A 63,548-nucleotide genomic window follows, 5' to 3' on the forward strand; every position below is an offset into this window, starting at 1 on the left:
ATCAGGTGACACTGCTGTCCAATGCAGGTTGTCACCTGGGTATGCTTCACTGTCTGGGCCGTAAATTCTTCTACATCTTTTTATGTATACTCCGGCCCTCCAGCAGTCTGAAGTATGTTGACACGGCCCTCGACCCAAAACGTTTGGGGACCCCTGGTATATACAGTAAATACATAATAATAATATGGTAGACTATGGCTATGGTAGGAATTAGATTGCGATCTCCTCTGAGGACAGTCAGTGACATAACTATGTACTCTGTAAAGTGCTGCAGAAGATGTCAGTGCTATATAAATACATAATTATAATATGGTAGGACATTAGACTATGATGGTAGGATTAGAGTGTGAGCTCCTCTGAGGACAGTTAGTGACATGACAATGTATTCTGTAAATTGCTGCAGAAGAGGTCAGCGCTATATAAATACATAATAATAAGATTGTAGGGCATTAGACTATGATGGTAGGATTAGAGTGTGTGCTCCTCTGAGGACAGTCAGTGACATGACTATGTACTCTGTAAAGTGCTGCTGAAGATGTAAGTAGTTAGCGCTCTCACCTGCAGTGCTGGATTCCCTGTTGGAATCCCAGCCAAGGCACCATTACATGGCGTTCGTATGATCTCCCTGTGTCTGCATGGGCTTCCTCCAGGCACTCTGGTTTTCTCCCACATCCCAAAAACATACAGATAAGCTAATAGACTATTATACATACACTACATGATACTTACTGTACATAGACATATGACTATGGTAGGGATTGAACTGTGAGCCCCTCTGAGTGACAGATAAGTGACAAGACAATATACTCTGTACAGTGCTGCGGAAGAGGCCAGCGCTATATGAATACTAAATAATAATAATAATATGGTAGAGACAGACCATGAATATGGTAGGATTAGATTGTGAACTCCTCTGAGGACAGTCAGTGACATGACTATGTACTCTGTAAAGTGCTGCAGAAGATGTCAGTGCTTTATAAATACATAATAACATTATGCTAGGACATTCAACTATGGCTATGGTAAGGATTTGATTGCTGCAGAAGATATCAGTGCTTTATAAATACATAATGGTAATATGATAGAGACATTAGACTATGGCTGCGGTAGGATTAGATTGTGAGCTCCTCTGAGGACAGTCAGTGACATGACTATGTACTCTGTGAAGCACTGCAGAAGATGTCAGTACTATATAAATACATACTAATAATATGGTAGGACATTCGACTATGACTAGGGATTAGGTTAGGTAGGGATTAGATCATGAGCTCCTCTGAGAACAGTCAGTGACATGACCATGCACTCTGTAAAGTGCTGCAGAAGATGTCCTCCTGCACTTTTCTTAGTCGGCTCCGACTCTTGGTGACCATATATACTTTTGCACACCAGATGCGTCTGTCAATCACTGCGTCTTTCAGCTGTTGCATAGGCATGTTCATAGCTTCACATATGCTGTCTAACCATCTTAGCCTCTGCCATCCCCTTCTTCTTTCTCCATCAGTTTTTCAAGCATGAGAGATTTCTCACATGAACCTGGTTGGTCTTTTCATTATGTGACCAGTCGGGCCTAGAGGATCCCGGAGAGCTGACAGTATGATTGGCCTGTACGAATGTGGGGATTTAGTAGGCATTTTTTAAAAGGAACCAGAAGTAAGTGGAATAGAGACACTACCATCCAGGGGCGTAACTAGAAATCACTGGGTCCCCTGCGAAACTTTGGATGGGGCCCCCTCCTCCTCTCCCCCCTCCTCTCCCCCTCGCCTTCTGCACAGGTACACTGAGAACCAATGTTATGCAATTGGTTAGCGCACACTTGAATGTGTTTTCCCCATGCAGATAAAAACAGACAGCAGTGAAGCACTGTATGCATTTTCTCTATCAATTACATTAGCTTCTGTGATAAAACGTGCATGTTTTCACACATACAGACGCACGTAGTGTGCAGAAAACAGCCGAGTATGCTCCCAGCCTCAGCTTATTACACTCACTCTGTCCTCCTCTGATGGAGCAGAACTGACTCTGCAGACTTCTCCAGCATCACCACAGTACACAGCACTTGGGGAGGGATGGAGAGGTTGGGGACTGGGCACTGTACACAAGAGCCTGCTGCACACTGGAAAGTGACTTTCTACAAATCTTTGTCTGCAAAACTTTGTATGATTACTTATCAGTGGCTGAGCAGATGCAGTCATTAGTACAATTGTGCCTAGAGCAGAAAGTTGTTTTTCTCCGTTCCCTTAGTTGTCAGTCTCTCAGGACGGAAAAGAAACTTCTCCCCCCACAGGGCCCCTTGCAGCTGCAACCCTTGCAGGGTCTATTGTTATGCCTATGTTGCCATCTTCATTCTCTGATAAACAATGCCAGTTGCCTGACTTCAGTGTGGACATTCTATATCTAATACTATAAGTCACTGGCCTCAGAGTGAGCATGCAGATCAGATTATGTGACTCTGCCCTGACTCCACTGGCTGCATGCTTATTTCAGGTGTTTGGCTTAAAGGGGAACTGAAGTAAGAGGTATACGGAGGCTGCCATATTTATTTCCTTTTAAACAATACCAGTTGCCTGGCAGTCCTGCTGATCCTCTGCCTCTAATACTTTTAGCCATAGACCCTGAACAAGCATGCAGCAGCTCAGGCGTTTCTGACATTATTGTCAGATCTGACAAGTTTAGCTGCTTGCTTTTTCTGGTGTTATTCAGACACTACTGCAGCCAAATAAACCAGTAGGGCTGCCAGGTAACTGGCATTGTTTAAAAGGAAATAAATATGGCAGCCTCCATATCCCTCTCATTACAGTTGTACTGCACAGAGGAACTGTAGTGAAAATTACACAATGAATAAAATTGCTTATTGTTTACTATATTTATTTGTTGATTATTTAGTCAGTGTTTCCCCATTGTAAAATCTTTCCTCTCTTTGATTTACATTCTGAAATGTATCACTGGTGGTAACATCTTTAGTTCTGCCAGGTGATCTGTACAGAATGTTCGTTACTGAGAGTTCTATGCACAGATGAAGATATTGCTTGCTTGGCAGTTGGAAAAGGCCGTTACTTCCCACAATGCAATGAGGTTCACAGACAGGAAACGGTCACGACCACGGTCATCATAACTTCACACTACATCACAATATCAGCCATACAGAACTCCCTGATGATCCAGTAGAGGAAAGGTAAAGATTTCTCATGGGAAAGGGGGTATTGGCTACTGATTGGGATGAAGTTCAATCCTGGGTTATAGCGTTCCTTTAACTTGAACTGAATAGAAAAAAACTAAAACAAAGTGTTTCACTTACCTGGGGCTTCTGCCTGTCCCTTGCAGCCTTCCTGTCCCCCGCCGATCCTCCACGATCCTCCGTTCTCCCGCCACCAGCTAGTTTCACTGCGCCTGCGCGACCCGAGCCACAGGTATCTTTCTTCGCGTTCCCGCCCGCAATAGCGTCCGACCGTCGGGGCAGGCGCAGTTGCCACGTCGGCTGAAACAAAACTAGCTGGTGGCAGGAGAACAGAGGATCGGGGGACAGGAAGGCTGCAAGGGGCTGGTAGAAGCCCCAGGTCAGTGAAACACTTCAGGTTTTTTTTACTGTTCAGTTCTGCTTTAAAAATAACTAAAGCCACAAAAGTTCAGCAGGACAGCCAGGCAACTGGCATTGTTTATCAGTGAATGACAAATGGCAGCCTCCATATTCACCTCACTTCAGAGTCCCTTTAAAGGATACCCCAAGTGACATGTGACACGATGAGTTAGACATATGTATGTACAGTGCCTAGCACACAAATACATATGCTGTGTTCCTTTTTTTCTTTCTCTGCCTGAAAGAGTTAAATATCAGGTATGTAAGTGGCTGACTCAGTCCTGACTCAGATAGGAAGTGACTACAATGTGACCCTCGCTGATAAGAAATTCCCATTTTTACCTCATTCTTGCTCTCAGAAGCCATTTTCTGCTAGGAAAGTGCTTTAGGGCTGGTTCAGACGGATGTTTGGAGGCGTCGCGTTCATTGGCGTCGCGGCGGCAATGCGTTCGGGCTTTCAGCAGCGTTCGCGTTGCGTTCGGATGCGGTCGCGTTTTTTCTTCCCCTAGGGGGACATTACCCGTAGCGGTTAACTGCCCCTGGAAGCTACATGTAGCTTCCAGGGGCTCCTTGAACGCCAGGGAAAATCGGGACCCGAACGCTGCGTTCGTGCAAACGCGCATGAAAGCTTGGTACAAACGCTCCCATTCACTTGAATGGGAGCGTTTAACGCCAAGCCCCGAACGCTGGCTGTAAACGCTCTGCAAGCGTCCGTCTGAACCAGCCCTAATAGTTAAAATTTCTTATCAGTGACGGTCACACAGTAGTCACTTCCTGTCTGAGTCACGACTGAGTCAGCCACTAACATACCTGATATTTAACTCTTTCAGGCAGAGAAAGAAAAAAGTAACACAGGATAGTTATGTGTGTGCTAGGCACTGTACATACCCATGTCTATCTCATCATGTCACACGTCACCTCGGGTGTCCTTTAAAAAATTCTAGGAGAGGTTTGCAAGTCCCTCAGTGACAGAAGCAGGTAAAAACAGCGCAGCTATAAGCGGCAATGTTAAAAGTGGTAATTGGCGGCCAGTAATGGCCACCTGCCATGTGCCGAGCCCAGACATGGATTTGTAGCTGTGAAGATGCAAGGGATGTGATGGGGAGCTCAGGATTGGCAGAGCCGGATCATCCACAAGGCAATCCTAGGCAGTTGCCTGGGGCCTGGAGAGAGTCTAGGGGCCTGATGGATGCCAGTCCCCAACAAATCTAATTAAAAGCCATCAGCGGTGGGCAAAAAGAGCTATCTTGCCTAGAGCCCCATTTTATCTTATTCCTTTTCGGAGGATTGGAGAAGAACCAGCAGGAAACCTGAATATTTAGTGATTTTTGCCTTGCCCTGAATGGATTCTTTTTCAAGTGGCAGGAAATAAAGACGGATAACGTGTTGTATAATGAACCTGAAGATAACGGGTGTGTGAGAGCAAGCTTTGTGTTTCCAATCACTCTGCTTTCTTTGTTCAATAACTGTTCTGTAATAAAAGCATAGAGAAAAAAAAGAAAAGAAAAATGGGTTTATTGACGTACAGATCTTTGGGAGCCGCGTATTTTTGAACAGGGATGTAAATACAAGTGATAGATTTCCACTGCAATGCTGTGAGAGCCCCCCCCCCTCCCCAGGATAATTAGGGGGACCTCCTATGGATAATTAGTGGAATCACTCCTATAAAATGGACCTGAACTCAGAACTGCTCTAAAAGCAACGCAACAGCATAATAACCTTTAGGCTACTTTCACAGTGGGACGTTACCGGCCGACGTTACAGCAGCCTGTAATGCAGCCCAACTCACAGTAATGAAAAATCAATGGGCTGTTCACAGTGCCCACGTTGCGTTACATTGTAACGCTGCACGATCAATGAAAGTGCAGCATGCTGTGCGTTCTAAGTGGTTTTAGCCGCGTTAGACTGTTTGCATATGCTCAGTAATTTTTTTTTTATTGTTTTGTGCAGGAGAGGAGAAGGGGAGAGTCCGCTATTGCGGCCAGCCACATGGCTAATTATTATTCACTGCACTGCAGTGTTTACTTCCTGGAGCGGCCGCTGATTGGCTGGCGGGACCACGTGATGCGGAGTGTTCCGATCACGTGGTCTCCGCAGTCTGTAGGACAAAAAAGCTGCACCAAGAGCCGCTTAACGCAGCTCTATGTAGCGTCCTCCTAATACCATCACCATGCGTTGCGTTAGGGGACGTTAAGCGACCTTAACGTCCCGTAAAGCGCAACGTCCAAATGTGAAAGAGCCCTTAAAGAAAACAAAAAAAGTCTTTGTTAGGGCCCTTTTCCAGTAGCGCGTTTGCGCTAGCGGAATCGCAAAATCGCAAACCGCTAGCGATTTTACAATCGCTAGGGTTTGCTAAATAACATAGGAATCGCGGTAGGGTATTTCCACTACCGCGAATCGTTTTTGCCTGAAACGCGATCGCGGCACGGAGCGATACTTGCCGCGATTTTGCTATGCAGTGCATAGCATAGTAAAATCGCGGCAGCAAACGTCGGGAAATCACCGGTATTTTTTTAGCTTTGCGATTCAGCAATCGCTAGCGTTCAGCGTGCACGCTAGCGACTGCTAGTGGAAAAGGGCTCTTACAGCTGATACAAATCCTAAACTAAATCTGAGTTTCTACTTCTTGATTCATGGAAGCAGACATATTGTCTACAGCCTGTGCTTCCAAATGGGCTTATCTGCCATAGGCAGTCATGTGACACAGGGGAGAGATCAGATTACAATTTGTGATTAGTCACAAATGAGGGGGAATTAAACAGGCTAAACTCTAAATACATACAGGAGGCATTTCTGTTATGTTTTCCTTCTGTCCTGTACAAGAGTTCAGGTCCACTTTAAATCCCCAAATGCCCTCTGGTCTGCAGCTAATTGTCTCGTGGTCTAGTGGTCCTCCCTCATATCTCCCAAATTTTTGAGATCAGAGAAAGGAACACTTAAAGGACTTACGAGGCCAGATTTGTAAAAATACATAAAAAAAGTTAGATACCTGTGTGTGTTTGCAAGGCACGGAGGACGCCGTCCGCGCCCTCCGTGCCGTTCCGCCTGGTCCCCGCTGCTTAATATGCCCCCGAACGGTCCCCGACCGCACGGCCCGGGTCGTGCTCCCCAGCCTGTACCAAGATGGCCGCCGGAGCTGGCCGCGGCTGCGCAGTCTGCATAGCCGCGAGTGCGGCTGCGCAGCTCTAAGGCCAACCCCCCGATCCACGTAACAGTAGCGTGGATCGGGGAGTTGGCCTTAGAGCTGCGCAGCTGCACTCGCAGCTATGCGGACTGCGCAGCCGCGGCCAGCTCCGGCGGCCATCTTTGTGAAGGCTGGAGAGCCCGACCCGGGCCGTGCGGTCGGGGGTCGTTCGGGGGCATATTAAGCAGCGGGGACCAGGCGGAACGGCACGGAGGGCGCGGACGGCGTCCTCCGTGCCTTGCAAACACACACAGGTATCTAACTTTTTTTATGTATTTTTACAAATCTGGCCTCGTAAGTCCTTTAAGCCACACCTCTAACCACGCCCCCAGCACACCCCTAGTCACGCATACAATAACAATTTCGTAAGAAAAATGTGTTGTTTTAGAATACAAACCACACTGGTCCTTTCCATCCTGGTTCATTTTCCTTCATATTAACATTTGAAAATAAGAAATATAACAATTTAAAGCATTGGTCTACTAAACACATTTTTCAGTAGATAAAATACATATATTTACATAGATCTGAAAGAAGGACAGAGTTCCCAAAGAGGGACTGTCCCTCCAAAAGTGGGACAGTTGGGAGCTATGCTCCCTCTCACCCCCATAAAGCTTTTACTGGTGGTCCTGAGCTTCCTCCCCCTTCCCTATATAGCTTTCCTGGTGATCTAGTGCTTCCCTGGTGGTCTAGTTGTTTCCTCCCCCCCCCCATATGGCTTCCCTGGTGTCTAGTGATCCCCCCTCCCTCTACCATATAGCATTCCCTGGTGTCTAGTAGGTGTCTAATAGAGGTGTCTGGTCCTCTTGGTTGTGCTGCTGCCAGCCACAGTAAGGTAAGTAAAAATCGTTTTGTTCCCGTCATCTCCTGTACACTTTAATGTAATATTTAAGGCCATAATATGCTGTTAGATATTTGTAATAGATTAGATGTGTGATTCTATAAAGCAGCCAGTCTCAGGAAAAGCTGTTAAAAATGAAGGCAGTCTTATTGATGTTAGAACAGGATGTAAGCCCGATGAAGGCTGCAAGGCCGAAAGCTTGCTTATTCTTATTCATTTTTAGTTAGCCAATGAATGGTATCATCCTAATTTAAAACTTCTTGATGTTAGAACATTGACTAAAAGTCAGGGCCAGCGCTACCATAGAGGCAAAGGAGGCTGCTGCCCCAGAGCTTGTAGGGGCCCCCAGTGGCTACAAGAGGAAAAAAAAATTTTTAATCGACCTTATAGTTCCTGAGAAAATCGATTTTAAAGTTTCAAAGGAAAATAAATACACATTTAAAAACCAGCCGACTTTAATGGTTAATAGCAAATCCACCTTAAATTCTAGAAACCCTAAATTTGCAGGATATGTTAAGGAGATCATTGGGAATAAGAGGAAAAAACAATTTTTCAAAAAGACCTTATAGTTTTTGAGAAAATCGATTTTAAAGTTTCGAAGGAAAAAAGTATACTTTGAAATGCGGTAAATGTCACTTTTAGTACCTAACGGTAGTGTAATTTTACATGTATCAAAAGAAAGAGCAATACATTCCTGACAGGGTTTCCAGGGGGTCTATACGCAGCCGCATCGCTTTGGCCAGGGATCGCTATACAGCCGCACTGGCATTTTTTTGCCAATTTTTTTTTATGTTTAGAGTTTTGGAATTTTTTTTTTTTTAAATTATGTGGGGTCCCCCTCCTGAAACTTTTTAACCCCTTGTCCCCCATGCAGGCTGGGGTAGCCAGAATGTGGAGCTCCGACCGATTGGGGCTTCAAACCCTGGCTTCAAACCCTGACTATACCAGCTGCAAAAAAGGTCCCTTAATGTCGATTTTTGCTCCGGGGTATCTGTTGGGGGGGCCCCCCAGGTTTATTTTGCCCTGGGGCCCCATTGTTGCTTAACCTCTTGACGACCAGCTAATGCCGATTGGCGTAAACTGGTCGTCTGCGGGTTACCATGGAAACGGCCTTTCCATGTCAGTTCACGGAGGGTGTCTCCGTGAACAGCCGAAGAGCCGCTGATCGCGGCTCGCCGGCAAAATGTAAACAGGCGGGGAAGAAATCCCCGCTGTTTACATCATACGGCGCTGCTGCGCAGCAGCGCCGTAAGGCAGATCGGCGATCCCTGGCCTCTGATTGGCCGGGGATCGCCGGCATATGATAGGCTGAAGCCTATCCTTCAATGCGCAGGACGGAAATCCATCCTGCGCAGCTCACAGGGGGAGGGAGAGGGAGGGAGCGGGCGAGACGGCGGAGAACGCTGCGGAGGGGGGCTTTGAAGAGCCCCCCCCCCCGCTAAGCAAATGCAGCCGGCGGCGATCAGACCCCCCCCCAGCAGGACATCCTCCTAGTGGGGAAAAAAGGGGGGTAGTCTGATCGCCCTGCTGCACTCCTGATCGGTGCTGCGGGCTGTAGAGCCCACGCAGCACCGATCAGTGAAAAATGCCCTGGTCGGCAAGTGGTTAAACCGGCCCTGCTAAAGGTGGCCATACACTGGTCGATTTGGCATCAGATTGACCAACAGATAGATCCCTCTCTGATCGAATCTGATCAGAGAGGGATCGTATGGCTGCCTTTACTGCAAACAGATTGTGAATCGATTTCAACATGAAATCAATTCACCATCTGTGAAGCTGCCGCCAGGGCTCCAGGGCTGCAGCTTCACTGTACTTCCTGTCCGGGGAAGTTTAAACAGTAGAGGGCGCGCTACTGTTTAAACTTCCTGTCGGGACAGGAAGAAGTGAAGCCTGCCGGAGCCCAGCAGAGAAGGAGCAGCGGGGATACGAGCCGGCCGGATCAGGTAATGTATTGCCGCTATCGACGCACTCCTGACCGGCCGGCGATCGAGCGAAATCTTCCACACAGATGGATCGAAGTGAACGATCAATTTCGGATGGAAATCAATCGTTCGGTCAGCGTTTGCGCAATTATTTCACAGCAGATTTGATCACAGTGATTGAATCTGCTGTATATCAGCAGGGAAATCGTTAAGTGTATGGGCCCCTTAAAGGGGAACTGAAGTAAGAGGTATACGGAAGCTGCCATATTTATTTCCTTTTAATCAATACCAGTTGCCTGGCAGCCCTGCTGGTCTATTTCTCTGCAGTAGTATCTGAATAACACCAGAAACAAGCATGCAGCTAGTCTTGTCAGATCTGACTTTAAAGTCTGAAACACCTGATCTGCTGCATGCATGTTCAGGGGCTATGGGTAATAGTATTAGAGGCAGAGGATCAGCAGGGCTGCCAGGCAACTGGTATTGCTTAAAAGAAAAATAAACATGGCAGCCTCCATATACCTCCCTCTTCAGTTCCCCTTTAAGAAAGACTATTGTTCTATACTGAAAACGTTGCGGGGGAGCTGTGTAGGATCAGTGTTTGCTACAGCTTTGTACTGCATAGCGGGCCTATTGATAATGCATTTGTCAATGCACAGCTCTACCCTAGCAAACAATATATTTTACCTGTGCTAAGGCCACATACGGGGATACACATCCGACAATGCATACCGCCTTTTGATCTGTGTGAACTCTGAGCTTGTATGAATGCGTATAATGGTTAAAATAAAGACTTGCTTGTTTTCAGTTTTCATTATTTGTCGCCTACATATTTTCTAAGTCATGTGTTTATTTGTTCATAGGGAGCATGAAGTGTGTGGCACCCTATCCTGCACTTCCCTTCCTCAGTGAATGTGAGAATGAAAAGGGCCCCATTGTATAAAGCAGGCCCTACATGGGTCTGTGGCAATCCTGCCTGAGGTAAGGTTCATTTTTCCCCTCATGAGGTAAATTTCATATCTTCCCACTCTGAGGAAAGGGCTTTGCTGATTGGCTGCAGCCATCTATAGAGGTTGTGAATTAAAATTAGCTTTGTCAACTAGGTAAGCAACACCTGATTGGTCGGTTCAGGCCCCTTTCACACTGGGGCGTTTCCATTGCGTTGCGTTACCACATGGCGATGGACGTCTGTGGGGCCTTTTATACTGTACCAATGCGATCCGATGCACTGGAAGTGCATCCGCGCGCAGGTGGCTGGCTTGCGTGGCGACGTGCAGTGGCCCGTGAAGTTATATAAGTCTATGGTGTAACTTTTATTAACCACTTGAGGACTGCAGGGCTAAACCCCCCTAGTGACCAGGCAATTTTTAGCTAAATTGGCCACTGGAGCTTTAAGGCCAAGCTGCAGGGCCGCACAACTCAGCACACAAGTGATCCCTCCCCCCTTTTCTCCCCACCAACAGAGCTCTCTGTTGGTGGGGTCTGATCGCTCCCCCCATGTTTATTTTTTTTTTTAATAAATATTATTGTTTTGTTTTGTTTAAAAAAAAACCCTGTTACTTTAAATTTCTACCCTTCCTGCCTCCCTCCTTCCCCACAGCCGGCCAATTATGGCGATCGGCTGTCATAGGCTTCTGCCTATGAGAGCCGATCGCTCTCTTGTCGACACGGCTGTCCCCAGTGCAGCGTTGCTGCTCATCGCAGCGCTGCACCTAGTAAATAGACGGCGTGATCGCCGTCTAACAGTCTCCCGAGCGGCAATAGCCACTTGGAGACTGAAGGCGGGGCGGAGCTCCGCCCTCCGAGCATGAGATGCGCGCGCACCATGCGCGCGATCTCATGCAAAACAGAGCCCCAGGACTTTACGCCAATTGGCGTTAGGCGGTCCTGGGGCTGCCGCCGCGGCCACGCCTACTGGCGTGACGCGGGCGGCAGAAGGTTAAGCGTTTTTTGCATAAGGGTTGCAGCGCACATGCCAGGAAGTACTTCTGGGTCGCGGTTTAGCTTCCGATTGGAGGAAGCTGACAGAGGCGGGGAGCCATGCAATGGAGCAGTCGGGGGAGGCAATGTGGGGGGGGGGGGGGGGGTGAGGGGCACACAGATTGACACATGCCAGGTAAACAGCAGGCTAGCGACAATCTGATCTGACTGGCGCTATTTCTCAGGGGGGACAGCAGAGCCCAGGAGGGCATAGCAACGGCAATAGAAGGACACAGAGTCATGTCATTGTGCAGAGAACATGCCTCTGTGTCCTATTATCTTTAGTAAACACCGCCTCGGGTTCTCTTTAATGGGGTCCTTTTGGTGTTATTTCAAATTAAAGTTTATCTGGACCGTGGTGGTTGGATGAGCAAGAGTTTATGTTTGAATTATATATAGACAGCGCTCCGCAGGTGCAAAGACAGTACTTCACTCCCTTAGGAGTTGCACTCACCCCGCCTGTTTGACCACTGCAAGACTGGTCAAAGATCGCTCAGTGATGTCCTGTTCACTCCATCAGGGTTGCAGTGCACCAGATAGTCTTCCTCCTTCAGTTTTCCCAGGCTCCGCTGTTCCTAGAAGCTGTTGGTTCCAATTCCTTCCCAGATGTTGCTGTCCCTATATCCAATTGGCTCAGGAAGAGAGGAACAAACTTCGCATAGCGTAATTCCATAGGATTAAAGTAAACTTTATTTTAAATTGCACTTACAAGCTGGTGCAGGATATCAGCGCTCAGAGTTTAACGGGCTCCCCCCCCCCCCCCCCCCCCCCCCGTGCCTCTCCGGATAGGCTCGTAGGCTACCACATCTCTCTTTGCTCGTCTGCTACCGCTCGCTCCGCAGAGTTTATGTACATGGTTATTTAATGGGTTATTTAATGAATGTTTATTGTTAATAAAGTTTTATGTTTCTGGATCTCATAACTTGCTAAGTTTTTAAAACCAATAAAGATGGCTACTGCCTTTAAATGCCAGCCCGGAGTGTTGTGTGTTTTTTATTTATTTGGTTTATAGTTGATTCATGATTAAGTTGTCAGGGGTAGCAGTGTTGCCTACAGTCCCATGACTGCTGGTTCCTCTTTAGGCCCTATTTACACTTAATGCGTTGTGTAGTATTGCTTTGCGTCCCATTTGGTAAATGGTATTCAACACAACTCAATGCAGCGCATTAAGTGTAAATAGGGCCTCAATATTTACTCTGCCTCCAAATCTAATGGTACAGTAACAGTGCACACAGGCCACTAAAATATGAAATATGACTGGTTGCCATGGGTAACCACGCAGATGCTTCCACCATGAGGCCTGGGGGTGCAGAGTTATCTCTCAGGGTAGAGACACACTGCAGAGAGCGTTTCGATCCATTTTCATTTTTAAAAACTCACTCCCATTGACTTGCTTTAAAGAGACACTGAAGCGAGAATAAAAGTACTTATATTCAGCAGGGGCATGTGTGCCCCTGCTAAAACGCTGCTATCCCGCGGCTGAACGGGGGTCCCTTCACCCCCAAATCCCCCCTGCAAAATCAACGACCAACTTGGTCGTAGATTTTGCTGCTCTTCAGGCAGGGCTAACAGCTGCAGCCCTGCCTCTCAGCGCCGTCTATCAGCGGTGCATCGCCGCCTCTCCCCTGCCCCTCTCAGCGACTGAGAGGGGCGGGGGGAGGCGGAGATACGCGCTGACAGACGCGCGTGAGGCAGGGCTGCGGTGGTTAGCCCTGCCTTAATCCGGAAGAGGGGATGCGCTGCTCGGAGGGAATTTCGGGGGGTAAGGGACCCCCGTTTAGCCGCGGGATGGCGGCGTTTTAACAGGGGCACACATGCCCCTGCTGACTATGAGGTCTAAAGCGAGATTTATTCTCGCTTCAGACTCTCTTTAAAATCGTGGTAAAATCTTTGCAAAATTACCGCAATTGTGATTTTAAGGCAAGTCAATGGGAGCGTGTTTTTAAAAACGAAAATAGAACGAAAAGCGATCTGCAGTGTGTCTCTGCCATGACACAGGAAAAGAAAGGAAGATTTTGTCAGAACTGAAATATATCAGTTGCTGTCAGTTATAACTGAAATGACAACTGGTGAGAAAGATAATGTCCATGTTTCTCTATGGCTGAAGTGGGCGATATTACAGTTTAATAGTGTGCTGACCAAGAAGCTGTTATGGGGTAATGGCCATTTTGAAAATTGAGGACGGAGAATTCATTGATCACAGTGAATAAACAGGACGCAAGAGAGGAGAAAGAGATTGATGAACAGACTACGCGGTAGGTAAGTATGATGTGTGTATGTTTATTTGTTTTTGAATTTTTATATGTTTTCTATGGCTCGGTTCACACATAATCTGTACATTTCTGTTCCAGTCGCGTCCTGTCCGTTCTGTATCCATTTTGTATGAGTTTTCTATGGGTGTGGTCACACATAAAAGGTGTACATTTCCAATCCTGTCTGGTAAAACTAATAGAAAACTGGTGCAAAACTGACAGGACAGGACTTGAATGGAAATGTATAGATTTATGTGTGAACCAAGCCTAAAGTGAGCGACTGTGGTTTCCCATGGTGCATCACTCCTGAATATGCAAATTCTCTCTTTTTGCCCCTGAAAGCCAGGCTCACATCCAGAACCGCTGGTCTATAGTGAGCCTACAGCTTATACATTTTACACAGCCACACCATACCAACATACATACAGCCTGTTTCGGACGTTGTGGTCCTCCTCAGTGTATGGCAGAGATTGATATGGCTCTATGGAATAGGGCTTGGTACCACAGAATACCCGGGTAGCTCAGGATGACCCAGAACCACCAGATAATTTGCATATTCGTGAGTGAGGCTGCATGACCAGAAATGGTGACAGTTGGCCAATGTTGGGATAGTGAGGCAAGGCCTGGTTCACACATAAATCTGCACATTTCCAGTCCAGTATTGGCCTGTCCTGTATGCATCAGTTTTATCTGACTGGACTGGAAATGTACATCTTTTATGTGTGAACCAAGTCATAAAAACACCTACAGAACTGATCAGAAATTTACAGATTTATGTGTGAACCTAGCCATATAAACACACACAAAACTGATGCCAACTGTCAAAAACTGTCAGGACTGGACACCTTTTTAAAGGTAACATGAGGTGAAAATAAACATTTCCTAAAAATGACTTATTTTTAGATATCCCATGGTTTTAATTTATATTTAAAACTACTTTTTAAGATGTATGCCAGAGCTAAAATCTAAGAACTAGTGACCTTTGTTATCTATTCCCTGCTCTCAGAAACTATTTTCTGTTAGGAAAGTGTTTTATGGTTGTAACTCCTTATCAGTGAGGGTTACGCTATAGTCTGACCCAGTCCTGACCCCGACAGAAACTGTTATTTGCATACCTGATGTTTAACTCTTTCAAGCAAAGAAATAAAAAAAGGAACACACCATAGTTATTTGTGTGGTTGGCACTTTACATACAGGTCTATCTCATTCATGTCACATGACATGAGAAATGGGAATTTTCTTCCCTTTTGGGGCTAATTGGACCATGCCTTGTAAGGGTTTTTCGCCTTCCTCTGGATCAGCAGAGATATGTGAGGGAGCAGGCTGGTGTTGTACTTTGTTCTCTGGTTGAACTCGATGGACGTATGTCTTTTTTCAACCCAAATAACTATGTAACTATGTCACCTTGTGTATCCTTTATGTGTGACCAAGCCTGAACTCCATGAACATAGGAAAGAAAACAATTCGAAAAATAATACTAAAGTCAAACATGGAATGATAATCGAAAGACAGCAATATGTATAAAGCTTTTATAGATGTTCTCTTCGTCACAAGATTTGGACACAGGGCCTCTTTAAATATCAGTGCCCTCTTAGGTCTCTTTTCCATGGACTGTTGAACTGTGTGCTCAGCAAGCAGTTGGCAGGCAGCAGTGGGCAGTTATCAGGCAGCAGTGAGCAGTTGCCAGGCAGCAGTGAGCAGTTGTGAGAGTTTGAGAGGCATTTCACTGCCTATCAACACTCCATGGAAAAGATGCCTTAGTGCAGTGATGGCTAACCTTGGCACTCCAGCTGTGACAAAACTACAAATCCCATCATGCCTCTGACTCCCCGATGTATGCTTAGAGCTGTCAGAGTATTGCATTGCCTCATGGAACTTGTAGTTGCACCACACCTGGAGTGCCAAGGTTAGCCATCACTGCCTTAGTGTAAAGCTGGCCACTAATGGTCCAATTTGTAGTGAAAAATCGTTCGAGCGATCAGAAATTCTGATCGGATTGGTTGTAAATAATCTCCATTGGTGGACACAATCGATTATGAGCGAGTGAAAAAAATGTCGCCCGAATGAATTTTCGTCGAACGAAAATTTGGATTTTCTTGGCGGTCGTGATAGATAGGATGCAATGATCGGTTAGTTGATGGTGTAGTGAACGATTTTTCGTCCGATCAGAATTTCTGATCGCTCTAACGATTTTTTCGCTAGAAATTGGACCGTTAGTGGCCACCTTTAGGGCTAAAGAGAACCTTGACTGAAAGGGATATGGAGGCTGCCATATTTATTTCCTTTTAAACATCACCAGCTGCCCGGCAGTGCTGCTGATCTCTTTGGCTGCAGTAGTGGCTGAATCACACACCTGAAACAAGCATGCAGCTAATCCAGTCTGACTTCAGTTCACCTGATCGGCATGCTTGTTAAGGGGCTGTGGCTAAATCTATTAGAGACACAGGATCAGCAGGAGAGTCGGGCCACTGGTATTATTTTAAAAGGAAAAATCCATATCCTCCTCAGTTTAGGTTCCCTTTAAGCTATGACAGAATCAAGGCTCCCTCAGCGTAAAGGGGCCTTCTGCCTCTGAGCCCCACAGCAGCTGCCCTGGTTGCTATGGCTATAGCTACACACATGCCTCTGAGCATTGTTCTTCGCCTGTAATTACCTAAAATGAACAGATGCTGATTTATACAAAATGTTGCTCAAAATTTCTAATCAAGTTTTCTTTCAAGCCTGACAAAACAAACAAAAAAAATCAAGCTACAGGAAATGTATTGAGGATAACAGATTTGCTGCTCTCCGCATCATCAGCTGCTCAGTTACAATGACAATGGGCACCGCTCTGTTCTAGTAGTTGTGTGACTGAGTAAGCAGACATGTGCACTGATGCCATGAAAACAGTCAAATTAAATTTGTGTTTTTTCCCTTTAAAATAAACACAAATGCAATAAGATATTTGAAAAGAAGCAGATAAAATAAGAAATGATCTCTATATAGCAATAGGCCCATTGTCTTTCTTTCAAAACGTTCATTTTAAAGTGGCCAGACGTCAGGGGACTTGGTAGCCCATTGACCATCCGATTTGATTATTATAATCAAATGAAAATCGTGTCCTCCAAATGCATGCCCGACCGATTATGTGGCCATTTTTGCACCAATATTGGTCGGACATGCTGCAAGATGTAGGGCCGACTTGCTTGATCGGGTGCGCGACGATAAAGGCGATTGACATCGGGACAAGCAACGAAACTCTTGACGCTGCCCTTCTAATGTTCATTGTGCCCCTCCCTGGTACCCAGTGCACTATACATTTCCTGTCCGTGTGAGTTGCTTGTCCTCTGCTGGCCACAGTCCATACTCCACGTGTTTGCCGGAGCAACGTGGGTGTGTGTGTGAATAGGCAGAAATGCTAGCCTTGTGGAAAACGCATGCGTTTTTGCCGCTAATGAAAACCTATGGCCCGTATGTAAAAATGCATATACGTGCTTTTTACAGTGTGCGTTTTTGAAATGCACAACTTTTTCAAATTTCAAAAAAGGCATGTAAAACCCACATCATGTCTCTCAATGTAGACGCAGAGAAAATGCATTTTTACATGCATTTCTGATGTGTTTTTTTTTTTTAACTACTCTGCGATTGGCGGCAGCAGAGTGGCTCCCCCAGGACCACCTAACGCCGATTGGTGTCAGGTCCTGGAGGTGGGCATTAGCAGGGAATGAGTGCATGCATGCACATGTGTTTCCTGCCGAGATAGACAGCGGGGATCCGTGAACAGCCTGCCAGCTGCAATTGGAGCTGGCAGGCTGTTAGAAAAAAAAAATAACAGCTATTTATATTTGTACAGGGCTGCGATCTAGCGCAGTGCTGTACAGAGGGCAGCCCTGTCGATTAGCTGTCCTTCTGATCGGCTCACAAATAAACCCTCTCATAGGCTGATGCCTATGAGAGTGGAGTGTACTGTATGGATCGCAGTCAGGGCCAATTTAGGGGGGAGGGAGGGAGATGAAAAAAAAATAGACTTTTTTTTACAGAGGAATTCTTACAGGGTTTCCAGAGCTGCCATTGGGCAGCTCTCTCCCGGGCTGTGCCCCCTGCTGCTCCCCCACCTCCCTGCACGCTGGATGAGAGAATAAATCTCTCATCCCAGAGTCAAGACCTATAGGTCACAAAAGTGAAAGTGAGCCAGTGCGGCCCACAGGAGCGACGTGGAGCAGCAGTTTTTGTGGCTACCTGATCCGCTCAGCCCCACAGATCAGGTAGCCTACTTTTTATTTTTTGAGCCCACCTCGGGCTCTCTTTAAAGAGACTCTGTAACAACAAAAACCTCCCCTGGGGGGTACTCACCTCGGGTGGGGGAAGCCTCTGGATCCTAATGAGGCTTCCCACGCCGTCCTCTGTCCCACGGGGGTCTCGCCGCAGCCCTCCGAACAGCCGGCGACTGTGCCGACTGTCATTTCAATATTTACCTTTGCTGGCTCCAGCGGGGGCGCTGTGGCGACTTTCGGCACGGAAATAGACGGAAATACCCGATCTCCGTCGGGTCCGCTCTACTGCGCAGGCGCCGGAAACTTGCGCCTGCGCAGTAGAGCAGACCCGACGGCGATCGGGTATTTCCGCCTACTTCGGCGCCGAGAGGCATCAGAGCGCCTGCGCAGGAGCCAGGAAGGTAAATAATGACGTCACCGCTGCCCGGACTGCACGGAGGGCTACAGCGAGACCCCCGAGGGACGCAGGACGGCGTGGGAAGCCTCATTAGGATCCTGAGGCTTCCCCCACCCGAGGTGAGTACCCCCCAGGGGCCGTTTTGGCGTTACAGTTCCTCTTTAAAGCTGCACAGTGCTGAATTGTAAAAAATCTAGGTGGGTGTAAGCCTGCGGTCCTGCAGTGGTCGAATACGATCACGTATTTTACTCCATTGATAGATGGAAGAGAATAAAAACGCAAATGCATACAAAAACGCACCAAGAAATAAAAACCGCACAGTGCAGAAAATGCATGTTTTCTGCTGCCTAGTGTGCTCCCGGTGTTTATTTTATTGATGCAGCTTTTTCATCAGCAGATCTGGTGTCCATTCCTCAGCACGATAGCATAAACTAATGAGTATTGGATTCCCTCTGCTGCGTACTTCAGGCCTCCGCCCACCTCCTGCAGCCGTGCATCAATACTCCATCCCTGTATGGGTTCAATAGAAGAAAGTGAAGGGCTGGCCTTGCGATGTTACAGTATTAGTAATAGTGGTGGGGCTGGAAATATGTTCCCATCTGCCAAGGCCTGGCCATAGTGCTGAGAGAGTCATATTCAGAATTATTATTATTATTATTTATTAGATTTATATAGCGCCAACATATTACGCAGCACTGTACAATAAATAGGATTACAGACAATGATAACTGGGGTGACAGAACAATACAGGTAACAGACCATAGATACAACAATACAGGTAATAGCAATAAGATACACCACACAATGCAGATAGTAGTACAATGCCAGATCATAAACTGGAGTGGTAGTGGTAAAAATTACCAGTTCCAAATTCTGGGTAAAGTGCACACAGTCAAGTAAAATACACAATTGGAGAGAGCCCTGCCAAAGGCTTACAATCTAGAGGGAGGGGTTGGTGACACGAAGGAGGGGGTGCAGCAAGAAGTTATTGGCAGAAAGGATTAGGGGAGTGTTGAGTTGATGTAGGCCTCCTTGAAGAAGTGAGTTTTTAGTGCTTTTTTGAAGGTGTTGAAGGTGGGAGCGAGCCTGACAGTCAGTGGGAGAGAGTTCCACAGGATGGGGGCAGCTCTAGTGAAGTCCTGCAGTCGTGCATGGGAGTGCGAGATGCGTGGGGTGGTTAAGAGGAGGTCGTTGGAGGAGCGAAGTGGACGGCCAGGTGTATATCTGCTGACCAGTTCAGAGATGGAGGTTGGGCAGGACTTGTGTATGGATTTGTATGCCAAACATAGGATCTTGAAGCTGATTCAGAATGTGACCCAGGCTGAATAAATAAGATCAAAAGGCAGTCTCTGCCATAGAATGAAAGGGACTGTACTGTATGGGAGGCACCCAGGCCTGAATTTACCTCACAAAACCCTATAGGCACAGATGTCCTGGCACCTTAGACTCCGCCCTCCATGAACCGACAAACTCACACTGAACCGCACCGCAAGTGTGCTGGCTGGCCCAGCTGTCACTTCTCCCTTACTTCCCTTGCCCGTCATAGGTAGCTAGGTACCCTCAATATTAAGTAGCTTGGGTTCCCTCAAGTATTAGGTTACTAATTGCCCATGCGAAATGAAGCGCTACTCTGCATGGCTTTTGGGCTGAATTGCAAGTGACAGGAGCCATCTGGGAAGACGGCGAGGGACGAGCGGCCTCAAGGAGGCTTAAGGAAGCCCCAGGTAAGTATGGAACCTTATACACTTCTCTTAGGTTCCCTTAAGGCTTCTTTCACACTAAGACGTTGTGTTAGGTGCTACGTTAAGGTCGCATAACGTGCACCTAACGCAATGCATGGTGGTGGTGGCAGAGGACGTTAGCAAAGAGCCGCGTTAAGCGGCTCTTTGATGTGTCCGTGATGCGTACTATAGTACGCATGCGCTGGTGGAGACCACGTGAGCGGAACAATCCGCATCACGTGGTCCCGCCAGTGACGTCAGCACAGTGCAGTGAATATTAATTAGCCATGTGGCTAATCACTGCGCCTGTGCAAGCAGGCTAACACGGCAAAGCCGCTCTAACACCGTAGCATGCTGCACTTTAGATTGACGTGCAGCATTACAATGTAACACAACGTGGGCACTGTGAACAGCACATTGCAGTTACATTGCTGTGCGTTGGGGAGCGTTACAGGCTGCTCTAACATGCGCCTGTAACTGTGAAAGCAGCCTTAAAGAGACACTGAAGCGAAAAAAATATATGATACAATGAATTGGTTGTGTACTATGAATAATTACTAGAAGATTAGCAGCAAAGAAAATATTCTCATATTTTTATTTTCAGGTATATAGTGTTTTTTCTAACATTGCATCATTCTCTAATATGTGCAGATTACACAACACTCAGCATTCAAAATGATTCTTTCAGAGCAGTCTGTGAACTAATGACCTCTCCTCTGCCAGAGGAAAAGTAAATAGTTAACTAACAGTTGAGATAATAAAAGTCAGAAAACAGCCCTCTCCACGACTTTGAAAGTCGTAGAGATAATGGCTTGTTTGCATAGAGATAATATCACGATCTGTTCCTGCTGGTGACGTTTGTGAACTGTATGGACTTCCTCTGTTCACCAGCAGATGTCCCCTCTCATTTCAAGAACATTGTACATTCCTCCTGAAGTTCCCTCTGCCCACCAGCAGAGGTCTCTGTATTCAAGAACTGTGTCTCTGCAGCCTTGGAAGAGGTCACATGACCATGCTGCAGAGTATAAAAGTCCAGCTACAACAGAACACTGTTGCTAGTTCATTGGTGATGATAGCCTAGAGCCTGTGTTCTGGTCCTTTCCCTGTTACCTGATTCCTGTTACCTGATTCCTGTTACCTGATTCCTGTTACCTGATTCCTGTTACCTGATTCCTGTTACCTGATTCCTGTTACCTGATTCCTGTTACCTGATTCCTGTTACCTGATTCCTGTTACCTGATTCCTGTTACCTGATTCCTGTTACCTGATTCCTGTTACCTGATTCCTGTTACCTGATTCCTGTTACCTGATTCCTGTTACCTGATTCCTGTTACCTGTAACCTGTCTGCCTGTTACCTGATTGTTTGATTCCCTGGTTTATGATATTGGCTTTGTTTGACTATTCTTCTGCTCAGTGATTGTATTGCTTGATGTCCTGGTATCTGATCTCGGCTTGTTGACTAACCTATTGCCTGCTGCATATGTCCTGCGCTTGGTTGTATATTATCCTGTGTATATATTAGTTAGTTAGCTTAGTTAGACAGGGTTCGGGGTTCACTGTGTGCACACTGTATATATTATTATTGGTTTGTGTACGTCTGATCGCAAGACAATTGCCTGCAATCATATTGCTAGTTGTACAATTCATTTGTATTTATGTTCATGCACCAATTGCAGCATCACTTGTGTATATATCCTGTCCTTGTAAATAAATCATTACTTTATTTCACATTTACCCTGGTTTTGGTCTTCAGTATTTCCACATTAAGTGACATTCTGCATTCAGTGCAAATCTGTGTGCACTGCTCGTTACAGAATGAACTAGCCAAAACAGTCACTAGGAAATACTGAAGGTTCATTTGTTCCAGCCATGGGGTTAAACTGGACTCCGCAGGACATAGATTACTTTGCCATATTTGCAGAGGAGGATAGAAAACACTGTTATAAAGAGTTTTTAGATTACTCTTATGATGAATTGCAGCAATTAATTTCACAAATTAATTATTTTGTGCAGCAAAATATTTTTTCAGTGTCTGATGTACAAGCCCTGCTGCAAATTCTGCAAAGTCTCTTGGTAGCTAAAAATCCAGCTACAACAACCTATTATCAGCCTAATCAACAGATTAAGCCAATTAACCCTTTAAGCTATGTTCAGAGTAATCTATCTGCTCCCATTAAAAGTGACTGGGACCCTCCGTTTGGAAAATGGGAGATTGAGTGTCTGTTTAATGATTTGAATGATGATTGGAGGTCTTTTATTAGCTATTATGCTCAAAAAGATGAACAATTTGTTTCCGCATGTATAAAATCTGCAAAAACTTTGGTTGATTTGGGTGTGTGCATGCAAAGGTCTGTTTCTCCTTTAATTGATGCATGGGAGAGAGTTCTGTCCACTTACTTTCCTTCTGCTAATATTTCTAATGACCAGCTCACACAGTGCTCAGTGGCTAAACCTGCTTCTAATCACAAGTCAGTTCCCCTTCAGACTGCAAAAAGATCTACACCTTGGTTAAAGCAGTATCCAGTTACATACCAAGAGCCTGTTCTCGCTTTGAGAACTGTCAAGAAAGCAAAGCATAAACGGAAATACTTCCCAACTTCATCTATTCACCATTCACTACCTGTTGCACCAGATCCAGGTGGAATCACCTTACAAACTTTGACACCAAAGCCTGCAGACTCTTGCACCCAGCCACCTGCAGACTCTTGCTTCCAGCCGCCTGCAGAACCTCTCGTCCAGCCTGCTGCAGAACCTCTCGTCCAGCCTGCTGCAGAACCTCTCGTCCAGCCTGCTGCAGAACCTCTCGTCCAGCCTGCTGCAGAACCTCTCGTCCAGCCTGCTGCAGAACCTCTCGTCCAGCCTGCTGCAGAACCTCTCGTCCAGCCTGCTGCAGAACCTCTCGTCCAGCCTGCTGCAGAACCTCTCGTCCAGCCTGCTGCAGAACCTCTCGTCCAGCCTGCTGCAGAACCTCTCGTCCAGCCTGCTGCAGAACCTCTCGTCCAGCCTGCTGCAGAACCTCTCGTCCAGCCTGCTGCAGAACCTCTCGTCCAGCCTGCTGCAGAACCTCTCGTCCAGCCTGCTGCAGAACCTCTCGTCCAGCCTGCTGCAGAACCTCTCGTCCAGCCTGCTGCAGAACCTCTCGTCCAGCCTGCTGCAGAACCTCTCACCCAGCCGCCTGCAGACTCTTGCACCCAGCCGCCTGCAGACTCTTGCACCAAGCCGCCTGCAGAACCTTTCATCCAGCCACCTGCAGAACCTTTCATCCAGCCACCTGCAGAACCTCTCATCCAGCCTCCTGCAGACTGTTGCACCCAGCCTCCTGATGAACTTTGCATACAGCCATCTGCAGAACCTTGTCTCCAGCTTCCTGCAGACTCTTGCTTCCAGCCGCCTGCAGACTCTTGCTTCCAGCCGCCTGCAGACTCTTGCTTCCAGCCGCCTGCAGAAACTCTCATCCAGCCGCCTGCAGAAACTCTCATCCAGCCGCCTGCAGAAACTCTCATCCAGCCGCCTGCAGAAACTCTCATCCAGCCGCCTGCAGAAACTCTCATCCAGCCGCCTGCAGCACCTCTCATCCAGCCGCTTGCAGAACCTCTCATCCAGCCTCCTGCAGACTGTTGCACCCAGCCGCCTGATGAACTTTGCATACAGCCATCTGCAGAACCTTGTCTCCAGCTGCCTGCACACTCTTGCATCCTGCCAGCAGAACTTTGCATCCAGCTTGCAGAAACCTGTATTCAGCTCACAGTCTTCTTACTTTCGGTACAGCAGTGGTTAACTTCATCTCTTCCTGCCAGATCTTTGCAAACTACAATTTCTGACATGTCTACACAGCCTACAGCTCCTGCCAAGTCTGCAAGGGACAGCACTTCGCTCCAGCCACTGTCAACCAGTTTACCAGCCTGTCCAGGTGCATCTTTGCCAACCAGTCCAGCTGCATCTCTGTCACCAGGTCCAGCAGAAAGTTTGCTATCCTGCCCAGCTACATCTTTACCATCTTGTGCAGCTGCATCTTTGCAAACCAGTCCAGCAGTAAGTTTGCCAGCCCGTCCAGCTGCATCTCTGCCCTCCTGTCCAGCTGCATCTCAGCCATCCTGTCCAGCTGCATCTCTGCCAACAGGTACAGCGGAAGTTTTGCGTCAGCCCGCACAGACTTTGCTTCAGCCCGCACAGACTTTGCTTCAGCCCGCACAGACTTTGCTTCAGCCCGCACAGGTTTTGCTTCAGCCCGCACAGGTTTTGCTTCAGCCCGCACAGGTTTTGCTTCAGCCCGCACAGGTTTTGCTTCAGCCCGCACAGGTTTTGCTTCAGCCCGCACAGGTTTTGCTTCAGCCCGCACAGACTTTGCTCCAGCCCGCACAGACTTTGCTCCAGCCCGCACAGACTTTGCTCCAGCCCGCACAGGTTTTGCTCCAGCCCGCACAGGATATGTTTCAGCTTGCACAGACTGTATTGGGGTGTCTACCAACGGTCCAGCCAGGTGCTCAGCCAACGGCCCAGCAAGGTGCTCAGCCAACGGCCCAGCCAAGCGCTCAGCTAATGGTCCAGACCCCTGAAGCCAGCCAGCCTGTTGCCACCCTGCCTGAAGCTTGCCAGCCTGTTGCCACCCTGCCTGAAGCTTGCCAGCCTGTTGCCACCCTGCCTGAAGCTTTCCAGCCTGTTGCCACCCTGCCTGAAGCTAGCCAGCCTGTTGCCACCCTGCCTGAAGCTAGCCAGCCTGTTGCCACCCTGCCTGAAGCTAGCCAGCCTGTTGCCACCCTGCCTGAAGCTAGCCAGCCTGTTGCCACCCTGCCTGAAGCTAGCCAGCCTGTTGCTACCTTGTTTGATGCCCACCCTCTAAAGACTTTTGTTGATGCCCACCCTCAGACTTTTGTTGTTCCTCAGCTCCTACAGACTTCTGACAACAAAGCCCAGTTTTGCAGACCTCTGCTAAAGCCAAATCGGTTGTCCTGGTGGAGGTATACTATTGAACTGTTTGGCTGGAGACTTGTTTACATGCTGTCCTTCCTGCTGGTGTCTAGTCCACTGCCCTGCTTGATGACATCTGCTTCCTGGTTCTGCCTGCTGCCTTTCCTGATATCTGGTTCCTGGTCCTGCCTGCTTCCGTTTCTGATGACATCTGGTTCCTGGTTCTGCTTGCTGCCTTTCCTGATGACATCTGGTTCCTGGTCCTGCCTGCTGTCTTTCCTGATGACATCTGGTTCCTGGTTCTGCCTGCTGCCCTGCTTGATGACATCTGCTTCCTGGTTCTGCCTGCTGCCTTTCCTGATATCTGGTTCCTGGTTCTGCCTGCTGCCGTTCCTGATGACATCTGATTCCTGGTCCTTCCTGATGTTCTTCAGACTGCTGTGCATCTTGCCTTGTTGCCTGACGGTCTCCAGTCTGCTGTCTGCCTTTTCGCCCAATGTTTCTTGGGACCCAGGTGGATGTGAATTGGTAGTCTGGTGGAGCGTCCTGAGGCCGCTCCTCAAGGGGGGGGTACTATCACGATCTGTTCCTGCTGGTGACGTTTGTGAACTGTATGGACTTCCTCTGTTCACCAGCAGATGTACCCTCTCATTTCAAGAACATTGTACATTCCTCCTGAAGTTCCCTCTGCCCACCAGCAGAGGTCTCTGTATTCAAGAACTGTGTCTCTGCAGCCTTGGAAGAGGTCACATGACCATGCTGCAGAGTATAAAAGTCCAGCTACAACAGAACACTGTTGCTAGTTCATTGGTGATGATAGCCTAGAGCCTGTGTTCTGGTCCTTTCCCTGTTACCTGATTCCTGTTACCTGATTCCTGTTACCTGATTCCTGTTACCTGATTCCTGTTACCTGATTCCTGTTACCTGATTCCTGTTACCTGATTCCTGTTACCTGTAACCTGTCTGCCTGTTACCTGATTGTTTGATTCCCTGGTTTATGATATTGGCTTTGTTTGACTATTCTTCTGCTCAGTGATTGTATTGCTTGATGTCCTGGTATCTGATCTCGGCTTGTTGACTAACCTATTGCCTGCTGCATATGTCCTGCGCTTGGTTGTATATTATCCTGTGTATATATTAGTTAGTTAGCTTAGTTAGACAGGGTTCGGGGTTCACTGTGTGCACACTGTATATATTATTATTGGTTTGTGTACGTCTGATCGCAAGACAATTGCCTGCAATCATATTGCTAGTTGTACAATTCATTTGTATTTATGTTCATGCACCAATTGCAGCATCACTTGTGTATATATCCTGTCCTTGTAAATAAATCATTACTTTATTTCACATTTACCCTGGTTTTGGTCTTCAGTATTTCCACATTAAGTGACATTCTGCATTCAGTGCAAATCTGTGTGCACTGCTCGTTACAGATAACAACTGAAGTTTCTGAACTCTTCCTGTACTGGAAACAATTAGACTGATGTATCTGATCTTAAAGTTTTATTTCTTAGCTGTACTACACATGCAAATCATAATATCATAGTTTGTTTTTTTTGCTTCAGTGTCTCTTTAAAGCTAGTGCACACCTCCCAACTTTTTGAGATCAGAAGGAGGAACACTTAAGCCATGCCCCTGCCACACCCCTAATCACGCCCCTGACACATCCCTAATCACGCATACCATAAAAAAAAAATATTCCTTCATATTAACATTTGAAAATAAGAAATATATAAATTTAAAGGATGGAAATAAAGTTTAGAGTCAATTTCCCCTCTCTATGTAGTGTGAAGTGATCAGTTGTTGGTTTGGACTACAGCTGATTGGTGAGGGAGTTTTGCTAACCAGAGTCGCAGCAGATTTTATGTTTCAGCGGCAAATAATAGGGAGGTAGGGTATGTAGGAGGTAGGGACACACTTAAAGAGACTCTGAAGCCTCCCTAACTCACTGTTTCTTCTTCGCAAATGATTGCCCTACCTGAAACGCTGCATCCCCGTGGCTGAAATCTCAATGAATCCCCCCAATATCCTAGGGCAAAAATCCATGACTTTCCTGGATTTTGCTGCCCGGGAAGGCAGAGCTTTGGGCTGTAGCTCTGCCTCCGCTAAAGTCAATCTGCGCGCAGATCGTCGCCTCTCCCCGCCCCTCTCTGTGAAAGAAGACTGAGCGGGGCGGGGAGAGGTGGCGATCTGCGCGCAGATTGACACAGTAGAGGCAGAGCTACAGCCCAAAGCTCTGCCTCTATATGGAAGCGCTCCCCTAATCTTCCCCCGGGGATTTCGGGGAGATTAATTGAGGATGCAGTGTTTCATGTCGAGCAATATGCCTTACAGGATTGTGAAATAAAAACAGTGATTTAGGGAGGCTTCAGAAACGGTTTCCCGCGGCTGAATCAGAATTGTTGGCCGGTGCTCCAACTCGGCAGACCGGCAGCCATATGAGTACAGCTAACTGTCAGCAAAGGGAAATCGCACGCGTTGTGCGAAACAAAGCAGCAGTTTCTTTCGAAATGTGAACTTTATTTAGGTCTAGGCTGATATCATTGAGATGTGTGTGTGACGTGAGTTCCCTCTGTACTTATTTCCAGAAAGGTCACCTGTCTCCCAGGCGCGCAGGATATTGACGTTCACCACCGAGCCTCCTTCTGTGACATCCCATTGCCCACCAGTTCCTGTCGCCTTGTCCCGTCTGCCTCTCATTCTACCGCTAATAAGGAAGATTACGTTTCCTCCATCCTTTATGAGTATCCTCATATATCCCCAGGATACAGCAATAGGGTTATGTCACCTTCACTGTGCTGTGTCTGGGGACACGTCGTCTGTCACACACCAGAGCTGTCTGCAGACTGGGCCGTGTAAGGTCAGCATGCTTAAATGCAACTTCATTTCTGTCAATGCAGCTTTAGGGCTACAAAAGTCTTTTTTTTTTATTGAAATCCCAAATTAACGTACGATTGAACAAGGAAAGTGCAGAAAGCATTCGTTTTGTTTTGTGTAAATTATAAGTGTTTCAGAAGTCAACTTTTCAGATTGAAAAATCCTTTGTGTAGCTGTGTGTGCTGCAGCTATGCAGCTGGTTTTACAGGCTTAATGTGAACATGAAGCATTTAAAAAACAACAACAACAAAAACAGATACTAAGGAGGGGGAAGGCTCTGGGTCCTACAGAGCTTTCCTGGTCCCCTTGTTCAAACGCTGTCACCCCCGGTAGCAGGGTCACCCCAGATGGGTTGGAGACTGTCTTACGCCATGGGAGGGCTTGGAGATCTTCATGGGCCCAAGTGCTCCCAAAGATAGTTACATAGTTACATAGTTATTTTGGTTGAAAAAAGACATACGTCCATCGAATTTAACCAGTACAAAGTACAACTCCAGCCTGCTCCCTCACATATCCCTGTTGATCCAGAGGAAGGCGAAAAAACCCTTACAAGGCATGGTCCAATTAGCCCCAAAAGGGAAAAATATTCCTTCCCGACTCCAGATGGCAATCAGATAAAATCCCTGGATCAACGTCACTGGGCATTACCTAGTAATTGTAGCCATGGATGTCTTTCAACGCAAGGAAAGCATCTAAGCCCCCTTTAAATGCAGGTATAGTGTTTGCCATAACTACTTCCTGTGGCAATGCATTCCACATCTTAATCACTCTTACTGTAAAGAACCCTTTCCTAAATAAATGGCTAAAACGTTTTTCCTCCATGCGCAGATCATGTCCTCTAGTCCTTTGAGAAGGCCCAGGGACAAAAAGCTCATCCGCCAAGCTTTTATACTGCTCTCTGATGTATTTATACATGTTCATTAGATCCCCTCTAAGGCATCTTTTCTCTAGACTAAAGATGGGAGACTCCGTAATGCGCATGCGCAGTTTGGAGCCGCCTGACTTTGGGAGCACTCGGGCTCCCGAAGACTTCCGAAGCCGGGGGAGACAGTGCTGAAACGAGGGGACGGTAAGAGGAACAGGAAGGCTCAATAGGACCCAGAGCCTTCCCTCTACTTAGGCCTCTTTTTTACAGGCAGTTGAACTGTGTGCTCAGCAAGCAGTTGGCAGGCAGCAGTGGGCAGTTGTCTGGCAGCACTGAGCAGTTGCCAGGCAGCAGCAAGCAGTTGTGAGAGTTTGAGAGGCATTTCACTGCCTATCAACAGGTAAGTACCGTATTTGTTGGACTATAAGATGCTCCTGCCCATAAGATGCACCTAGGTATAGAGGACAAAAACCAGAGGAGGGCAATAAATATTAAACCTGGTGCATCCGTGGTGAAGGGATATCTTGTGCATTATGCCCCCTTTGTACCTCTTGTGTCCCCCTTCTGTCCTCCTCTGTCCTTGTGGCCTCCTCTATGTCCCTTTGTGTCCCCGTGTCCTCCTCTGCATGGGCACAGTACAGGGAGTCCCTGACATTGCAGCGGGTTGGAGGTTGGTATTGGCAGGTGTTCACAAGTCAGGAACTCTCTGCATTTGGACTATAAGACGCAGTGACTTTTTTCCCCCACTTTTGGGGGTGAAAAAGAGTCTTATAGTCCAAAAAAATACAGTATCTGTTTTTATATTTTAAAAAGCTTCAGGTTTGCTTTAAAGTATACCTGAGACAAATGGGACAAAATAATTTTTACTTATCTGAGGCTTCTTCCAGCCCCCTGTAGTCTTTCTGCCCCCTCAATGTTCTCCTGGTAACCTCCATTGTGCCGCTGTCAGCCCCCAAAAGTCCACAACTCACCTGAGTCACAAACTACTGGTGCCACCCAATCGCGGTCCCGGGGCTAGGAGTGTTCTGCAATTGTTACAACTGTGACTGAGCTTGAGCAGAACGCTCCCGATAACGGGAATGCCATAGAGGAGGCCCGTGCCCCAGAACAGCGCATGCGCAGAAGACCGCACCCCAGCTGGATTGCGGACCTCACAATGGAAGGGATCGGAAGGACACTGAAGGAGCAGACTGACTACAGGGGGTTGGAGGAAGGCCCAGGTAAGTAAAGAGCAGGCACAGTACGCTCCCAGCTGTGGGAGTGCAATGAGGGGAGCGTGCTTGGCTGGGCCGCGCATGAGCGGAAGAGCATAGCCGGCCATATTGCCAGAGGGATTGTAAGCAAACGGAGGGGCCAGAGAGAACGGCGAGGGACCCAAAGCACCTAATGGGGCTGGAGGAAGCCTGAGGTATGTACAAATACCTCCATACCATCCATCCCAGGTTCTCTTTAACCATTTCAGCCCGCAGGGATTTTTCACCCTATGGATCAGAGCAATTTTCGCCTCCCATTCATTCGCCAATAACTACTTATCACAATTTATTGATCTATATCTTGTTTTTACCACCACTAATTAGGCTTTCTTTGGGTGGTACATTTTGCTAAGAATTATTTTTTTATAACTGCATTTTAACAGGATTAATAAGAAAAAAATGGAAAAGATCATTATTTCTCAGTTTTCGACCATTATAGCTTTAAAATAATACACGCTACCATAATCAAAACCTATGTATTTTATTTGCCCGTTTGTCTCGGTTATGATACCATTTAACCAGTTCACCCCCAAGGGTTTTTATCCTAACGGACCAGAGCAATTTTCAGTTGTCAGCGCTCCTCCCTTTTATTCCCTAATAACTTTATTACTACTTATCACAAGAAAATGATCTATACCTCGTTTTTTTCGCCACCAATTAGGCTTTCTGTGGATAGTACATTTTGCTAAGAATTTTTTTATTCTAAATGCATTTTAATGAGAAAAACAGAAAAAAAAGAAAAAAAATCATTATTTCTCAGTGTTCAGCCTTTATAGTTTTAAAATTAAACATTCTCCTGTGGATAAAACAAACACGTTTTATTTTCCCAGTGGTCCCAATAATTAAACCGTTTAGATTATGTCCCTACCACAATGTATGGCGACAGTATATTATTTTGAAATATAAGTGGTTATTTTTCTGTTTGTTCTGGCCATAATTACAAGCCCCTATGTAATAAATTAAAATTAATTTTCCCCCATAAAATATAGAATAAAAAAAGCTGAGTCCCTAAGACAACTATTTATTTATTTTTTTAAGCTGATTTTTTTTTTATTTACAAGTGTTATTTTTGGGGGGGAGGGTTGGAAGTGTAACTTTATTAATGATGTGTATATACTTGAAAATGTATGTATTTTGTAGGTGTAATATACTTTTTGGCCACAAGATGGCGCTAGTGAACACTCATAGGACGTGTTCATTTTTTTTTCTTTTTTTTTTACACTTTATTAAACTGTTACATTTCCTGTTTATGTGAATAGACGTAGCCGCTGTTCGCGGTCACGTCCATTCACTCCAGGCACTGCGATTGGGTAGAGGACTGTTCGGTCCTCTTCCCCAATCACCCAGCACGGGATCCCGACGGTAATGGCGGCGGTAGCGGCGGACACACGGCGGTAGCAGCGGCGGGAATGCGCGACGTATTAAAACGTCATGTTGCTGTTAATAGCGGTAAGCATGACGTTTTAATACGTTAGGATGGCGGTAAATGGTTAAATTTTGTCCCCATCACAATGTATGGCGCCAATATTTTTTGGGGAAATAAAGGTGCATTTTTTCTGTTTTGCTTCCATCACTATTTACAAGCTTATAATTTAAAAAATGTTCGTAGCATACCCCCTTCAAATGGATATTTAAAAAGTTCAGACCCTTAGGTAACTATTTATGTCTTTTTTTTTTTTTTTAATTGTAATTTTTTTTTACCATTAAAATTTTTATTTGGGTAATATATTGGTGTGGGAAATAAACAGTTAACTTTTAATGTTATTATATGTGTAAGTTGTAATGTACAAAATATGTAGATGTAGTTTTACTATTTGGCCACAAGATGGCACCTTCAGTTTTTTGTTTTTTTTTGCAGAAAGACTGAAGCCTCTTGTAAGAGCTCTTCGGCTTTTCTGCTGGGGACACGGATTGGTGATCGGGAACCATGTTCCCGTTGACTGATCCCATGGCTACTGGGGACAGCACGGGGGCGCACCGGCACCCCCGATCGTGCGCGGGAGTGCGCCTAAGCGCGGCACCGCAGCAGAGCAGCCGCCCGGATGTAAGCTTCACATCCGGGCGGCAGAAATGGTTAAAGTAAATCTGCAGTGATGGAAAGAGAAAAGTCAGATACTGATCTATCCTTCCCTGTCTCCTTTCTGTCCCCCGTTCCAGTGCTGACACAAAATATCAAGCTTTTAGGAAAGTGTTCTTTACCTTAGAAATCACCTGGTTGATCTGTAAGCTCTATTATTCATGATGCCTAAGAGGAGGAAGTAGATTATTCAGTGACAGGGCCGGATTTGTACTCTTTACTGCCCAAGGCCACTGTCACCAGCTGCCCCCCTTCAGTATAGGTAGCGAGATGACACCTCTCCCCTTCCCTCCAGTATAGGTAGCTAGATGACCCATTCCCCACTCCCTCTAGTATAGGTAGCCTGATGACCCCCCAGTATAGGTAGCCACATGACCCCTTCGCCCCTTCCCTCCAGTATAGGTAGCCAGATCTCCCTTAATCCCTCAATTTCCCACCCCTATTTCAGTATAGGTAGCCAGCTCACCTTCACACCACAGCAGCCATCATTTATCTACTTGTCTCCAGTGCAGAAGCTTCCTCTTCCTTTCTGTCTCCAATGCTGCCCAAGTCCATAGCTGCTGGCCATAATTCAAATGTGCACAGAGAGCAAGGTGGCTGCTGCACAGGCAGCTAGCAACAGGGTGCTGCTGTCGGGCGTTAGCCTGATCTCCCTGTATTGCAGCATTTGAAAGCTTACAAATGCTGCACCAGTTTAGCCTGCTGCTTTGGTGCCCTTGCTCCTGTGGTGCCCTAAGCCAGGGATCCCCAACCTGTGGTCCGCGGCCCACTGGTGGTCCACAGGACGTTTCCAGTTGGGCCGCGGGACTGTCCTCTTGTCTGCCCGCCCCGCCCCCTCCGCGGCCCCTGCTCCGTTACCTCTGGCGGCCGCGTGGTCTCTTATATTCTCCCTTCTCTCTCTTCCCACCCAGTGTGTGTCACAACAGCGCGTCCTGCGGCTGCTGTGATAGAGAGGGAGGAAAACAGGAGAGAAAGAGCGGCTTCCTGTAGCGGTGCGCCGTTACTATGGGAACCGCTCTCTCCTTCCTGCTTCCTCCCTCTCTATCACAGCAGCCGCAGGGCGCGCTGTTACTCACACGCTGGGAAGAGAGAGAGAGGGGAATAAGAGAGACCGCTGGCCAAGGTAACTGCAGCGGCAGCCGCGTGGGGGGCGGAGGGGGGAGGAGGAGTGTGCTGCTATACTGGGGCACTATACTTGCTATACTGGGGCACTATACTTGCTATACTGAGGCACTATACTAGCTATACTGAGGCACTATACTAGCTATACTGGGGCATACTAGCTATACTGGGGCACTATACTTGCTATACTGGGGCACTATACTAGCTATACTGGGGCACTATACTTGCTATACTGGGGCACTATACTTGCTATACTAAGGCACTATACTTGCTATACTGGGGCACTATACTTGCTATACTGGGGCACTATACTTGCTATACTGGGGCACTATACTTGCTATACTAAGGCACTATACTAGCTATACTGGGGCACTATACTTGCTATACTGGGGCACTATACTTGCTATACTAAGGCACTATACTAGCTATACTGGGGCACTATGCTAGCTATACTGGGGCACTATACTAGCTATACTGGGGCACTATACTTGCTATACTGGGGCACTATACTTGCTATACTGGGGCACTATACTTGCTATACTGGGGCACTATGCTTGCTATACTGGGGCACTATACTAGCTATACTGGGGCACTATACTTGCTATACTGGGCACTATACTAGGCGTAGTGGGCACTATACTGGCTGTACTGGGGCATACTAGCTATACTGGGGCACTATACTAGCTATACTGGGGCATACTAGCTATACTGGGGCACTATACTAGCTATACTGGGGCATACTAGCTATACTGGGGCATACTAGCTATACTGGGGCATACTAGCTATACTGAGGCACTATACTTGCTATACTGGGCACTATACTGGCTGTACTGGGGCTTTACTAGCTATACTGGGCACTATACTGGCTGTACTGGGGCTTTACTAGCTATACTGGGGCACTATACTAGCTATACTGGGGCATACTAGCTATACTGAGGCACTATACTAGCTATACTGGGGCATACTAGCTATACTGGGGCACTACCTACCCATACTGGGCACTATACTAGCTACACTGGGCACTCTATTAGCTTTACTGGGGTAACTGTACTAGCCATACTGGGGCAACCAAACTCCCTATACTGAGCTAGCAGTAATTCTGCGCCTGCGCAGTACAGCCCGGAGGACGTCCGATGACGTCAGCGCGCCCGCGTGGGACGCAGAAGAGCCCGGCCATGGAGCACAGAAGAGCCCGACCTGGCAGCCGGCCTGGCCAGGTCGGGTCGGCCACCAAAGACGACTGGAAGCCTCTGGAGCGGCGGCGAGGGCACCTCCTGCCTGCCACGGGCTGGAGGAAGCCCCAGGTAAGTGGATAGGGATTTTTATTTTTTTCAAGAGTTCCCTGAACCTTCCCTTTAATCTGTGCCAGTTTAGGGATGGATTTTCACTTTTCTTAACTGTAGTGCAGCTCTAGAAATTCATGCTAAATTGACACTATTACTAGGATTTAAGAAGGTTCTTATTAACATGCAGTACTGTTCTCCCTTCTGGTTAGAACAGATTAAGAAGAAAAAACTGTCGGTAATGCGTTGATAAATCTCCCCCACAGGACTGGGAAGGCTCTGTGAGATCCAGAGCCTACCCTCTACATAGGTGAGTATCTACCTCCCCCCCCCCCCCCCCCCAGGTTGTTTCAGTATTGCTTTAAAACAAACCTGAAGGGAGATAATGAATTGTATGTGTAGCACAGCTAAGAAATAAAACATTAGAAGCAAAGAAAAAAGAGCTTCTCTGAGCTATTCCACCCACTGGGTCCAACACAGTCCTGATTTCTGAAGCACCTAAACAGTCAAGAAACAGTGAGAGACAGCTTGAGATAAGGTTTTTACTGCAGGAAAGTTCAAAGGGTCATCATTTCTGCTTTTGTTCTATAGCTTAAAAGACCAAGTGTGGTTTATAAACTGCAAATATGACAGAATGATGCAATGTTATACAAAAAAAGCTATATAAATGAAAGTAAAAATATGAGACTCTTTCCTTTGCTATTAATGTTCTATTCATTATCCATATTATACATACAGTTCATTATGCCATAAGGTTTTTTTCACTTCAGGTTTGCTTTAAGAGATCAAGGAAAAGAAAGTTATACGGTGTATCTTTTTCTCAACTAAATTAATGGTCTCTCTGAAATCCAGGCAAAGGTATCATTTCCATTTCCATTTTGTTTCGCCGGTTATCTGCTGCCATCTATTGGTTTCCTTGGTTCATAGCATGTACTTCTACAGTACGAGGCATATATACAATGTAATCTCGTTATAATAAACATTTGGATATACTGTGTTCTCCGAAAACAAGACACTGTCTTATATTAATTTGTCTTTCAAATTCTTAACTGGAAAAAAGAGGAACCGCCTTCTATATGCTTCTGGAAAAAACTAGTAAATGACTCTTATATAAAGCAGCATATATAGCTAGGGGTTGTCCCCAGAAATACAACTAAGTATGGAAACCTCTGGACTAACAACAAGGCTACAACGTAATGTCCCTGTTTACATGAAACCTGTTATATCACTTATTCCATTTATATGCCCACTATATATTATTATTTACTGTATCACTGCATAAACATAGTGTAAGAATGACTCTATGTATTCACTACTGCTTTATTAACTGATGTATTGATAACCTGGAATAGCGGGGAGGGAGGTGAAAGGGTAATTGGGCATTGTTAGAAGTCTCAATGTTAGTATGAAGCCATGTGGATGTTCTTGTTCTACCCACCTGCGTGTGGGCAATATGTTTGTTGTTGTTTAAAATTGAAATAATAATAATAAAAATATATTTTTTTTTTAAATTCTCTTTCAAAAGTTGTGCTAGGTCTTATTTTCGGGGAGGTCTTATATTCTATGGTGGTAGCCAGATCCGCTTTAGTGTATACAATAGCTGCTTGTAGATTCTCCCCACCTGCCCTCCCGCTCCCTTTACCTCCCCTGCTCTTACTCCTGGCCCCCTCCTTAAAGTCCGGAACCCTCTGCTGATTATGCCTGGCATAATTCACACTGCAGATTAGCGGTGACTCGCAGTGAAAGCAACTACGGTAATGTATCCAGTAACAGCGCCGACAGGAAGTAAACAGAGATCACTTCCTGTATAGGGCGGCACTGTTACTGGATACATCACCGTAGCTGCTATCACCGCAAGTTACTGCTAATCTGCGGTGTGAATTATGCCAGGCATAATCAGCAGAGGGCAGCCGACCATGAGTGTCACCCTGATATATGAGTCTTGCTCCGCCCACTGACATGACACATGCACCGCCCACTGTTTACTATATCCAGAGGCAGCATCACATAGGGGCCAAAAAAACATGTTTACTATAACAGAAGTTTTATTATATCACAGTTTATACAATACCAGGCATTGCTCCCATAGACTTATAATGGAGATTGTCCGGGACCTGGAGAGGTAGTTTACTACTGCGTTTCCCCGAATTTAAGACCTCCCCCGAAAATAAGACCTACCATATATTTCGAGTATGCTCGAAATATAAGACCTCCCCCTAATATAAGACCTAGTGTCAGACCTGCTCCTGCTCGCCACGCATGCCCGCCCGCTCCCTTTACCTCCCCTGCTCTTGCTCCTGGCCCTCTCCTTAAAGAGAAACCAGAGAGGAAGCACCCTCATGTATTTTACTATATATTTCAGTGGGAACATTAGAGAAAACTCCTACCCTGCTCTCTGTTTCATTCAAAAATCATTTTATGGACATATTCATTTAAAATAGTGCACAAATAACATACAGTTATTAAAAGGACAACAACTAAGTCATACCAAATGGCTGTTGATACCAAAATCGGTCATAAACACATGGTGGGTCTAAATTCGTATTGATATAGAGCATTTCTTCCGAGGAAGTGGTCTTTTTTCATGAAACGCATTGAGCTTACCGATGCTTGGACTGGATGTACGGTATGTATTTACAGACACCCCTAAAAGTGGAGATACATGGTTTTATTCTCCCTAACTCGTGGATCTACAGTTCTATATGCTAGTTTATACGAATGTGATCATTTATAATAACCCCCATGTGTTTGTGACCAATGATGTGACTTACAACCCTTCATTATGACTTGGTTGTTGTCCTTTTAATAACTGTATTTTATTTGTGCACCATTTTATATGAGTATGTCAATAAAATGATTTTGATACCATCCAGTAGCCCTCTGTGGTAATTTCCATTTTCTTTCACTGGTTATTTGCTGCCATCTATTGGCTTACATGGTTCATAGCCTATCTGTTTCAATTGCTAGCCAGCAAGGAATTTCCAAAAATGATTGTAAGGACTTTTTTAGGCCAATGCAATTATGGGCAAAAAACGCACCAGGAATCGCACTACTAATTATGGTACTTTGTGATTACGGAAATCACGGTGGTGCGATCTATGGGGGTTGTTGGGTGTATTGACGCTTGCTCATAAATCAATTATTTCCGTAATCATAATTGTTGCTCCAGTGGGTGTCAGGTCTTAGAGATGAGCATGATATAGGGACATAGTTTTAGAGTATAGTTTATCTAAGTAACTAAAGGTCAAGGACTAATGGACAAAAGGGCTGTTGTAGATCAGAACACTAGTCACACACACGGTGGGTACAATGGCCTCATCACATTCGTACGATATAAAGCACGTTTGTATGATATGAAGCATTTCTCCTGAGGAGGGGGTCTCTGGCCTTGAAAATGATGTATAAAAAGTAGTTCCACACAGGGCTGTGGAGTCGGAGTCGTGGAGTCGGAGTCGTGGAGTCGGGCAATTTTGGGTGCCTGGAGTCGGAGTCGGAGTCGGGAAAAAATGCACTGACTCCGACTCCGACTCCTAATGAATTTGTAACTGTAATTAAAATAGAAAATATGATAAAATGTTCTATTTCTCAGATAATAGTCATTAAAAATAATGTATATATACAGTATATATACAGTAATAGCTATGCTTAGTCCACAAAAATGAAATAAACCAATCAAAATTAGTTACTTGTGCTGCTTCAATAAAGCAGTCCCCGTATTTTTAAGGTCAGATATACATATCTGATTGTGACTGTATATATGATGTGTACACAGGAATCTCTTATATATACTAAATAACATCTATGCTGTAAGAATAAAGCCTGATGTGTAGCTGTGTCACTAATAGAGATGGTCAACGAGATGGAAATAATTCTGCATTGATGCTGATTTATGCAAATGTATGCACTCCCTTTGCTGATGAAATCAAATAATTTGATATGTTGTTAAAATTTGGTTTGGTGACTACAAATTAAAGGGTAACTGATACGGATGAAAAGTAAAGTTTTATACATACCTGGGGCTTCCTCCAGCCCCCTTCAGGCTAATCAGTGCCTCGCTCTCCTCCACCACCCAGATCTTCTGCTATGAGTCCTGGTAATTCAGCCAGTCAGCGCTGTCCGGCCACATGCCGCTCCCACAGCCAGGAACATTCTGCACCTGCGCAATAGTGCTGCACAGGTGTAGTATGCTCCTGGCGGCGGAGTGTGTGCATGCGCACTACGCCTGACTGGCTCAAGTACCTGGACTCATAGCAGAAGATCCAGGTGATGGAGGAGGACAACGAGGGACTGATTATCCTGAAGGCGGCTGGAGGAAGCCCCAGGTATGTATAAAACTTTAATTTCATCTGTCTCAGGTTTACTTTGTTACACAGTAGTACTATACTCTACATATGCACTCCCCACAGAGCTACAGGGAATCCACTGAGAATGCTGTGCACATTGAACACAGAGGTGTTGTCTGTTTACAATCTCCTCATTCCCCTGCAGAGTACCTGCACATCATTCTTACATGTACCCACAGTTACATTGCCTAGGGCCTGATAGATGTTCTTTGTTCCGGTCTGTACCTTTTACAAGTACTCTTACCAAGGACTAGTTTTAGTCTAAAGGGAATAAATATAGTAGTCTACATATCCTTCTCACTTCAGTTGTCTTGTAAAATTCCTAAGCGTTGGCAGTTAAGAGACGAATTTCATGTTACATACTTTTAATCAACAAAATTGTAATATGCAAATTAGAGGAGTCGGAGTCGTGGAGTCGGAGTCGGTGGAATCCTAAACTGAGGAGTCGGAGTCGGAGGATTTTTGGACCGACTCCACAGCCCTGGTTCCACAGACATACCTAAGCAATAGCAAGGGAGCAATAGCATATGTGGTCAGTAGAAGAGCCAGGTATGATTGTCTACTGACCACATATGCCATTGCTCCGCTGTTATTGCCTGATGAAGCGGGATCAAACCTGCAAAACGAGTTGCATTATCCCCCGGAGTATGTACTGTAAATAAACTTGTTGTGTTTGACAAACACATTGACAATTGTTGTGTCTGCTTGGAGGAGGTGAGTCCATCACTACCTCCTCATGTTTTCATGTTTTAAACGTTTTCGATTCTTTTATCCTTTTGGTGCCTCTGTATCCATACTACACTAATGTACTACTGGGCAGGCTCGGACGTATTTTGTGCCTGTGCAGTGCAGCTGCACTTTTACACCAAAATATTTAACATTAAAGGGATACTGTATGGGGGTCGGGGGAAAATGAGCTGAACTTACCCGGGGCTTCTAATGGTCCCCCGCAGACATCCTGTGTCCGCGCAGCCACTCACCGATGCTCCGGCCCCGCCTCTAGTTCACTTCTGGAATTTCTGACTTTAAAGTCAGAAAACCACTGCCCTTGACCCCCCTACAGTATCCCTTTAATGTTGAAAAAGGGACCCAGAGCTGAAACAGAGGGGCATATAAAGATCGGGAGGCTTCCCTTTTCTGATGTAAGTGTGACCCCTTCGGTATGTCATATCTAATGCATCATAAATGTCTCCAGCAGCCAGAGCGGCCACGTAATGTAAACTTTTCTTTGCTCTGCCATAACCAAATGGCAAAAGTGATTACCTTACCTTCAGAGCCAGCTTCAAAGGATGCGATTTACTTCATCACTCTGCTTTGGGAGGAATCATAAAAACATGGTTTCTGGAAGAACACCGTCTCCAACATTCACACCTTGCCCCAGAGCTGAGAGGAATACGGTAGATCTTATCTGTCCAATGAGCTGCTTCTCTGACCTTCCTGTAACACAGAAATCAATCATTTTCATATTTCTTCATATTTCAGGGGTTAGAAAAATGCTAACTAAACAATTTCTTTAGAGATTAATTAAGCTCAGTCTGACCGCCATTCTGTGAGGTTTCCAGACAACTGGGCTTTTCCGAAACTGGTATAAGGCTCTGTTCACATCTGAAATCGATATCACAAATGTCAGCATTTTGCGATTTTGTGCGCAATGTTTTTTAGTGTCCCCCCGGGGCTTTCCTGCTTGTTTGTTTTTTAAAGTGCTTTTCTAAAGCGCCTTTGCAGAGCGATTTTTTAAATTCACTGTTTGACACAAGTCAGGAAGAGAACTCTTTGACCTGGAAAAGAATAAATACAATGGCCTCAGTTCACTAAGATCATGCTGGAGATAATAAGGCAAGAGAAAACTTACCTCCACACAGTTTGCCTGAGGTAAAATTTTTCCTGAATACACTACATGCCTTATCACCATGGTGATCATAACTATAGAAATGCAGGATATAAGCTTAGTGAATTGAGGCCATTGTATTTATTCTTAAAATCGCGAACGCAATTGCCGCACAAAGCAATTTTAGGAGCGTTTAGCGCTCTTTCTATACTTTTCATCATACCAAAATAGCCCTCAAGATGGTACAGGCAGTGCTGATATGACCCTTCTCATAGAGATTCATTGCACAAGCATTTTGTGGGTGATTTTGAAAATCGCCTGCGCTTGAAAAAAGGCAGAAAATGCCCTTAGTGTGAACGAGCTCTGAGGCTCCATTCACACTTAGAAACACAAAACATCGGCGATTTTTGCTGGCGTTTTGCAGGAGTATTTTTCCGCGATTTCACGCGGAAAAATCACTGAACACTGCGGCGATTTTGCCGCGATCGTGTTTTGCGCTTCTATAGCACTGAAACGCAATCGCCAGGAAATTGCCTAAAATGGTGCAGGCGACGAGTTTGCGTTTCACTTTTTGGGTGATTTGCGGCGATTAGCGCGAATCGCCCAAGTAAGAATGGGGCCATAGAGTTTCATTACACTAGCGCTTTTAAAAAGGGTTAGCGTTTGAGCGTGTTGCTGAATCGCAGCAAAACTCTAGTGTGAATGGTCCCTAATACAGGCTTGAAGTAACACCACACTAATACTCCTGTAATAGTGATCATGTTTCATATCTGCGGACTCGGGACACCGCACTGATTGCAGGCGCGCAGTCCTTGTAAGGATTGGACTCACGTGCGCAAGACAATGTGTTCTGCCAGATTTCTTCTTCTCTGTAAACGGGTTGGAACTTCTCCTCCTTCAGGGAAGGGCATCAGCCCTTTTGTCAACTCCTCCCTTCAGGACCAGGTCTTCAAAAGTTTGATACATGCAGACCTGAGGATCCATTGTTTTGCATCTGTTGTCGAATACCATCCGACACGCCCGCAAGACATGGGCAACCACCATTTTGGATTAGGCCCGGTTCACACTGGCAATTAAAGTGAAACCATAACCAAGAATTGAACTTCATCCAAATTAGTAGCTGATACCCTCTTTCCCATGAGAAATCTTTTCCTTTTCTCAAACAGATCATCAGGGGGCGCTGTATGGCTGATATTGTGGTGAAACCCCTCCCACAGTGTGATGCTAGTGCCTCACAGCACTGAGGTACTCACATCGCACTGTGGGAGCCTTGTGGCACTATGTTTCCAACAGCCAAAAAAAGCAAGCAGCATATCCTTCCAGTGACATCACCTGCCAGCAGTAAAAATGTCACCTTGTGATAAATGTCAGAATGTAAATCAGGGAGAGGAAACATTTTACAATGAGCAAACACTGACTAAATCATTTATACATAATTATTGTAAAAATTAAGCACTTCTTTTTATTACATTATTTTCACTGGAGTTCCTCTTTAAGTGGCAAACGGATCCATGAAAAAGGATCTGATTTCCTCTCTCTCCGTTGCCACTTCATTTCCTTCCTGCTGCATCCGTTCCATTCCCCCACATCCCCCCAGACCCCCACCCCCAAATTGGATTTTGCTGGATAGAACGGTCTTTTTCTTTACAAGTGTGAAGAAACATTCCGTTCTCTCATTGCCTCCAATGCAGCAGTTCAGGATCCGTTTCTGTTCCGCTGGGCCTTATTCCTCACAACACTTTATCGCTTTATTGGACTCAGCCAAACACGGTATTTGAACGCTTCAGACATTCTCTTAATTTCACATCCCTTACTTATTTCTATCCCACCAATCTCTGTTCAGCTGCCAGATACATTTATTTGGTCAGCGCAAATATATATGTTTGTATATAGTTTTATAGTAAACTAACGATTGAATCGTTCCAGGTTTGCCCTTGCTGATTATTCTGATCTATGCTAAGAACTCCATGCAGGGCTGGTATTGTGGCAAGGACTCATAGGCGCTGGGAAGCCTGGGACAATGTTGTGGTGTGTGTGCTAAACCTGTGTTAGTTACCCTCGCTGTCACCAGCGCAGCGTACCACTGTGAACTTAGCCTCAAGCGATCATATCTGATAAAGATAGTCACCAAATACATAATCTGCTTCTGTAGAATGCATTGATCATCTCTATACAGTGCAGGTCACTTAACCTCAGAAGAGATACTAGGAAGAAATGCATTTTCATACAGTGACATGCAGGGCCGTGCCGACACAGAGGCCAGCGAGGCTGGAGCCTCAGGGCGCAGGTCACTAGCACTCTGGAGGGGCGGAACTTGCAGTCTGTGACTCTCTGTGTTGCCCCTGGCTGGCCGCCCCCCGCTGTATTCGTGCTGCCTGCTCGCTCCCTGCTGTGCCGCCCAGCGCCCGCCGCTATTCACACAATGGGCTCTATTCATAAAACCTCACCGCAAGTTTTCCGCTCAAAACAGCGGATTTTCCCGTCCATTTAGCAAAGTGGGCATTCATAAAAGCTGTTCCCGCATGAAAATCTACAATCCCCCAGCAGAGCGAGAAATTTCCGCCTTCTCCAGTGCTTTTCTAGATTTATCTAGAAAAAAGTAACAAAATGGCCATTCATAAAGATTAGAGGAAGCGGTATGTGGACGGGAAATACCGCTTCCTCTGATTTTGCGGATTACATACAAGTGAATGGGACAGACCTCCCAGAGAGAGCAGTGCACGGAGGGACTCTGCCGGCTGAAGTGTTTCCGCATGCCTTCCGACAGCTTACCGCCAGCTTTCAGCGGGAGATCTCCGCTCTTGCATCGCAGCTTTCAAGATTTTTTTGAATGACCACCCAGAAGTGTAAAATACCGCTGCGGTATTTTACCTCTACGAGTATTTACGCCACAAGTTTTTTATGAATAGAGCCCACTGTCTCCTGCCTGACTCCTCCCTAGCTGCTGATTCAGAGGAGAGGAGACAGCGCACACATCGCTTAAAGCAGTGTTTCTCAACTTTTTCGGCCCAAGTACCCCCTACCGCAATTCAGTTCCAGCCAAGTACCCCCCCACGTGTATAATGTAATATATATATATATATATATATATATATATATACATATATACATATACATATATACACACACACACACACACACACACACTCTTGTACCGCATATATACCGCACCGCAGGTATAGGTGCCCCCAGTATAGATAGATAGCCAGGTATAGGTGCCCGCCCCCAGTATAGGTGCCCTCAGTATAGCTAGGTATAGGTGCCACCAGTATAGCCAGGCATGTGTGCCCCCAGTACAGCCAGGATTGGGTGTCGCCCAGTATAGCCAGGCATGGGTGCCCTTAGTACAGCCTGGAATTGGATGCCCCCAGTATAGCCAGGTATAGGTGCCCCCAGTATAGTTAGGTATAAGTACCCCCAGTATAGCCAGTCATGGGTGCCCTTAGTACAGCCTGGCATGGATGCCCCCAGGATAGCTAGGCATGGGTACCTACAGTTTAGTTAGGCATGTGTGCCCAAAGTATAGCCAGGAGGGGATGCAGCGCAAAACGGGGGAGCATGCCCACACATAGCGGCGGGGAGGGGGGTCCACTCCCCCCCTCCCTCACCTTGGACTCCCCCGTCAGTGCTTCCCCCTCCGACACGTATTAATAGCAGCGGGAGCGGCATGGTAAAAGGAACGCACACTTACTTCTGCGTTCCATGCCGGAGGTCCGATCTTCTCTGAGCCTGACACTACTTCCTGATAAACAGGAAGTAGCGTCATCGCTGAGAGAGAAGGACCTCTGGCGTGGAACGCGGAAGTAAGTCCGCGTTTCTTTTACCATGCCGCCGCTGCTATAAATGCGTGTCGGAGGGGGAAGCACTGACGGGGGAGTCCAAGGTGAGGGTGTGGGGGAGTGGACCCCCCTCCCCGCCGCTATGTGTGGGCATGCTCCCCCGTTTTGCGCTGCATCCCCTCCTGGCTGCGTACCCCCAGCTATGGTCTCGCGTACCCCCTGGGGTACGCGAACCGCGTGTTGAGAAACACTGGCTTAAAGGATACATCTGGAAGGGGGGGCACTTGGGGGGGGGGGGGGGGGCAGGGGGGGGGGCGCACTTGGGCAGCTCAGCCTCTGTTGATGGTGGACCTTGTCCCGGCCCTGGAGACATGACTGTGTACTCCATACAGTGCTTGCAGAAGGTGTCAGCGCTATATAAATACTAAGTAATAATAATAATAAAAATAAAATTTAGTAGCAATACGGTACATCCAAAGAATAGTCAAATCCAGTATAGACAGCATCAATAAACAAAAAGAAATCTGGGTTTCTTTCTTTTGATCCTTCATATTTACAGTATAAGTTGACAAGGGCTGCGCATGCGTAATAGGAGCGCAGGCTTGCAGCAACATTTTGTTCTCTGTTCAGATTCTATAAAGTTGTATTGAAGGAGGAAGTGAGGAGTCGCTGGAGCGCATGCGCGGAGGCGGCTGCGCGGTGACAGGCGGGACGTGACGTCACGCAGGCAGGGAGAGGCGCCGGTGTCAGGTGCGGGGAGGAAGGATGGAAGGTTCCCGGCTGGAGGAGGACACCGGAGGACAGTAGTGCCGGGGACAGCCGCTCCCATGGCGGCCTCACAGCGGGTGCGGGCCGTGCTGGATGTGGCCCTGCGGGTCCCGCCGCTCTTCACTATAGACGCCATATTAAACTCGGCCCAGGACGCTTCCGCTGGTTACCTGGCTGTGCTATGCCGGGGCCTCGTCACTCTGCTGGGTGAGAAGCACGTATACCCGCCTTATCCTGTGTGCAGCCCTTATCCCTGCATTACTCTGCTGTATGGGGACATGTATACTTACCTTATCCTGTATACTGTATATGCACATACCACAAGTACAGCCCCTACCCCTCATCACTGCTGTATGAGAGCCATGTGTGTCTACCTTACCCTATATACTATATGTGTGTACAGCCCCTACCCCTCATCACTGCTGTATGAGAGCCATGTGTGTCTACCTTACCCTATATACTATATGTGTGTACAGCCCCTACCCCTCATCACTGCTTTATGAGAGCCAGGTATACCTACCTTATCCTATAGTATATGTACATACCACCAGTGCAGCCCCTACCCTTCATCACTGCTGTATGATAGACAGGTATACTTACCTTATCATGTGTGCAGCCCCTATCCCCTCATCACAGTGCTGTACTGGTGACATGCGTATCTACCTTACCATATACTGTATAACTCCTGTATAGCCCTTACCCCTATCACTGGTGTATGGGGACATGTGTGTCTACCTTATCCTATATACTATATGTGTACCTACCACCACTACAGCCCCCTAGCCCTCTTCACTGTGCTGTATGGGAGACATGTATACCTTCCTTATCCTATATACTATATGTGTACATTCCACCACTACAGCCCTACCCCTCATCACTGTGCTGTATGACAGCCATGTGTACCTACCTTATCCTATATATTGTATATGTACATACCACCACTACAGCCCCCTAGCCCTCATCACTGTGCTGTATGGGAGACATGTATACCTTCCTTATCCTATATACTATATGTGTACATACCACCAGTATAGCCCTACCCCTCATCACTGTGCTGTATGATAGCCATGTATATTTGATTTATCTTATGTATCTGTGTACATACCACCAGTACTGCCCCTACATCACACTGCTGTATGAGAGCCTATCTGCCTTGTATTATTATTCCATGTATCTGTCTGTGTACATACCACCAGTAGAGTCCCTTATCCTAGTCACTGTGCTGTATGAGAGCCATGTACACCTTATGATATATACATGTGTACATACCCCTAGTACAGCCCCTATCCATAATCACTCTGTTGTATGAGAGCCTAGTTTATTTTAAGGGACCCAGGTGGCAACCTTATAGGGAACAGTTCTCCAATCACAGTACCCTCTTACCGCACAAAGCGTTGTTATTGGCCAAATAGTGTGAGCGTAGTTTACTACAACCTATTGAAAAACCTAGCCGTTCAAGAGGATGAATTTCCCTATGAGGTTTCCTGCTGGGTCCCCTAAAATAGACCAGCACCCCTTATCCTGTATAAACGTGTACATACCACCAGTACAGCCCCTATTCACTGTGCTGTACGAGGTTCTAGGTGCCTAACAGCTCACTGCTTTGCCGGGGCCTTGTCACTGAAGGATGAGAATAATGCGTATGTATCCCATACAAGCAGCACAGCGGCTCTCTCCCATCACTGTAGTGTGCTGGGGCCTGCTCACTTTGCTGGCTAGAGCAATGTATGCGTGCATATGTCTGTGTTTTTATTTTCCTTTTTAAAGTATTGACCTATTACAATATTATGCAATTGATTAGTGCAGCTCAACACACACCATACAATCTTGGTTGTACAGATTTGCCAAATCTATGTAGTATAAAGCCCCATCTACACCATGGGACATTGAAGCGATCCGGCGGCTCGATTAGCCGCCAGATCGCCTCTTCCGCGTGCCCGCCGCGTCCCCACTCGCCGCGCCGCATACGATTCCCCGCTCGTCCCCGCCGGCGCCGCTTATCTCCCGCACGATTCCCTGCCATTGTCCCCTCGCGGGGATCGAGCAGGGAATCGGCGGTGCGAAGATCCGTCCTGACGGATCTTATCAATCGAGCCGCATCAGTGGCGGGGCTCGATTGATAAGGAGCATCGCGGCCGCATCTACGCGTGTAGATGCGGCTTAAGGGCCAACAGATTGAAAATACCTTGAATGATTGATTGGATAAGCTCTTCTACTACATGAAAGTGGTAAGATTGAACAACCAAGATTGTATGGTGTGTGTTGAGCCTTAGGTGTATATTACTTGCATTAAGACAATCACAGCCTTTTGCTGGAGGAGGTTATATAAGGCAGGAGATACAGGGGCGGCTGAGGTTTTGGAAGGTAGAGAGGGGGTATTGTGCTGTAGGAGATACGAGGCATGCACAATAAGCAAGGCAATAAAGGCTGAGGTGTGAGGTATGCACAGATCTGACGGTTTGAGGTATGTTAAACAGGGAAGGGCGAGTTACAGTAAGTGAGAAATACAGAGAGGGAGGGATGTTTGTGTCTACTCTGTAGTTGCATAAGAAGTGCTGTGAAGAATGAATTTCACTGTTTCCATCTGACCTCTAGGCGCAAAAGAGTGTATTTGCAAATTCTTATACACGTGATTTGGTGCTTGAGGTGACCAGAGATAAAGCTCACTTTTTTTATTGCTCATTTTCAGTAGGTCACCACCTGTGCTTCACATGTGCTGTGACATATGTCCTCAGCTGATGGTCACTGGTTAGTGTGAGCAAGGTCCTGTACACATTCCTTTGTCCTGTGAAACCATCTTTACATTTCATTTTGAGCAGCAGTTTTGAACTTCCTCCAGAGCTGGGTGCTCTGTTGTATGTAGGGAGGCGGAAGCGTGAGCTTTGACTGTGGCAGTGCATAGCAGTAGTGATTTTGCAGCATGTCTGAGTGCCAACGAGTTCTTGGCAGGCATCAAAGGACACCTGTACTCGGAAAAGGCACCTTGAAAGACCATTTTGGGCTACCTAAAGGTGTGTACGCCATAATATAACGCAGAGCCAGCACTCCTCTTTGGAAAACTTTATTAAATTTATATCTAGAGTTTTGGGGCCTCGGCAAATCCCTTTATCAAGGAAAACAATGCTGCGTTATGAATGGCCCTGTCTGGGAGATCCAGCACTCGCACATTGATGTGTCCCATGTTCATATGCTCCAAAAAGTTAGGCGTAATTGAATAAAGTTTTCCAAATAGGAGTGCAGGCTGTGTCTTTTTATTATGATGTATGGACGGTGATGTCACTCAGCTGCTAACCACTGAGCCCACCACAGACCTATGCTGGTGACAGTTTAATCAAGGTAAGATCTGTCTGGATTTCCTTCACTTTAGTTTCAGTAATTTGATTTAAAGGGACACTGTAGGGGGGTGGGGGGGGGGGGGGTCAGGGGAAAATTAGTTGAAATTACCCCGGGGCTTCTAATGGTCCCCCACAGACATCCTGTGCCCGTGCAGCCACTCGCCGGTGCTCCAGCCCCGCCTCCGGTTCACTTCTGGAATTTCAGACTTTAAAGTCTGAAATCCACTGTGCCTGTGTTGCCGTGTCCTCGCTCCTGCTGATGGCACCAGGAGTGTATAGCACAAGCCCAGTATGGTCTGTGCCTGCGCAGTACACTCCTGGTGACATCAGGGGAAGTGAGGACACTGCAACGCAGGCGCAGTGGTTTTCAGACTTTAAAGTCTGAATTTCCAGAAGTGAACTGGAGGCGGGGATCGGACATCGGTGAGTGGTTGAGCAGGCACCGGATGTCTGCGGGGGACCATTAGAAGCCCTGGGTAAGTTCATATCATTTTCCCCTGACCCCCCCCCCCCCCCCCTTACAGTGTCTCTTTAAAGGATAACTGAGGCAAAGAAGGTTGTTAGAACAGGGGAAGTAGGCACGTATAGGGAGTAGTCCTCTCATGCCCACTGCCTCTCCATTCTCTCGTAAGAGCAATTAGAAGCTTCTTCCGGGTCAGCAGCAGTGCGCAAGTGCTAGGCCCATCGGCGTACCTCATTGGCCAGTCAGGATGATTAGCTGGACAATCTGCTTTGACCTCTTCTGTTCCTCTTTTCCCAGCACATCTTTGTATAGAAGAAAGACGCGAGGGCTCAGATTGAGCAGCACAGTTGCGTAGTGGTTAGCACTCTTGCCTTGCAGCGCTGGGTTCCCGGTTCATATTGCAGCCAGGGTACTATTTGGAGTTTGTATGTTCTCCCCATGTCTGCGTGGGTTTCCTCTGGGCACTCCGGTTTCCTCCCACATCCCAAAAACATACAGATGTTAGCTGGCTTCGCCATAAATTGGCCCTAGACCAGTGATGGCTAACTGTGGCACTCCAGCTGTGACAAAACTACAAATCCCATCATGCCTCTGCCTCCCCGAGTTATGCTTAGAGCTGTCAGCACCACAGCTGAAGTGCCAAGGTTAGCCATCGCTTCCCTAGACTGATTCGTATACTACACAATACATACATAGACAGATGACTATGGAAGGGATTAGATTGTGATCCCCTCTCAAGGACAGTTAAAGCGGATCCGAGATGAAAAACTAATTATAACAAGTAAATTGTCTATATATCTTATCTAAAGTTTAGATAGTTTACACAGCAATCTAGCTGCAAACAGCTTTAACAGAATATGATTATTTCTTCCTGTGATACGACAGCAGCCATGTTGTTTTGTAAACATTACACACAGGCAAAACTGATAGTATCTCCAGCTCTCTGCCTGTGACAAATTCACTCTGCTCTCATCTGCCTCTGAAATCTCTGGCTAGTAACTTCCTCCTCCTCCTGCTCCGACTGATCTCCCATAAGCCCTTGCTACAGTGCCAAGGCTCTCTGAAAAAGCTGTGGGCGAGGCCTATTTAGTTTATAGGGAGAGTATTAAAACAAAACGAAAAAGTATTTGGCTTGAGGAATGCCCTATAAACTATATGAAAGGAACACAATTATGCAATGAGTATAAGTTTATCTCGGATCCACTTTAAGTGACAAGACAATATACTCTGTACAGCACTGCGGAAGATGTTGGAGCTATATAAATACTAAATGATTAAAATCCGATAAGTGTCATGGTGCAGTCCACAGTGCCAGCTATTGCTCTGCAGGGCCTCTGCTTTCCACCAGCAGACACAGTGCACTCAACTAACCAGTGTCTGTCAGAGGTCACAGGCTGTCCCTTATCTCTGTCAGTCATTAACACGCACTACAAAGCTAGAGGCACTGTACAGGAGGCCTTACAGATCTGCTGTTTACCACATTGGATGCCATTTTGACCTTGTTTAAGGTGTGTGATCCAGACCCTGCTGCAGCCAAAAATCAGCAGGACAGCCAGGCAACTGGTATTGTTCACATGGATGCACAGCATGCTGGGAAAGGTTATTTGGCTGTAACCTTTTTGGTGTGGTTCTTTGTTGCTTCAATTTCTAGCGTCAAACTGACAGGAGAAACCATCCTTACAAAGCAAAAAATTACAGCTCTCTCGTAGTTCATGCCTGACCATAGTGAGAGCTGCTGGGTTTGTAAATGAGGGATTCGTCACATGCAACAACCTGAACAAAAATAAATGTGGGACATCCTGGACTTGTGATGTAGTCCAACACACATCAGGCCAAGCTGGCAGCTTTTTTTTTTTTTAAGTGAACTTGAGGTGAGAGTGATATGGAGGCTGCCATATTTATTTCCTTTTAAACAATACCAATTGCCTGGCTGTCCTGCTGATATATTTGAGTGGAGTAGTAGAATCCAGGGCTGTGGAGCCAGTAAGTCTTCCGACTCCTCAGTTTATGAAACCACTGACTCTGACTCCAGGTACCCAAAATGGCTCCGACTCCTCGACTCTGACTTCTTAGTCTAATACTTATCAGGGCTGTGGATTTTGTACACAAATCTTCTGACTCCGACTCCTCAGTTTATGAAATCACCGACTCCAAGTCCGGGTCCCCAAAATTGCTTCGACTCCTCAGCCCTGGTAGAATCATAACCCTGAAATAAGCATTTGCTTAATCTTGTCAGTTCTGACAATATTGACAAACACTTGATATGCATATACTTTGTTCAGGGGCTATAACTGAAAGTGTTATGCTGGGCATACACTGCACTTTCTTTCCTTATCAACCGAGCCGCTGATGGCTCGTCTGATAATATCCGACAGGTCCGATGACCTGCTAGATAGATTCCCCGCTCCGGCGGACAATAGCGGGGAATCGAGCGGCTGATAAGGAGCGCCGGCGGGGACAAGCGGGAATCGATCCGCGCAGACGAGCGAGGATGCGCCGGCATCGAGCCAGCGGCTCGACCCGCGCATAATTGCATCCAGAAACGTGCCGTGTATGCCCGGCATTATGCTGGGCATACATGGTTCGTTTTATATTCTCAATCGAGCCGCTGATGGCTCAATTGATATTAAACCTGTCCAATCACCGCGGCGGGTCGATGCCTCGCTCGATCCCCGCTGGCGGACAATGGTAGAAACGAAAGGCAGATAAGGAAGTGCCCGCGGGGACGAGCGGGGATCGATACCGGCGCATAATATAACCATGTATGCCCAGCATTAGAGGCACAGTATCAGTAGGACTGCCAGGCAACTGGTATTGTTTAAAAATATGGCAGCCTCCATGTAACTCTCACCTGGGGTTACTAGCTTCCTAGTGGCCACACGGCGCCCTGTCTCCACTTGTGAGACTTTGTACTTGACATTTGGCTAGTATATTTTTATCTGAGCCTTTGCTGCCAGGTCATTGTATCTGCTTACATCAGAGCTGCCTCATGTCTGCCAGTGGGAATAGCTGCACACTGGAAAAGTACAAGTGAATTGTGATGGGTTATTATTTCACCCTCTTATTTAGCGACATCCCTTACATCTAGAAACTTGTGCAAAAACCTGTGAATCGTTGTGACGTCCAACTCTCCACTCTCTGGAATGCTCTCTGTATTCCTCTGATTATTCCAAGAAGTGGGTGTGACCTATCTCCTGGGGGAGTGACCTATCTGCTGGGGTTGTCATCATATCTTGAAGTTCTTTGAGCTTTAAGAGATTAGCACATTTATGACCTATACATAAATATTGAACACAGACTCTATTTGTGCTGCTGCAATAAAGCAGTCACTGTATTTTTAAAATGCGATATACACATGTTTGTATAATTACATCTCTGCTGTACGAACAAAACCTAATGTGCAGTTGTCACTAGTAGGGATGGTCAATGACATGCAAATAATTTTGGGTTGATGCAGGTTTATGTAAATTTTGTATGCAAATGTATGCACTTCCTTTGCTCATGAAATAGATTACTGTAATTTAATATGCTAATTGTGGGGTGGGTGACTACAAATTAAGTTACAAAGTAGTACTATATTCTACCTATGCACTCCCCACAGAGCTTTAGTGAATTCTCTGAGAATGTTGTGCACACTGATCGCAGAGGTGTTGTCTGTCGCACTTAAACCTGGTTCAAATCGTGCATGAAGAATGTGTAATAGAGGAAGAATCGCCTCATTCTCCTGCACATCACTCTTACATGTACCCACAGTCACATTGCCTAGGGCCTGATAGATGTTCTTTGTTCCACTCTGTACCCCTACAAGTACTCTTACCAAGGACTAGTTTTGATTTCTATTTAACAGCTACTCTACAGCAATATCCCAAGTTTAGTTAAAATGCATCTGTGATGTACATAAAAAAAAAAAAAAAAAAACAGGTACACTAATGCTTAAAATTTAGGCTGTCCCTACACCTTGTCTGTTTAATAAAATTTAATGGAAACCCATTTCCGCTGGATTTCAGTGCATGATCTGCCCCCTTGCAGAAAATTTTTCTATGCCAGATATAGAAAAGGTAGTCTTTTTCTGCAAGGTGGCAGCGCTACACACTGAAACCTGGCTGATTATGGAACTCCTGTAAATCTTATACAGACAACATGCTGGGGCCGTCACGTAGGCAATGACAGGCTGGGATGGCTGATAGGGTAGTGTCGGCTTCCTGACCAAGAGCTTTTTGTTCCCAAAAAAAGAAGCCTTCCTAATATACCTTTACAATTCCTAAGTAGAGATGTGGCGAACGGTTCCCGAACCGTTCGCCGGCGAACATCTCAAAATCCATGGGCCTCTTACTACTTCCGGGTCGCAATGACCCGGAGTAGTACGCCTGCGCTGCCCGGCGGAGCGCGTCCTAGATCGCGCTCCCGTTGCCGGGCACTCTCTGCGCATGTGCGTGACGTCATGAGTGACGTCACGCTCATGCGCAGAGAGTGCCCGGATGACGTCACGCTCATGCGCAGAGAGTGCCCGGCAACAGGAGCGCGATCTAGGACGCGCTCCGCCGGGCAGCGCAGGCGTACTACTCCGGGTCATTGCGACCCGGAAGTAGTAAGAGGCCCAGAGAGGTTCGGCCCAACACTATTCCTAAGCTTTTGGCATTGATGAAATACTTTTTATGTCACATAAGGTGCGTACACACGCAATGACTGGTCCGCCGGACCCTCCCGCTGGGCGGTCTTTAGCCGACAGTATGCGTGTGTGTACGCGCTGTTGGAGGACTGATAAGACGGTTTCTGACCGATCCGCTGTTTATCAGTCCGCTGACAACACGTACACACGCGCATACTGTCGGCTAAAGACCGCCCAGCGGGAGGGTCCAGCGGACCCGTCATTGCATTTAGTAGTACGTGTGTACGCACCTTTACTTTCACTCAGCAAGATTATATGCAAATTAGGAGTTTGGGGTCAGTGGAATCATAAACTGAGTCGTCGGGTTATTTTTGTACCAAATGCACAGCCCTGTGACGCTAGCATGTTTGATAGTGGTCTTAAACCTCTAGTGCAGGCGGTCCCCAAACTTTTCTGGTCAAGGGCCGGGTCAACATACTTCAGACTGCTGGGGGGCCGAAACGTACATAAAATGATGTTGAAAAACATTACATTGAATCTAGGTATTGATTTCCCCCCCAATGATGTCCGGAGGAGAACTCCCAGCAGCAGCCATTATGTCATACGGTTCCCGAAGAACGTCTTTGTGCACCAGACAGTGAAGCATACCCAGATGACAACCTGTTTTCCAGTTGGACAGCAGTGCCACCTGATGCAGAATTGGAAGCCAGCGAATGGCTGATCTCTGGCTTCTACAGTATGTGGATGGGTGGTGACAAGACTGCTATTCCATATGTGGGCCGCAGATATTGAAAGGTGCAGCAGGCGTATCTACAAGTTATACATTTTGTGTTTGGGGGGGGGGGGGGGGGCACATTCGGCCTGCATGCCATAGTTTGAGGACCACTGCTCTAGTGCGTCTTAGACCTAACTGGAATGTCTGAATTTTTGCCTGTTTGCTTCACCATTCCACACAGAGAAGTGTCCACATCTGTGTTTGAAGGTCTTCTTGGTTGTTGTAGGTCACCCAGCCGGTTTGTCTAGTGCAGTGCGGGATGATGAAACGGAAACTGACGATGGCAGCTTCAGGCACTGCAGTCTCTGTCACCTTTGGTATGAGGACTTTAATGTGTTGGGCACAAACAGCTCCTTCCAAACAGCTGTATTCTGAGCAACAGAAGTCTGTTTTCTTGGTGTGAAAACTTTCTTCACAAGTGCTTGCTTCTTTTCCTGACTAGGCACCAGAGGAAGTCGGGGGAGAGAGAGAGAAAGGCAAATGGGGGGGGGGGGCAGTTTAGCCAGTTTCCGGAAAAAAACATTACAGCAGCTGAAGACTGAAGTTGAAAGATATGTTAACCTCCCTGACGTTCAATTTCTGCTGGATTTCTGTGCAAGAAGTGGTTTAATTAATTTTCATGAACTTTTTTGTTTGTAACTTACCAAACTTGAGTTACCAAAATATGCAATTTGAATAAGTTTCAAACACCAAATCATGCCAAAAAATTAAGCAATAATCCTAGCAGGTTGCAGAGTTGAACTGAAGGAATTTTTTATTTCAAAATGAGCAAAATGGTATTTTTAATTGATGTAAATGTGAACTCTAATATCTATGTACATTAGCCCTTAAAGAGAGTCTGAAGCCAAATTAAATACTTATTTTTACCTGCTAATTAACTTAAGCAATAGGAGCAGTGCTGAAATGCTGCATCCCCGTGGCAGAACAAGGTCTTTATAACCCCCAAAATCCCTGAGCAAAATTCCATGACTTTCCAGGTTGTGGATTTTGCTGCCCGGGGGAGGCAGAGCTTTGCGCTGTAGCTCTGCCTCTACTGGGTGCTTCCTGGAAGAGGCAGAGCTTTGCGCAGTAGCTTTAACTCTACTTGAGTCGATCTCCTCTGCGGATCTCCGCCTCTCCCCGCCCCTCAGTGAAAGAAGACTGAGAGGGGCAGGGAGAGGCGAGAGTAGCTCTAACTCTACTTGAGTCGATCTCTGCGGATCTCTGCCTCTCCCCGCCCCTCAGTGAAAGAAGACTGAGAGGGGCAGGGAGAGGCGACAATCGGCAGATACTGACTCCAGTAAAGTTAGAGCTACTGCGCAAAGCTCTGCCTCTTCCAGGAAGCACTCCCTGATTTTTTTTTTTTTTTTTTTGCCCCGAGGATTTGGGGGTTATAAAGCCCTCGTTGTGCCGCGGGAATGCAATATTTCAGCACTACCCATATTGCTTAACATAAATAGCAGGTAAAAAGAAGTATTTAATTTGGCATCAGACTCTCTTTAAAGATCTGACACATGTTCTCACCCCTTCTCTGTTAAATACAAAAATTCAAATTAAGTTCTACTGATACAGTAAAATCCCTTTATAGTACACTTCAAGGGACCTGGCCAAGTAGTTTATTAGACCAGAATTGGGCATACATTGTATATTCATACAGGAATGTGGTCGGGACCTAGGGATTATTATTTATTGGATTTACATAGCACCAACATATTATGCAGCGCTGGGCCATAAATAAGGTACAGACAATGGGGGGGGGGGGGGGGGGGGGGGGTGATAGACAACACAATACAGGTAATAAGCAGCAAAATACACAATGCCAGATCATGAACCGTAGTAGTCCCAGTAATTCTGATCCACGTTATTTTGTGGGCAGGATGCACAATCAAGTAGGATACACAAGGAGGAGGCACTGCCAAAGGCTTACAATCTAAAGGGAGAGGGTGGTGACACAATACGAGGGGGGCTGCATCGAGAAGGAAATTACTATAGCCAGATGTTTACTATAACATGACTCTACAGTAACTATTTTCAAAAATGTTGACCGCAACTATTTTCAATTTCTCCATAACTAATACTTGCCTCTCCTTTGTTTTGCAGGTATTCTGGCATCCACCGTTGTGCTGGTGTTATCACGTAAAGCACTCTTCAAGTTTTATACCATCAGCATGGCCCTAATGATTGCTGCAACTTCAGTGTTGGTAAATTATTACACCACTTTGCACATGAACTCCTACTCCTCCTATAAGTTGGAGCTCCTTCCCTCCAGCGGACCTGCCCTGTGGATGCCACTGCTAGTCTTACAGCTCATCTTCGGGATTGGTTTCGTCACATTGCTGGAGGTCCAGTCTTCGTATTCCCACCTCATCATAGTGGACTTGATAGTCCCCACTGTGGGGTTTGTCTTAGAGTTTCCAGCCGATGTTCAAGAGACCTTAGTTATCCTTTCTGGCCTCGTTCTGGCCCTCTACACGACAGTATGCCTGCTGCTCAGGTTCAAGTGGTTCTACTACTCCACAAAGTACACAGTCCTCTTGCTCAAACACATGTACCAGGTTTATGGATTACAAGTGATGATTGAGGATGCTTGGAAGAAGATCCACTTCCCCGATGTTCTTAGAGTGTTTTGGCTAAGCCGATTGGCCACCCAAGCTGTATTCTTAGCGTATGTATTAAAAATGTCAAGTGCCAGCAGTGAAGAGACTTCTTATTTTATGCAGTGGGACGACTTCTGGGAACTTGTCTGCAACCTCATCATTAGCGGTTGCGATTCTACCTTAACCGTCTTGGGTATGAGCGCAGTGATTTCTTCGATAGCTCATTACCTGGGACTCGGAATACTTGCCTTTATCGGCTCCACCGAAGAAGAGGACAAACGCCTGGGCTTCGTAGCCCCCGTTTTGTTTTTTATATTGGCCCTTCAAACTGGTCTGAGTGGCCTGCAGCCCGAGGAGCGACTGGTCCGCCTATGTCGAAACATGTGCCTTTTGTTAACAGCCATTTTGCATTTTATCCACGGAATGACGGACCCAGTGTTAATGTCGCTCAGTGCCTCGCACGTATTGTCCTTCCGTAGGCATTTCCCAGTGCTCTTGGTTTCAGCTTTCCTTTTTGTTCTTCCAGTCTTGCTCGGCTGCGTCTTGTGGCACTATTACGCCCTGAACACCTGGCTGTTTGCCGTCACGGCCTTCTGCGTGGAACTTTGTTTGAAAGTTATTGTTTCTCTGACTGTCTATACACTGTTCATGATTGACGGCCACTACAACGTCGTCTGGGAAAAATTGGATGACTATGTCTACTACGTACGTTCGACCGGCAGCATCATAGAGTTTATTTTCGGTGTTATCATGTTCGGCAATGGAGCCTACACCATGATGTTCGAATCGGGGAGCAAAATCCGGGCTTGCATGATGTGTCTTCACGCCTACTTCAACATATACCTTCAGGCAAAGAACGGCTGGAAGACTTTTGTCAACCGCAGGACGGCTGTCAAGAAGATCAACTCCCTTCCGGAAGTCAACGTCTCGGAAACCAACGAAATCGACGACGTCTGCGCCATCTGCTACCAGGAGTTTCAAACGTCTGCCCGCGTCACGCGCTGCCATCACTATTTTCATGCACTTTGCCTTCGTAAGTGGCTATACATTCAAGATACCTGCCCAATGTGCCACCAGAAAGTGTACACTGAAGATGACCCAAAAGAGACGGCCACTTTTTCAAACAACAACGGAACTGCTGTCCAGAATGAGGAACCTGTCGTGGATATGGAAGAGGAGGAGCTTGATCATCGAGATCTAAGCGATGATGACTCAAGTGATGAGGAGGTGGAGGAATTGATAGCCCGCCTGACCCATTCCACCGCCAGTGAGGAAGAGATGGATGTCCCCAACACTGATCCTTTGAGGGACTGAGCCTTTATTTATTTTAGTTCTTCTTTCTTTTTGTCTTGTCTTTTTCAAAAACAAACAACCATCAAAAAGATGGAATGAAGATGAAGCAATTATTTTGTTCTGTAACTTGGGGGGGGGGGGAAAAAGCACAATCTGAATCTCGCAGCAAAGGTCTGGATGTCTAATTGCTACTGTAAATATATCTCTTGGTCTCTTTTGTGACCTAATTAAGATGTGTACATTCTGGTACATGAAATAAAAAAAGGTGATTTCTCATCACTTGCTTTAACAGTGTGTAGAATGTACTCTAGCTTTTCTCATTAATGACCGACCACTTGATCTCATTAAAAAGGGAAACAAGGGTAGGTTTATTTACATACATATGTACAAATTGTGGCATATGAAATATTAAAGGAAACGTCCAGGTTGAATAAAAAGTAAAAATATACTTACCTGGGGCTTCCTCCAACCCCTGGCAGCCGTCCTGTGCCTTCGCCGCAGCTCCACTCCCTGCCATGGGTCCCCTCCGGTACAAGAGGCCTACTTGCCTTCCAGCGTGCGGCTCACGGAGTCATGCTGATTTCATCCGGACTGTACTGTGCAGTAGTTCTGTGCCTGCGCAGTACAGTCCGGATGACGTCAGTGAGCCACATGGTAAAGCGCAAGCAGATGCTGACCTGGTGAGGTCGGCATCTGTACCGGAAGGGACCGGGAGTCACCGGAGCTGTGGCGAGGGCACAGTGCGGCTGCAAGGGGCTGGAGGAAAGCCTCAGGTAAGTGAATTTTTACTTTATTTATCCTGGAACTTTCCTTTTAATGTGTGTTTCAGGCTATAAGATGCACCTCGGTTTAGAGGGCAAAAACTCCTCCGTGCCCCTTTGGTGTCTCCTGCTCTGCTCCCCATGTGTAATTAGCAGCAGCCACGTCCATCACTCACCTGACCCGAGGGTGCCCGCCACAATCAGCTGCCTCTCCTCTATGCAATGAGAAGGATGTGGATTTTTCCTTTTTAAATCAATCCCAGTTGCCTGACTCTCCTGCTGATCCTGTGTCTCTAATACTTTTAGCCACAGCCCCTCAACAAGCATGCAGATCAGGTGCTCTGACTGAAGTCAGACAGGATTATCTGCATGCTTGTTTCAGGTGAATGATTCAGCCACTACTGCCTCAAAGAGATCAGCAGGACTGCCAGGCAACTGGTATTGTTTATAAGGAAACATCTATATCCCTCTCAGTTAAGGTTCCCTTTAAGGGCTGATGCACACCTGAAGACTTCTCCCCAGGCTCTTTTAGCCGGGTGCTCCACCCAGCTGATATGGGTGACCACCCGGCTTTCATCAGCTTGCCTCTTAATCCTCCTATGTTGTAAGCAGAGCTGCATCGGCACTGCATTCTCCCTCGTGCTCCACCCGGCTACTTTTTTATGCCACCCAGCTGGAAAAACAATCTGGGGAGAACTCTGAAGAGTTTTCCTGAGTGCTTTGTGATTTTTAAAAGCTCCTGCTAATGTTACCCTATGTGTGTGCGCACACTGGAGCGATGTGATTTCGTATAATTTCCCCCCCTAGCATTACGTTAGTAAGAGCTTTTAAAATTTCTAGCGTTTAAAAAGCTCTTGTAGTGTGAATCAGTCTTTGCTCTGCAACTGAAAAGCAGCAAGTCTGACACCAGAAGCGCCTGCAGCTGTTATTGATGGTGTCAGAAGTCTGGAGCGTTTGACCCGATAACAGCTGAGACATTGGGAAAGCCCTGATGAAAGTATTTATAGCTTTATGAGCCGGAGAAAGACTCTTCATGCTGACAACAAATGTACACTTCAGGTTAAGTGGGTTTGCTTCAGCCAGGAGTTAGGCTCTGTAGCTTAAAGGGACCCTTAACTGAGAGGGATATGGATGTTTCCTTTTAAACCATACCAGTTGCTTGTCAGTCCTTGGCTGCAGTAGTGGCTGAATCGCACACCTGAAACAAGCATGCAGCTAATCCAGTCAGACTTCAGTCAGAGCACCTGATCTGCATGCTTGTTCAGGGGCTGTGGCTAAAAGTATTAAAGACAGGATCAGCAGGAGAGTCAGATAACTAGTATTTTAAAAGGAAAAAGCCATATCCGTCTCAGTTTATGTTCCCTTTAAAGTTAATCTGAGGTGAGCGTGATATGGAGGCTGCCATATTTATTTCATTTTAAACAATACCAGTTTCCTGGCAGCCCTGCTATTTTGCTGCAGTAGTGTCTGAATCACTCCAAAAACAAACATGCAGCTAATCTTGTCAGATCTGACAATGTCAGAAACACCTGATCTGCTGCATGCTATGGGTAAAAGTATTAGAGGCAGAGGATCAGCAGGGATAGCTAGGCAAAGGAAATATGGCTGCCTCCATATAACTCTCTCCTCAGGTTCACTTTAAAGGACAACGGACGTGAGAGGGATTTGGAGGCTGCCATATGTATTTCCTTTTAAACAATACCAGTTGCCTGGTTGCACTGATCCTCTGCATCTAATACTTTTAGCTGTAGACCATGAACAAGCTTGCAGATCAGATTTTTCTGAATACATTAGCTACATGCTTGTTTCAGGTGTGTGACTCAGACATTACTGTAGCTATAGAGACCAGCAGGACTTGTATTGTTTAAGGAAATATGGCAGCTTCCATATCCCTCACTATAGTTATCCTTAAAATGGTTCTGTGGCCTTTAAAAAAAAAAAAAAGTATGTCCCTCACCTGGGGCTTCTACCAGCCCCCTGCAGCTATCAAGTTCCACGCTGTCAAAGAAGCTTCCTCTGTTCCTCACCGTGGGTCACCTGACAATTATTCGTTTAACTCAGAGGTGTCCACACTTTTTTTTGCCTTGTAAGCTACTTTAAAAAATTAACAAATAACATTTGTAGAGCGCTTTTCTCCCATAGGACTCAAAGCGCATAAGCATGGCTCAGACCATCGTGGTACAGAGGAAGAATTCTATACGAATTTTATAATTAACAAGTCAAAATGATTTAGCTAAGTACAATTTTAGGAGCACACTTGTATTTACAGAATGGAAAATGTAGTGCGGTCGGGATCTACCGTGAAGGTCTTCGCGATCAACCTAATAGGCACCCCTGGTCTAACTAGATGAATATGATGGTGGCGCGTCATCGGGAGCTTAGTGCGCAGACGCAGTGCATGAAAACTTCATACTGTGCCTGCACAGTAAGCTCCTGTGGATCTGCGCAGCCGCAGTGCTATACGTCTAGTTACACAAATAATTGGCAGGTGACCCGTGTCAAGAAGCGGAGGGGGCTTCAGTGATGGTGTGATACTTCATAGCTGCATGGGGCCGGTAGCCCCAGGTAAGTGACACTTTGTTTTTAAAAAGGCCACAGAACCCCTTTAAAGCAGATGGGCGGGATTTTTTTTTTTCCATGCTTCAGGATCTCTGATAAATGTCCCACCCACTTCCCCTCTAAATGCTCTGATATCAACAGGCAGCAAGCATCCATCAGTGATGAGGGATCTTTCAGAGTCAGGCAGCTACTGGACTGCCACACTGCCTTCTGGGAGGGAAGTGTTGTGCATGGTACCAATCACTTATCATCATGTTCCTGTGAAAGGGAGGCAGAGCCCATTCAATTCCATGGCACAAGTTGGGGGGGCTGCAGTGTCGGAGGAGGTAGGTCCTTTGAACTCCCCACATCGAGACAGTTGTCAGTCCAGGTGCAAGGAGGAGAGGCTCAGCCCTCCACAGGATCTTTAAAGGGAACCTGAAGCGAGAGGGATACAGAGACTGACATATCTCATTTTAGGCCTGGTTCACACTGGCTGTGTTAGTTTTTAAAAGCGGTAAATGCAACAGTTCTGCAGCGATTTTCATTCACTTAAATGAGAATTGCAAGATGGCAAAGTCGCTGACAAATCGCTGCAGTTTTCAGGGAGTACCAGCCCTTAAACAATACACATTACTTGGCTGGCCTGCTGATCCTCTGCCTCTACTCCCCTTAGGCTCATACACACATCAGACTATAGTCTTTGGAAAATGAAAGATCACAGACCAATCTTACCACCCTTCATGTAGTATGAGAGCCATACTCTACACAGTCTTTTCTATGGAGCTGAACTCCACATCAGAAAAAAATCATTGCAAGATGCTGCACACACAGATGCTGTACAGACACAAAAGATCAGTATCTGCAAAAGATCTGTTCCTGCCAAAAATCCATTCCTGCAAATTGCAATGATAGTCTATGAGATCTGCAGATCATCATACACACATGATTTAACTGACATTCATCTGCAGATCAAGCAATCGTCTGCAGATCTCATAGACTATCAAATCCATCCTGGTGGATCTGATCTGTAGATGAATGTCAGTTAAATCATGTGTGTAGGATGATCTGCAGATCTCATAGACTATCATTGCAATTTGCAGGAATGGATTTTTGGCAGGAACAGATCTTTTGCAGATACTGATCTTTTGTGTCTGTACAGCATCTGTGTGTGCAGCATCTTGCAATGATTTTTTTCTGATGTGGAGTTCAGCTCCATAGAAAAGACTGTGTAGAGTATGGCTCTCATACTACATGAAGGGTGGTAAGATTGGTCTGTGATCTTTCATTTTCAAAAGACTATGGTCTGATGTGTGTATGTGGCCTTAGCCATAGACCCTGAACAAGCATGCAGATGTTTCTGACTGCATTAGCCACATGCTCGTTTCAGGTGTTTGATTCAGACACTACTGATGCCAAAGTTCAGCAGGACTGCCAGGAAACTGGTATTGTTCAAAAGGAAATAAATATGGCAGCCTCCATCTCCATCAAACCTCTGGTTCCTTTAAAGGAGTCATCAAGCAAGTAATAGTACCTAGAAAGCTACATACCTGGGGGTTCCTCCAACCCCTGTCAGCCGCTATGTCTCTCGCAGCTCCGCCCCCGACTGTGCACAGGATGACCTCCAGGTCGTCCTCTACTGTGCCTACGCGAGTGCCACTGTCAATCACCTCGATGTGGTCTGGAACGTACTGCACAGTCTGCTCCGGACCACGTGGAGGTAATTAACAGCGGTGGAGGCATACGAGAGATAACGGCGCCGAAGACTTGGGCGCAGGACACAGCCTGTATATGGCTGATCCTGCTTCTGCACAAGTCTGGGCCGTGTTAATTACTATTCCCCCTCCAGGCCGCCATGGATAGTGGGCAATGAAGGTTTCAGCAATTGCTGGAGGCCGAATTGTTTTAAAAGTAACTTCAGCTCCGTCTTCTGATGGCGCCGAAATTACCCCGTGCTCTGCTATAGACTAATT

General features: G+C 46.4%; 1 protein-coding gene and 1 long non-coding RNA gene across 2 annotated transcripts; one reads left to right on the forward strand and one right to left on the reverse strand.

Moving 5' to 3' along the window:
• Window positions 1-18,707: 18,707 nt before the first annotated feature.
• LOC137517876 (uncharacterized) lies at window positions 18,708-45,030 on the reverse strand. Its single transcript, XR_011020699.1, has 3 exons — window positions 44,929-45,030; window positions 40,114-40,287; window positions 18,708-18,910 (listed from the first exon to the last, which is right to left on the reverse strand). It is a non-coding gene; the product is annotated as an uncharacterized lncRNA (long non-coding RNA).
• Window positions 45,031-45,130: 100 nt separating this feature from the next.
• Window positions 45,131-58,570, forward strand: RNF139 (ring finger protein 139). The gene is made up of 2 exons (XM_068238005.1): window positions 45,131-45,432; window positions 56,487-58,570. The coding sequence occupies exons 1-2, from the start codon at window positions 45,285-45,287 to the stop codon at window positions 58,295-58,297; spliced, it is 1,959 nt and encodes a 652-aa protein (XP_068094106.1). The 5' UTR covers window positions 45,131-45,284; the 3' UTR covers window positions 58,298-58,570.
• Window positions 58,571-63,548: the final 4,978 nt, after the last annotated feature.

This window comes from Hyperolius riggenbachi, chromosome 5 (genome assembly GCF_040937935.1).
Source record: "Hyperolius riggenbachi isolate aHypRig1 chromosome 5, aHypRig1.pri, whole genome shotgun sequence".
Lineage (NCBI taxonomy): Eukaryota > Metazoa > Chordata > Amphibia > Anura > Hyperoliidae > Hyperolius > Hyperolius riggenbachi.

Excerpts from the sequence above, each read along its gene's own strand:
- RNF139 (XM_068238005.1), top strand. The coding sequence starts at position 45,285 with ATGGCGGCCTCACAGCGGGTGCGGGCCGTGCTGGATGTGGCCCTGCGG. Across the intron at positions 45,433-56,486 it reads GGGCCTCGTCACTCTGCTGG|GTATTCTGGCATCCACCGTT; the intron begins GTGAGAAGCACG and ends TTTGTTTTGCAG.